At 62.8% G+C, this 67043-nt stretch overlaps 6 protein-coding genes across 6 annotated transcripts; 4 read left to right on the top strand and 2 right to left on the bottom strand.

Annotated features, from left to right (window-relative positions):
• Window positions 1-1791: 1791 nt before the first annotated feature.
• On the top strand, window positions 1792-11284 carry LOC104259976 (long-chain fatty acid transport protein 2-like). The gene is made up of 10 exons (XM_059834588.1): window positions 1792-2287; window positions 5842-6051; window positions 6582-6740; window positions 7461-7585; window positions 7682-7876; window positions 8576-8666; window positions 8909-9107; window positions 9193-9290; window positions 10236-10366; window positions 10965-11284. The coding sequence occupies exons 1-10, from the start codon at window positions 1792-1794 to the stop codon at window positions 11139-11141; spliced, it is 1881 nt and encodes a 626-aa protein (XP_059690571.1). The 3' UTR covers window positions 11142-11284.
• A 716-nt stretch (window positions 11285-12000) lies between these two features.
• THAP7 (THAP domain containing 7) lies at window positions 12001-15386 on the bottom strand. Its single transcript, XM_059834590.1, has 4 exons — window positions 15307-15386; window positions 13368-13523; window positions 12623-12763; window positions 12001-12546 (listed from the first exon to the last, which is right to left on the bottom strand). Exons 1-4 carry the CDS (start codon window positions 15384-15386, stop codon window positions 12006-12008), a joined length of 918 nt encoding a protein of 305 aa, XP_059690573.1. The 3' UTR covers window positions 12001-12005.
• Window positions 15387-36530: 21144 nt separating this feature from the next.
• Window positions 36531-40185, top strand: ZBTB45 (zinc finger and BTB domain containing 45). The gene is made up of 2 exons (XM_059834593.1): window positions 36531-37521; window positions 39830-40185. The coding sequence occupies exons 1-2, from the start codon at window positions 36531-36533 to the stop codon at window positions 40183-40185; spliced, it is 1347 nt and encodes a 448-aa protein (XP_059690576.1).
• A 279-nt stretch (window positions 40186-40464) lies between these two features.
• LOC132320947 (zinc finger protein 629-like) lies at window positions 40465-46184 on the bottom strand. The gene is made up of 5 exons (XM_059834592.1): window positions 46118-46184; window positions 44154-44754; window positions 43641-43677; window positions 42632-42704; window positions 40465-42133 (listed from the first exon to the last, which is right to left on the bottom strand). Exons 1-5 carry the CDS (start codon window positions 46182-46184, stop codon window positions 41550-41552), a joined length of 1362 nt encoding a protein of 453 aa, XP_059690575.1. The 3' UTR covers window positions 40465-41549.
• A 3378-nt stretch (window positions 46185-49562) lies between these two features.
• Window positions 49563-59068, top strand: TRIM28 (tripartite motif containing 28). The gene is made up of 18 exons (XM_059834591.1): window positions 49563-49764; window positions 51023-51135; window positions 51238-51370; window positions 51581-51716; window positions 52770-52886; window positions 52999-53113; window positions 53202-53348; window positions 54352-54466; window positions 54550-54650; window positions 54747-55011; window positions 55102-55144; window positions 55626-55688; window positions 56335-56536; window positions 56608-56861; window positions 58141-58249; window positions 58344-58418; window positions 58518-58652; window positions 58743-59068. The coding sequence occupies exons 1-18, from the start codon at window positions 49563-49565 to the stop codon at window positions 58896-58898; spliced, it is 2481 nt and encodes an 826-aa protein (XP_059690574.1). The 3' UTR covers window positions 58899-59068.
• A 1236-nt stretch (window positions 59069-60304) lies between these two features.
• Window positions 60305-66613, top strand: UBE2M (ubiquitin conjugating enzyme E2 M; the record flags this gene model as incomplete). Its single annotated transcript, XM_059834585.1, has 5 exons — window positions 60305-60449; window positions 64781-64876; window positions 65361-65399; window positions 66198-66301; window positions 66550-66613. Coding segments are annotated over exons 1-5 (411 nt in total), but the record flags the coding sequence as incomplete, so codon positions are not given.
• Between the last annotated feature and the right edge of the window lie 430 nt (window positions 66614-67043).

Here is a 67043-nt window from a genome sequence, read left to right as displayed (position 1 = left end):
GATGTTTGGGGTCAGCTGGAGATGTTTGGGGTCAGCTGGAGATGTTGGTGATGTTTGGGGTCAGCTGGAGATGTTTGGGGTCAGCTGGAGATGTTGGAGATGTTTGGGGTCAGCTGGAGATGTTTGGGGTCAGCTGGAGATGTTGGAGATGTTTGGGGTCAGCTGGAGATGTTTGGGGTCAGCTGGAGATGTTGGAGATGTTTGGGGTCAGCTGGAGATGTTTGGGGTCAGCTGGAGATGTTGGAGATGTTTGGGGTCAGCTGGAGATGTTTGGGGTCAGCTGTAGATGTTGGTGATGTTTGGGGTCAGCTGGAGATGTTTGGGGTCAGCTGGAGATGTTGGTGATGTTTGGGGTCAGCTGGAGTTGCCAGGAGCCTCGATGGAGATGTTGGGGTTGGATGGAGATGTTGGCATTGGATGGAGACATAGGGGGTTGGATGGAGACGTTGGGGTTGGATGGAGACATTGGGGTTGGATGGAGATGTTGCAGTTGGATGGAGACATGGGGGGGTTGGATGGAGATGTTGGGGTTGGATGGAGATGTTGGGGTTGGATGGAGACATGGGGGGTTGGATGGAGACGTTGGGGTTGGACGGAGACATGGGGGTTGGATGGAGACATTGGGGTTGGATGGAGACATGGGGGGTTGGATGGAGATGTTGCGGTTGGATGGAGACATTGAGTTTGGATGGAGACATGGGGAGTTGGATGGAGACGTTGGAGTTGGATGGAGACATTGAGTTTGGATGGAGACATGGGGGGTTGGATGGAGACGTTGGGGTTGGATGGAGACATCAGGGGGTTGGATGGAGACATGGAGGTGTGTATGGAGACGTTGGGGTTGGATGGAGACGTTGGGGTTGGATGGAGACATGAGGGGGTTTGGATGGAGAAGTTGGAGCTGCATGGAGATGTTGGGGTTGGCTGCAGAGGTTGGTGTTGGGTGGAGACATGGGGGTTGGCTGGAGACCTGAGGGGGCTGCACAGGGACCTCCACCCATCCCACGGGGGACCCAGGGACTCCATGCAGCGTGTCGAGCACCCACACGAGCAGGGTCTGCTCACAGAGGTGCCTCCGTGTAGACCCCGACGCGGAACCCAAAGTCAGGAGAGGGTGGATGGATGGACAGACGGACGGACAGACGGACGGACGGATGGTTAGCTAGATGGAGGGGTGGCTGAACGGTTGGACGGATACAAAGATCTGGTAGATAGATGAGGTAGGTAGATGAATAGGGAGGTGGCTAGGTGGGTGGGTGGACAGAAGGATGGCAGACAGACAGACAGACAGAGGCTTCCCGCACCGGTGGACAGCTGAGGTTTCCCCACTGATCAGTTCGGCGGACGAGCGGGTGCCAGCGAAGCCTGGCCGCGTGGCCGGATGGCAACTATCCGGCACCGATGAGTGGCCGTGAAGGATCCAAATGGCAGCAGGATGGACAGACGGACGAGCGCCCGTCCTCCGCCGGCTGGAAGGACAGATGGAGGGGCAGAGGCAGGATGGATGGGCAGGCAGGCAGCTGGCCAGCTGGCCGGGGAGACAATCGGTGCTGAGCCACCCCCGGTGCCGTTCCACACCCCGGGGCAGGGCTCCGGCTGCAGGGAGAAGAAAAAGGAGGGGGAAGAAAAAAAAAAAAAGAAGAAAAGAAAACAAACCACCCCAATCGCGGCAACGCCAGCAAACACGGCAAAGCCCCGCTGGGCGCCGGCAACCGGGGCAAGGTGCACTTGGGGCGGACCTTGGCCAACAGCACCCAGCGGGTGCCGCCAGGGACCGGCACCCCCGTGACCATGCCGGTGCTGGGGGCCATCACGGCGGTGGCGGCCGGGCTGGTCTTGCTGCTGCTGCTGGTGCCGACGGCGGCTGCTCACCTCGCGCCCTTCTTCTGGGCTGACCTGGTGGTCTTTGCCAGCTTGGTGCGGTCATCGGTGCGATGCCGGTGGCGTTTGAGTCGCCGACCCCCCATCACCCTCCTCGACATCTTCCAGGAGAAAGCTCGCCGTCGGCCCCACTGGCCCCTGCTCCGCTTCCAGGATGAGGTTTATACCTACGAGGACGTGGAACGCCGGAGCAACCGGGCTGCCTGGCTCTTCTCCCGGCACCTGGGGCTGCAGCCGGGTCAGACCGTCGCCGTCTTCCTCCCCAACGAACCCGCCTACGTCTGGACCTGGTTGGCGTTGGCCAAGCTGGGCTGCCCCATGGCTTGTCTCAACTGCAACGTGCGGGGTCGGGCGCTGCAGCACGCGCTCGCCGCAGCCCAGGTCACCCTCGTCCTCGCCAGCCCCGGTGAGCGACTCCCACCGGGGTGGGGGGGTTGGAATTTGGGGTGCCGAGAGGACCCAGGCGTCCGGGTGGTTCCCCTCCTCCCCCGCTTCTAGTTGTGTCTTCCCTTGCAGGTGCGCGGCGCACACGCGTGTGCGGGATCGGGAGGGATGGGGTGAGGCGGTGTCTGTGCGTGTTGATGCTTGTGCATGTGTTCGCATGGGTGTCAGTGGCAGCACGTGTGTCTGCACACGTGCCAGTGCCTGTGCATGTGTCTGCACATGTGTCAGTGCCCGTGCACGGATTTACATGGCTGTCTGTGCCTGTCTATGTGTCTGCACGCGTGTCAGTGCCTGTGCATGGATTTACACGGGTGTCAGTGCCTGTGCATGTGTCTGCACATGTGTCAGTGCCCATGCACGGATTTACACGTGTGTCAGTGCCTGTGGATGTGTCTGCACATGTGTCAGTGCCTGTGCACGGATTTACACGTGTGTCAGTGCCTGTGGATGTGTCTGCACATGTGTCAGTGCCTGTGCATGGATTTACACGTGTGTCAGTGCCTGTGGATGTGTCTGCACATGTGTCAGTGCCTGTGCATGGATTTACACGTGTGTCAGTGCCTGTGGATGTGTCTGCACATGTGTCAGTGCCTGTGCATGGATTTACACGTGTGTCAGTGCCTGTGCATGTGTCTGCACATGTGTCAGTGCCCTTGCACGGATTTACACGTGTGTCAGTGCCTGTGCATGTGTCTGCACATGTGTCAGTGCCCATGCACGGATTTACAGAGGTGTCTGTGCCTGTCTATGTGTCTGCACGCATGTCAGTGCCTGTGCATGGATTTACACGGGTGTCAGTGCCTGTGCATGTGTCTGCACATGTGTCAGTGCCCATGCACGGATTTACAGAGGTGTCTGTGCCTGTCTATGTGTCTGCACATGTGTCAGTGCCTGTGCATGGATTTACACGTGTGTCAGTGCCTGTGGATGTGTATGCACATGTGTCAGTGCCCATGCACGGATTTACACGTGTGTCAGTGCCTGTGGATGTGTCTGCACATGTGTCAGTGCCTGTGGATGTGTCTGCACATGTGTCAGTGCCCATGCACAGATTTACACGTGTGTCAGTGCCTGTGGATGTGTCTGCACATGTGTCAGTGCCTGTGCATGGATTTACACGTGTGTCAGTGCCTGTGGATGTGTCTGCACATGTGTCAGTGCCCATGCACGGATTTACACGTGTGTCAGTGCCTGTGGATGTGTCTGCACATGTGTCAGTGCCCATGCACGGATTTACAGAGGTGTCTGTGCCTGTCTATGTGTCTGCACGCATGTCAGTGCCTGTGCATGGATTTACACGGGTGTCAGTGCCTGTGCATGTGTCTGCACATGTGTCAGTGCCCATGCACGGATTTACAGAGGTGTCTGTGCCTGTCTATGTGTCTGCACGCATGTCAGTGCCTGTGCATGGATTTACACGTGTGTCAGTGCCTGTGGATGTGTATGCACATGTGTCAGTGCCCATGCACGGATTTACACGTGTGTCAGTGCCTGTGGATGTGTCTGCACATGTGTCAGTGCCTGTGCATGGATTTACACATGTGTCAGTGCCTGTGGATGTGTCTGCACATGTGTCAGTGCCCATGCACGGATTTACACGTGTGTCAGTGCCTGTGGATGTGTCTGCACATGTGTCAGTGCCTGTGCACAGATTTACACGGGTGTCTGTGCCTGTATATGTGTCTGCACGCGTGTCAGTGCCTGTGCACGTGTCTGCATGCGTGTCAGTGCCTGTGCACAGATTTACACGGGTGTCTGTGACTGTCTGTGTGTCTGCACGCGTCTCAGTGCCTGTGCATGGATTTACACGTGTGTCAGTGTCTGTGGATCTGTCTGCACGCGTGTCAGTGCCTGTGCACGTGTCTGCACGCGTGTCAGTACCTGTGCATGTGTTTGCACGCATGTCAGTGCCTGTGCATGGATTTGCATGCGTGTCAGTACCTGTGCATGTGTTTGCACGCATGTCAGTGCCTGTGCATGGATTTGCATGCGTGTCAGTGCCTGTGCATGTGTTTGCACGTGTGTCAGTGCCCGTGCACGGATTTACACGGGTGTCTGTGCCTGTCTATGTGTCTGCACGCGTGTCAATGCCCGTGCCTGCACGCATGTCAGTACCTCTGCATGGATTTGCATGTGTCAGTGCCTGTGCATGTGTCCGCACATGTGTCACTGTCTGTGCACGCACTTGCACACATGTCAGTGTCCATGAATGTGTCTGAACGCATGTTGCTGTCTGTCCACGCATTTCGATATGTGTCAGCGTCCGCGCACATGCTGTCACACGTATCAGTGGCTACACATGCATTTGCATGTATGTCAGTGCCCATACACGCTCTTGCACACGCATCCGCGGCACGCGTGTGGGTGCGCGGCGCAGCGGGGCCGTTTACCCTGAGCGTGCGAGAGGTTGTTCACGTTGGGGCTGTATTTGCGCGCACACATCCCCCCCCCCCCCCCCCCCCCTCGCACGAGGTCACGGCTGCTTGTGCAGCCCTTTGCACACGCGTGTCCGACACCCTGACGCCCCGCGGAGCGTGTCGGGGTGCGCTGACCATGACAAGGCCACGGGTTAATCATCACCAGTCCCTTCCCGGGGTAAAGGTCCTTTTTTTTTTTTTTGTGCGTCACATTTTTGGGGGAAGGAGATGATAGAGGGAAAAAAAAAAATCAGGGCAGGGGGTGCCCATCTTGGGGGGCGCTCAGGGTGCCCCTTGGGGTGCTGGGGGCACCCATCGGATCGCGGCACCCTTAGGGGATGCTCCAGGTGCCTCTCTGGGGTGCTCGGGGAGCCCTTTTGGGGTGCTGTGGGTGCTCAGCTGGGATCCTTGGGGTGCCTGTTTGGGATGCCCAATGGTGGGAGGGGGGTGGTCTGTCCGGTCAGGGCACCCCTTTGGGGTGCTCAGGGTGCCCCTCGGGGGTGTATGGGGTGTGGGGGTGATTGGGGAGCCCTTTTGGGGTGCTTCGAGTGCCCAGCTGGGATCCCCAGGCTCCCATACGGGATACTCCGGGTGCCAGCCCTGTCTGGGATCATTGGGGCACCCATCCAGGACGCCCACCTGATTGAGGTGCCTATTTGGGGCGCAGCTGGTGCCCATCTAGGGTCCTTGGGGTGCCCACTGGGGCTGGCTGGGGTCCCTACCTGATCAAGGGGGTGCAGTGGGTGCCCATCTGGGATCTTTGAGGGCTCCCATGCATGATGCCTTGAGTGTCCATCTGATCAGGGTGCCCATCTGGGGATACACTGGGTGCCCATCTGGGATGCCCAGGGTGCCCACCCAATTGAGGTCCCTATTTGGGGTGCGACTGGTGCCCACCTGGGGTCCTTTGGGTCCCCATTTGGGATGCATGGAGTTCCCATCTGATTGGGGTGCCCATCCGGGATCTTTGGGGCACCCATCCGTGATGCCTGGGGTGCCCATCTGGGGGTACATTGGGTGCCCATCCGGGAACTTTGGGGTCCCCTCTCGGATGCTCACCTATCTGGGGCCACCCACCAGTGCCATGTCCCCCCCCCAGACCTCCAGGCCGCCGTGGAGGAGGTGCTGCCGGCCCTGCAGCGCGACGGTATCCGCGTCTTCTACCTGAGCTCCACGTCGCCCACGCCGGGCGTCGAGGCCCTGCTGCCCGCCATCGAGGCGGCCTCCGATGAGCCCCTGCCCGCCCACCACCGCGCCGGCATCACCGCCAACTCCAAGGCCGCCTACATCTACACCTCTGGCACCACCGGTGAGGCCGCGGGGACAGAAACCCCGAGGGTCTGCTCCTCGGAGAACAGCGACTGGGAGGGTTTGGGTGCCATGGGTGAGGAGCTGAAGGAGGTTGTCCCCCCTGGGGTGTGCGGGCAATGGGGTGCGGGTGATGTTGGGGAGGTTGGTGGGGTTTCGTGGAGGCCTTTCTCCAACCCCGACCATCGTAGGTCCACCTGGACCAGGTTCCTCCTGGCTGTGTCCGTGCAAGGGTTGGGTATCTCCGAGGATGGAGACCCACCATGTCCCTGGGTCTGTCCTCATAGGGATGGGGCGGGGTGGGACATCCCCCATCCAACCCTCAACCTAAACCAGATCCCGTCCCAACCAACACCGGCACATCCGGATGAGGTTCCTCATGGCTCCTCCCAGCGAGGTCTGGAGACCTCTAAGGATGGAGACCCACCACCCTGAGGGAAGGGTTTTGCCCTCCCCTCATCCCCAGGACCTCCCATCCCACATGACCACCTCCAGGGAGGACATTTCCCACCCTCTGCTCCCACTCCGCAGGGCTGCCCAAGGCAGCGGTGATCACAGAGCTGAAGCTGATGATGGTGGCCAACCTGGGTCGGCTCTGTGGCCTACGGCCTGATGATGTCATCTACACAACGCTGCCGCTCTACCACTCGGCCGGGCTGCTCATCGGGGTGGGAGGGTGCTTCGAGGTCGGTACGTAGCCCCGTGCCCCACGTGGCCCGGCCAGCATAGGGAGGGGGTGCGGGCAAGGACAGGTGGAGAGGTGTTGGAGATGGATGGATGGATGGATGGATGGACGGATGGAGAAATGTGTGGGGAGAGGAAGAAGGGAGAGAGGAAGCTGTGTCCACAGATGGGTGAGGGATGGATAGATGGATGGGTGGACATTTTAGATGGATGGACAGCTGTTTTATGGAGAAGGATGTTTTATGGAGAAGCATAGACAGATGTTTTATGGAGATGGATGTTCTAGAGATGGACAGATGGACGTTTTATGGAGATGGATGGATGGATTGGATAGAGATTTTTTTTATATAGGGATGGACAGACTTTTTCTGGAGATGGACTGAAGGGTGATGGAAAAATGTGAGGATGGAGGGAAGAAAAGGAAAGAAGAGAGAGAAAAGGAGAAAGATCTCTATAGCGATAGATGGATGAGCGAGGGGATGGATGGTCAGACAGGTGACAAAAAAAAGTGTAGGGATGGAAAAGGAAGGAGTGGGATGAAAAGAAGAGGGAAAAGGAGAAGGGCGACTATGTAGCTAACGGGTGATGGGGGGGTGAACAGACAGAAGGACAGATACTGGTGGAGATGGATGGATGGATGGATGGATGGATGGATGGATGGATGGAGAAAACAGAAAAAAAGAGAGAAAAGGGGAGGGTAACGATCACCCCGCCGTGTCCCCACAGGAGCCACCTGCGTCCTACGGGCCAAGTTCTCCGCCTCCCAGTTCTGGGACGACTGCCGCCGCTACAACGTCTCCGTCATCCAGTACGTGGGCGAGCTCATGCGCTACCTCTGCAACACGCCCAAGGTTAAGGTCCCCAACTAGCCTGAAATCCACCCCGGGGCGGGGAGGCAACGCCGTGGGGCGCATGCCAAGACGGTCCCTCCCTTTGTCACCCCACAGCGTGCCAATGACCGGGAGCACGGGGTGCGCATGGCCTTGGGCAACGGCCTGCGGGCAGAGGTGTGGAAGGAGTTCCTCCAGCGCTTTGGGCCCATCTCCATCTGGGAGTTTTATGGGGCCACCGAGGGCAACGCCGGCTTCATCAACTACACCGGCAAGATCGGGGCCGTGGGCAGAGCCAACATATTCCTCAAGGTGAGCCGCCGGTGATGACGATGGTGGGGGGGGAAGCAAACACTGACTGCCTTGGGGAGACCAATACCGCACCTCAAGTCGGGTTGAAGGCCAAGAGTGGGGGAGGTCTCCAGGATACCCTCTTCATGGTGGTGCAAACGGTGACTTCCTTGGGGAAACCAACACTGTCCATCAGGTTGGGTTGATACAAAATCAGGATCTCCAAGATCCCCTCCTCACATCCAAAAGGAGTCCCCTCCAGCTGGTTGGCCAACGTTGACTCAACAGTGTTGACTTCAAGTCTAGTTATGGAGTGTCCATGGTGACCTGGACATCTCTATAGCCCTGAGAAAGACCCCTTCGGTGTCCCCAACCACCCGTGTGTTGAGCAAAACCTGCAAAACCAAGGTTTTCTCCACCCTTTTCCCACAGTTGCAGCGCTCAGCATTCTCCCATGGGTCGTTGATTTGGAAGCTATCATCATGAGTTTGGTCAATGGTTGAATCTATTAGATTAAATCTCATTTAAATATAAAGGGCAATCAGCTTGGACGGAAAACAAGCGGTTACTCAGGATGGTGGGATTTGGGGGTGCGGGGTTGTGTTTCTGTGGATTGTTATGAGTGAGTAACAGAGGATCGGAAGGAAAGTCTTCTCACTCTTTTTAATCCCGTTTCTCCTCCACCCACCAGTTTCTCTTTGTCCCTCTTCCACCCTCCAGAGTTTCGCTCCCTTTGAGCTGATCAAGTACAACGTGGAGGAGAACGAACCTGTACGTGACGAGCGAGGTCTCTGCATCCCAGTCCGCCCCGGTAAGAAGAGATGAGCCTTACGAGGGCCTTTTTGGGAGGAAAGGGAGGCAGACAGAGGGTTGAGATGCATCCAAGCCACTTCTTGGTCCTTATCACCATCATCTTGGTGGCTGCAAGCCACCAGAAACCCCTCGAAGAAACAGGAATGTCATCCCTGAGCACCCCGTGGGTCATGGAGGTGACATTCCCCAGCACTGAGGCAGTTGCTGACTAGCTTCCAACCCTCCTTTCCCTCCCCGAAGGTGAGACGGGGCTGCTGGTCATCAAAATCACCAAGAACACCCCTTTCCACGGCTACGCGGGCGATTCCCAGAAGACAGAGAAGAAGGTCTTGAGGGACGTCTTGGTCAAAGGCGATGCCTTCTTCAACAGCGGTGACCTCCTGATGATTGACCATGAAAGATTCGTCTACTTCCAGGACCGCGTGGGAGACACTTTCCGGTAACTCTGATGCTCTCACACCCACGTCTGCGTGGGCAGTGCCACCTGCCAGCCCCAATCCCCCCTCATCCCTTCTCTTCCCTAGTTGGAAAGGTGAGAACGTGGCCACAACAGAGGTGGAGGCCACTCTTGCCGCCGTGAGCTTCATCCAGGAGGTCAACGTCTACGGAGTGTCTGTGCCGGGTGAGTACTGGGTGGTGCGGGGCGGGTGAGTTGGGCCAAAATAAGAAACTGGTGATCTTTCAGCCATGCGATGTGTCCCCAAATGGTCTGAGCGGCCACTGAGAAGCCTGAAGTAGAATAGAATGGAAGGGACCTACAACGATCATCCAGTCCAACTGCCTGACCACTCACTGACCCAAAATAAGAGTCTGGTATTGTTTTGGGCTCATGATTATTGCCACAATGGTCCAAACAGCTACCAAGAAGAGTAGAACAGGACTGGGTTGCCCAAAAGAAGCATCTAGTGTTGTTTGGGGCAAGTAACGTGTCCACATAACAGTCCAGCTGACCACCAAGGCGGCTGAAGTACGACTTACCGACCCAAAATAAGTTTCTGGCATGGCTGTGGCACACATTGGAATCCTGTCAAGGTCTGAGTGGCCACCAGGAGGGTTAAAGGGGGACTTGGTTGCCCAAACCAAGTGTCCAGCATTGTTTTGGGCATGCAACATACCCCTGCAATAGTCCAAGTAGCCACCAAGAAAAGTAAAATGGGACTCAGTTGCCCAAAAGAAGAATCTGGTGGTGTTTTAGGCAACTGACATGTCTCCATAATGGTCCAAGCTGCCACCAGGAAGAGTAAAAGGGTCTCAGTTGCCCAAAGTAAGCGTGAGTTGCTGTTTTGGGCACACAGTGTTTCGCCGTAATGGTCCAAGTGGCCCCAAAAGACACAAAAATGGGAAACGTTCACCCAAAATAAGGATCCAGCACTGTTTTGGGTGCATGATGTGCCTCCATCATGGCCCCAGTGGCCACCAAGAAGGCTAAAATGGGGCACGTCCACCCAAAGTGGGTGTCCAACATTGTTTCAGGCGTGCAACTGGTCCCCATAACGGTGCAAGTGGCCACCAAGAAGAATAAAATGAGACTTGGTTGCCTAAAACAACCCTCCGGCGTCATTTGCAGGCTGTGAGGGGAGGTGCGGCATGGCGGCCATCCGCCTGAAGGCCGGGGCGAGCTTCGAAGGCGAGAGCCTCTACGCCTTCACCAGGGACACGCTGCCCAGCTACGCCGCTCCCCGCTTCGTGCGGGTCCAGGTCAGCGCTCCCAGCTTCAGCCGGGCGTCGGGGCGGCTTCAGGGGGACGGGTTTTTTTTGTCAATTCGGGCGCGATTTTGGCAATTTTGCAGCGCGGGCGCCAGCGCCCGTTTCCAATGACTGTGTCGGCGTCCCCCCAGTTTCCGATGACGGTGCCGGTAAGGGTGCCTGGGTCCCCCGTTACCGGTGACAGTGCCAGGGTCACCCTGTTGTTGATGGCATTGTCCATCCATTTCAATATCAATGACAACATCAGGGTCACGCTGTGCTGATGACGGCGTCGGTCCGCCTGCCCGATGATGGTATCGAGGTCCCTCCTCTCCCACGACGGTGGTGGTCACCCTGTGCCAATGACGCCACACGGGTCCCCCCCAATTCCAATGACACCACCCGTGCCCCCGTGCCGACGACAAAGCCGGGGGTGCCGCCATTTCCAACGATGGCACGTGGGTCACCGTGTGCCGATGACGGCCTTGGTCCCCCACGTTGCCGATGACAGCGTTGAGTTCCCTTGTTTCTGATGACTGTGCCAGTCACCCCACGCTGGTAACGCCGTCCATCCCCCCCCTGCTTCCGATGACACCGTCCATCTCCACAGGACGCCCTGGAGATCACGGGGACCTTCAAGCAGTGCAAAGGCAACCTCGTCAAAGAAGGCTTTGACCTCAATGTCATCAAAGACCCCCTCTTCTTCCGTGACGACAAGAAGAAGTCCTACGTGCCCCTGAACCCCGACATCTACGCCGCCATCCTGGACATGAAGCTCAACCTGTAGAAGAAGGAGCCATGCCATGCCACGGTCTCCATGACGGCCTGGGGTGATAATTGCCTCTGGGCGATTGGCAAGGCCAATTTGGGGCTAATGAGGCGTTTTTCGCTTCCTTCAGGGAGTTTTGAACAGTGTTGGAGCACGACGAGGGCGACGGGCTGGTCTCGGCGCTTGCTATCCTGCCCCGGCGCCTCCGTGCCACGCTGGCTGCGGAAATTAAAGGCTTAATTCCAATCATTTGGATCCAGGCGGGCGCCGGGTCGATGAGGGCCATTTTCTGGGGACTGACCCACTCGTTTTCCCTTCTGGAGGGGGCAGATGGTGCCCAAAACCCTCCCCACTGCCGGGAAGGGAACATTTACTCGGTGCTGGCCTCTCACTCGCCCGTGGGGCTGGCCGTGGAGATGTCTCGGGCCCCCAAACACTCTTCTCTTCCCACTCAGGGCTCGCTGAGCTGCTTTAGCTCACCAATCCGGAACAAAACCCATTTATTTCTCCCTGACCCCATTTTCTGCCCGATCAGCGACCTAAACCGGCTCGGGGAGGCAGCCCAGGCTCCCCATAGATCTCAGACCCACACGACGCACACCAAGCCCCCCATGACAGCATAGGCTTCTTCCTGCCCTTCCCCAGCACCCGCTGAGCCGGTTTAACCGACACAAAAGGAGCTTGTTGCTCCCTGCAGCCGCTTTCTGTTGGATGGGTGAGCAAAACTGGCTTGGGGACGCTGTTGCGGCTCCCCTCTCTCCCAGACGTGAGCAAGCCCCCTCGATTTTTCATAGAAAAGGTGAAATCTTTATTTACAAACCTTCCCAGCGGCACCGGGGCAGGGAAGAGGAGGAGAAGAGCCGGGTGTCCACTGGGAAGCCCTCACTCGCCGCCATCACCGAGCAGCTGCAGCTCCACCATCCGCGGCGGGGGCTCCTTGGGGGGCCGGCGAGCCTCGAGGGGGACCCGGCGTTCCCGTTGCAGCTCGCTCACGCGGAGCCGCAGCCGCTGCTCCCGACGTTTGCAGGCTTGGAGCTGCCGTTGGGTTTTGTCAAGGGCGTCGAGGGCGGCCTCGGCGCGGCGTTTCCAGAGTAGAGCGCTGCCCACCTGGTAGCTGTGCTCGCTCTGGATGTACGCCCCAGCCGGCGGCGGCAGCCGCAACATGTAGAGAGAGGGGGAGACGGGGCGGGGGGGTGCCGGGGGGTCACCCTCGGGGAGAGCCGGGGTGGCTGTGGCTTCTTCGTCCCCTGTGGCCACCAAAAGGCTGTCCGAGAGGGGACCCCGGGCACCCGAGGGGCCGGGAAGGGCCGGGACGCCCCCGTGGTCACCGGCGGGGGGGGCACCGGGGTCTTCGCCTTCCCGGGGGAAGCAGGAGACGTCGGCGGTGAAGGGGGGGTCTGGAGGGGAAGGGGTGGGGTCCTGCCTACACAGAGAAAGAGGAGATTAAACTGGGGGACCCAGGGACGTCCTGCGTCACCCCCCACCCCCCTGGGACTCACCTCCACCTCCTGGTGGCCCGAGGGGGCTTTGGGGTGTCACTCTCGGGCGTGGGGGGCTTCGGCTTGGTGGCCCGGGGGGGTTTGGGGGAGGCCGACTCGAAGACGGTGGGCACGGCCCCTTCCTTGAGACGGTGGTAGCCGCTGCGGAGAGCCAGGGTGGGGAAAAAGGGGGGTGGGGGAGTGTCAGGGGGTGGCATGGGGCACTTGGGGGGGGCCCCAAAGGCCTGGGAGGAGGCCCCCCAGGGTGCCCCGTGGCTGTCAGGGTCCTCAGGGTGTCCCAAAGCCCCCGGAGGCCCCAAAGGCTGTGGGGTCCTCAGGGTGCTCTGCAGCCCTAGGGTATCCCCAAAACTCCTGGGGAACCCCCAAGCTCTAAGAAAGACTCTGGGGAACCTCAAAAGCCTTGGGGGGGGGTACCCAAAATGCCCCGGGGGGGCCCCCAAGCCACAAGGTCTCTTGGGTGCCCTAAAGCCCTGAGGGGAAACAGGAGGGGGACTCCCAAAAGCCCTTGGGGGGTACCCCAGGGTGCTCCACGACCCCCAGGTCCCTGGGGTGCCCCTAAAACCTTGGGGGGGGGTCCCTGAGGTGCCCCAAAACTCAAGGGGAGGGACAGACCATGTCAATCCCGAGCCTGGAAGAGTCCATTTTAAATCAAGGGGGGGGGGGGGGATGTTGTTAATTAGGCTGATCCATTCTCCGCAGGAGAAAAGGCGGGGGGGGGCGCCTCGTTAAGCGCCTCGTTAGCTACCTGAAGCCGACTATCTCGAAGCAGCTCTTCTCGAAGTGCTGGGAGCAGAAGTAGATGTACTTGGAGGCCGGGTCCCAGCGGCCCTCCCCGCTCGCGTCCCGCCGCCGGCTGTTCTCCAGCCACAGCGCCCGCCGCGGGTTGTCCTTCTTGGGCAGCCTGGGGGGGGGGACACGGGGGGGGACACAGCGCAGTCAGCTGCGAGGCGGTGGCCTCAAATCCCAGCCCCCCCCAGCCTGTTTTCTGCAAGGTTGGAAGGGTGCCCCCCCCATGCACCTGCAAATGGAACGGTCTGGGGAGGCCCAGTTAAAGGGGATGGGGCTAAACCATTCCTAAAATGGGGGGGGGGGGGGGCACCTAAAAAGGCCCATTGCTAAGGAGGGGGGGGCACACCTGGGACGGCCCATTGCTAAAGGGGGGGGGGCACACCTGGGACGGCCCATTGCTAAAGGGGGGGGGCACACCTGGGACGGCCCATTGCTAAAGGGGGGGGGGCACACCTGGGACGGCCCATTGCTAAAGGGGGGGGGGGCACACCTGGGACGGCCCATTGCTAAGGAGGGGGGGGCACACCTGGGACGGCCCATTGCTAAGGAGGGGGGGGCACACCTGGCACGGCCCATTGCTAAAGGTGGGGGGGGGGGGCACACCTGGGACGGCCCATTGCTAAAGGTGGGGGGGGGGGGCACACCTGGGACGGCCCATTGCTAAAGGGGGGGGGGGGGGGCACACCTGGGACGGCCCATTGCTAAGGAGGGGGGGGCACACCTGGGACGGCCCATTGCTAAAGGGGGGGGGGGCACACCTGGGACGGCCCATTGCTAAAGGGGGGGGGGCACACCTGGGATGGCCCATTGCTAAAGGGGGGGGGGCACACCTGGGACGGCCCATTGCTAAAGGGGGGGGGGGGGGGCACACCTGGGACGGCCCATTGCTAAAGGGGGGGGGGGGCACACCTGGGACGGCCCATTGCTAAGGGGGGGGGGCACACCTGGGACGGCCCATTGCTAAGGGGGGGGGGGGGCACACCTGGGACGGCCCATTGCTAAGGGGGGGGGGGGGCACACCTGGGACGGCCCATTGCTAAGGGGGGGGGGGGCACACCTGGGACGGCCCATTGCTAAGGGGGGGGGGGCACACCTGGGACGGCCCATTGCTAAGGGGGGGGGGGGCACACCTGGGACGGCCCATTGCTAAGGGGGGGGGCACACCTGGGACGGCCCATTGCTAAGGGGGGGGGGCACACCTGGGACGGCCCATTGCTAAGGGGGGGGGCACACCTGGGACGGCCCATTGCTAAAGGGGGGGGGCACACCTGGGACGGCCCATTGCTAAAGGGGGGGGGCACACCTGGGACAGCCCATTGCTAAAGGCGGGGGGGCACACCTGGGACGGCCCATTGCTAAAGGGGGGGGGGCACACCTGGGACGGCCCATTGCTAAAGGGGGGGGGGGGGCACACCTGGGATGGCCCATTGCTAAAGGGGGGGGGGGGGCACACCTGGGACGGCCCATTGCTAAAGGGGGGGGGGGGCACACCTGGGACGGCCCATTGCTAAAGGGGGGGGGGGGGCACACCTGGGACGGCCCATTGCTAAGGGGGGGGCACACCTGGGACGGCCCATTGCTAAGGGGGGGGCACACCTGGGACGGCCCATTGCTAAAGGCGGGGGGGGCACACCTGGGATGGCCCATTGCTAAGGAGGGGGGGGCACACCTGGGACGGCCCATTGCTAAAGGCGGGGGGGGCACACCTGGGACGGCCCATTGCTAAGGGGGATTCCCCAAAAGAAACCAAGCATGAAAAAGGTGAAAAACCACCCAAATAAAATCACAAGGCAGAAACAGGGAGAGCCCCCTTGCTCAGACCACTTTGAGGGGGGGGGAATGAAGGGGCCAATGGGGTGTCCACTGCCCCCCCGAGGGGATGTGGGGGCACCCACCGGTGGAAGGAGATGCCTCGGTTGCGGGTCTCCCGAGTGTCGCGGGTGCAACAGCCGGCGGCAGAGCAGTGACGGGGCATCTGGGGGGAAAAAAGGGAGTGAGAAGATCCCCAATTGCCCCCCCCAACCAGCCCAGCCCCCCAAATGCCCCCCAAATCCCTGTGCTTCCCCCCCGCCGAGCCCCAGAGGCTCCCCATGAGCCACCGCAGCCCCCCCCAATCCCTATGCCCCCCCCGGTGCCCCCCAGATGCTCCCCCCAAGCCAGTCGCTGCCCTCCGGAGCTCCCCCAAAGTCTCAGTGCCCCCCCCAATCATGAAGTCACCGGGGGGGGGGGGGGGGCGGCCCCACCACCAGGACTCCCCCCGGGGTGGGTTGGGGGGGCAGATGACGTCACGGGGAGGCAGGGCACCGCGGGGGGGGGGGGGGGGGGGGCGTTGCTAAGGGCCCTCAGTGGGGCCTGCGGTTGCTAAGGGGGGGGCCGGAAGGAGCGCGCCCGGAGCACCCCCCCCCCCGGTGCCGGATACGCCCCCCCGGTGCCGGACACCCCCTCCCCGTCCCCCGCCCCAGGGGGCCGGTCCGGGGCCGGTTCCCGGGGCCGGTGCCCCCCCCCGAGCTCGGGCGCGGCCTCACCTCGGCGCTCCCATCCCGCCGCCACCTCCTCCTCCTCCTCCACCCGCCCCGACTCTCGCGAGATTCCGCGAGACTCTCGCACCTCGCGAGACCGTCCCCTCCACGCCCCGCCCCTTCCTCCCCCTCTCATTGGCTGCGCCGCCGCCGAGGGGGGCTGGGCGAACACGCAGAGCGCCCCGCCCCTTTCTCCTCACTGGCTGCGCCGCGGCGGGGGGCGGAGCGCACTCCTCTGAGCCCTCGCCTTCATTTGCATGCTACGCTGTCATTGGCCAGACTCGCCCCGCCCCGTCCTTATTAGCCATGCGAGCCCCGCCCCTCCGCCGCGGGGGTTTCAAGGCCCCCCCCGATCAGGTTTTGGGGTGTTTCAAGGTCCCCGACGGTGTTTCGGGGGGGGGGGGGGGGGGCGGTGAGATCCCCTCCCCTCCTCCCAAATTGGGGTAAAAAGGGTTTCAAGGCCCCCCCAAGGTTTTGGGGTGGGGTCCCCCAAAAGGAGCTTGGGGAGGGGTTTCAAGGCTCCCCTCCCAAATAGTGCTTTAGGGGGAGTTTCAAGGCTCCCCCCAACGTGGGCTGTGGGGATGTTTTGAGGCCCCCCCCCCCCTTTTTGCAGCCCCCCCCCCCCCCACCCCCCCGGTCCCTCAGAGCCATTCAGGGGCGGATCCATCTTAAAGGCACTTTAATGAGTATGGGCAAGCTCCACCCCCAACAAGCCCCGCCCCCGAACAAGCCCCACCCCTACTGCTAGAGGTTGGGGGGGGTCCCTGGGGACAGTTTCTAGGGGTTCCCTGGGGCCCAAAGGCACCCAGGGGTGGTTTCAAGGGTCCCCCCCCAGCACTGCGGGCGATTTCGGGGCTCCCCCCTGGGCTGGGGGTGGTTTCTAGGCCACCCCCAGGACTTGCTGCCTTTGGGTGGGGCTCCTTGGGGGCAGTTTCGAGGCCCCCCCTGGAGCGGGGGGCGGGTTTCGAGGAGCTCCCAGAGGGTCCAGGGTGGGGACCCGCTGTCCTCGCTGTCCTCGCTGTCCTCGTCCTCCTCCCGCAGCATGCGGCGCACCGTGCGGGACAGCGTCAGCGGGTCGCACCTGGGGGCAAGCCGGCAGGATTTGGGGTGGCCCCCCAGAGACCCCACTATCCCATAGTCCCCCAGACAGCCCCATACAGCCCCCCCAGAGCCCCCCACTATCCCATAGTCCCCCAGACAGCCCCATACAGCCCCCCCAGAGCCCCCCACTATCCATAATCCTCCCCACAGCCCCATAGAGCCCCCCCAGAGCCCCCCACTATCCCATAATCCCCCTGGTCCCATACAGCCCCTCCCAGACCCATAGGGGACTATGGGGGCTATAGGGTACTACTGGGGCATGGGGGGGGTTTATAGGGGACTATGGGGGCTATAGGGTACTACTGGGGCGTGTGGGGGTCTATAGGGGACTATGGGGGCTATAGGGTACTACTGGGGCGTGTGGGGGTCTATAGGGGACTATAGGGGCTATAGGGTGCTGTAGGGGACTATAGGGGCTATAGGGTTCTATTGGGGGCTGTTGGGGACTATAGGGTACTATAAGGATGCTATAACGAGGCTGTAGTGCTGCAATGAAGAGCTATAGGGTGCTATGGAGGGCTATAGGGGCACAGAGGGAGCTGTAGGGTGCTATGGGGGCAGCTATAGGTACCTGTGGGAGGCTATAGGGTACTCCAGGTGGCGATAGTGGCCCATAGGGGGTTACAGAGGGAGCTATGGGAGGTATGGGGGGGCTATAAGGAGGCTATAGGGATCTATAGGGTGCTGTAGGGACACATAGGGAGCTATAGGGGCCCACGGGGGAGGTATGGGGGGGCTATAAGGAGGCTATAGGGATCTATAGGGTGCTGTAGGGACACATAGGGAGCTATAGGGGCCCACGGGGGAGGTATGGGGGGGCTATAAGGAGGCTATAGGGATCTATAGGGTGCTGTAGGGACACATAGGGAGCTATAGGGGCCCACGGGGGAGGTATGGGGGGGCTATAAGGAGGCTATAGGGATCTATAGGGTGCTGTAGGGACACATAGGGAGCTATAGGGGCCCACAGGGGAAGTATGGGGTGGCTATAAGGAGGCTATAGGGATCTATAGGGTGCTGTAGGGACACATAGGGAGCTATAGGGGCCCACGGGGGAAGTATGGGGGGGCTATAAGGAGGCTATAGGGATCTATAGGGTGCTGTAGGGACACATAGGAGCTATAGGGGCCCACGGGGGAAGTATGGGGGGGCTATAAGGAGGCTATAGGGATCTATAGGGTGCTGTAGGGGCCCATAGGGCACCACAGAGAGCCACAGAGGCCCTCAGGGGCTATAAGGAGACCATAGGGTGCCATAGGGGCCCACGGGGTCCCGCGGGGGCTGTAGGTGCCGGTCCCCACCTGAGGCGAGCCCGCAGGGCGGCCACGTGGCGCGCGGTGGCCGCGGTCCCCGTCCCCGACGGCCTCCAGAGCCCGGCGCAGGCGGTGGCCCTGGGCCTGGGCACGGACTGTCCCCGCGGCCACCGCGGCCACCCGCTCCCCCAGCGCCCGTCCCGCCGCCTCGCTGGCCTGCGCCTGCGGGGACACGGGGACACGGGGCGTGGGGACGTGGGACATGGGGAGTGGGGATGCAAGGACATGGGGACATGGGGACACGGGACGTGGGGATGTGGGACACGGGGCATGGGGACACAAGGACGTGGAGACATCGGGACATGGGGCATGGGGACATAAGGACATGGGGACGCGGGGGGACACGGGACCATGGGGACACAGGGACATGGGGACACAGGGTGTGGGGACATGGGGACACAAGGACATGGGGACATGGGGACATGGGGACACGGGGACATGGGGATGTGGGACATGGGGGCGTGGGGACGCAAGGACATGGGGACACGGGAACATGGGACACAGGGACATGGGGACATGGGGACATGGGGCGTGGGGACGTGGACACAGGGACATGGGGACACAGGGACATGGGGACACGTGGTGTGGGGACACAAGGACATGGGGACACAAGGACATGGGGACACAGGATTTGGGGACATGGGGTGTGGGGATACAAGGACATGGGGACACAGGGACATGGGGACACGGGGGACATGGGGACATGGGGTGTGGGGACACAAGGACATGGGGACACAGGGACATGGGGGCACAGGGACATGGGGACACTGGGCATGGGGATGGGGGACATGGGGACATGGGGACATGGGGTGTGGGGACACAAGGACATGGGGATGGGGGACATGGGGTGTGGGGGACACAGGAACAGGGGCATGTGGACATGGGGGACACAGAGACATGGGGCAGGAGGACACGAAGACATGGGGGGACATGGGGACACAAGGACACACGGGGACACATGGGGACATGGGGGGACATGGAGGCTATGGGGTCGCGGGATGACACAGGGTGACATGGGTGACATGCCTCGACACCGCCCCTCCCCCCCCCACCGGGCCAGGGAACCCCTGGGAGCCACACGTGATGTCACCCTCCCTCCATGATGTCACACCCCCGCCCGTGATGTCACCCATGGGTGACATCAGCCCACCTGCAGGCGGTAGCGCTCCCCCCGCAGCCGCTGCTCTTCCACCTCCGCCAGCAGCACCCGCAGGCGCCGCCCCGCTGCTCGCGCTGCCCGGACAGCGCCGCCCGCGCCCTGCACCCATGGGTGCCCCACGTCACCCCATGGCACCCATGGGGCGACCCACAGCAACCGCCACCCCACCCCAGTGCCACCTGCGCCCTGCACCCCTGGGCATCCCAGGTCACCTGGGGGGAGCCCATGGGATCTGCTGTCACCCCACAGCACATGTGGGTGCCCCATGTCACCCCATTGCACCCATAGGGTGCCCCATGGCATCCGGCAGCACCCATGGGAACGCCATGGGGGATTCTTTGGGGACGCTGTGGGAATACTGGGAAAACACGGAGCCACCCTGGGGCCACCCTGGGCCACCCTGGGGCCACCCAAGTCCACCCTGGATCCCTCTGGAACCATCTTGGACCACTCTGGGCCACCCTGGGCCACCCTGGGACCACCCTGAGGCCACCCTAGGACCATCTTGGACCACCCTGGGGCCACCCAAGACCACCCTGGGCCACCCTGGGCCACCCAAGGACAACCCTGAGGCCACCCTAAGACCATCTTGACCACCCTGGGCCACCCAAGACCACCCTGAGCCACCCTGGGGCCATCTTGGACCACCCTGGGGCCACCCAAGAGCACCCTGGGCCACCCTGGGACCATCTTGGACCACCCTGGGGCCACCCAAGACCACCCTGGGTCACCCTGATGCCACCCAAGACCACCCTGGGCCACCCTGGGGTCACCCTGGGCCACCCAAGGACCACCCTGAGGCCACCCTAAGACCATCTTGGACCACCCTGGGTCACCCTGATGCCACCCAAGACCACCCTGGGCCACCCTGGGGTCACCCTGGGCCACCCTGGGACCATCTTGGACCACCCTGGGGCCACCCAAGAGCACCCTGGGCCACCCTGGGACCATCTTGGACCACCCTGGGGCCACCGAAGAGCACCCTGGGTCACCCCGGCGCCACCCAAGACCACCCTGGGCCACCCTAAGACCATCTTGGACCACCGTGGGGCCACCCAAGACCACCCTGGGTCACCCTGATGCCACCAAGACCACCCTGGGCCCACCCTGGGGTCACCCTGGGCCACCCAAGGACAACCCTGAGGCCACCCTAAGACCATCTATGTGACTCAGACACCCTGGGCCACCCAAGAGCACCCTGGGCCACCCTGGGACCATCTTGGACCACCCTGGGGCCACCCAAGACCACCCTGGGTCACCCCAGTGCCACCCAAGACCACCCTGGGCCACCCTGGGGTCACCCTGGGCCACCCAAGGACCACCCTGAGGCCACCCTAAGACCATCTTGGACCACCCTGGGCCACCCAAGGACCACCCCTGGGCCACCCTGGGACCATCTTGGACCACCCTGGGGCCACCCAAGACCACCCTGGGCCACCCTGGGACCATCTTGGACCACCCTGGGGCCACCCAAGACCACCCTGGGTCACCCCAGTGCCACCCAAGACCACCCTGGGCCACCCTGGGGTCACCCTGGGCCACCCAAGGACCACCCTGAGGCCACCCTAAGACCATCTTGGACCACCCTGGGCCACCCAAGACCACCCCTGGGCCACCCTGGGACCATCTTGGACCACCCTGGGGCCACCCAAGACCACCCTGGGCCACCCTGGGACCATCTTGGACCACCCTGGGGCCACCCAAGACCACCCTGGGTCACCCTGATGCCACCCAAGACCACCCTGGGCCACCCTGGGGTCACCCTGGGCCACCCAAGGACCACCCTGAGGCCACCCTAAGACCATCTTGGACCACCCTGGGTCACCCTGATGCCACCCAAGACCACCCTGGGCCACCCTGGGTCACCCTGGGCCACCCAAGGACCACCCTGAGGCCACCCTAAGACCATCTTGGACCACCCTGGGCCACCCAAGACCACCCTGAGCCACCCTGGGATCATCTTGGACGACCCTGGGCCACCCAAGAGCACCCTGGGTCCCCCGGCTCACCCGGCCTCGCGGTGCAGGAGCTCTTGGAGGTGGAGGCAACGGGCGCGCAGGGCAGCCTCAGCGGGGCCGGGTGGCACCCTGGGGTGCTGCAGCTGCCCCCGCAGCACCCGCTGCTCCTGCTCCAGCCGGGTCCTCGCCCCCCGCCGCCTCCCGTGCCCTCGTCCCCCGCGTCCGCCAGCGCCCGCTGCAGCTCCTCTGCCTGAACCCAACGGTGGCACCCACAGGGGGGTCAGCACCCAGCCTAGTGGCACCCACAGCACCCGCATCTGCACCCACACAGCATCCGTGGCACCCACAAGTGCTCCCACAGCACCCACCAGTGCCACCACAGAAGCACCCACAGCACCCGCACAGCACCCGTGGTACCCACAAGTGCACCCACAGCACCCGCAGCACCCGCAGCACCCACACATGCATCCACAGCACCTGTGGCACCCACAAGTGCACCCACAGCACCTACAGTACCCACAACTGCACCCACAGCATCCACAGCACCCACACCTGCACCAACAGCACCCACCAGTGCCACCACAGAAGCACCCACAGCACCCACACCTGCACCAACAGCACCCACAAGTGCACCCACAGCATCCACAGCTGCACCAACAGCACCCACACCTGCACCCACACCTGCACCAACAGCACCCATAAGTGCACCCACAAGTGCACCCACAGCATCCACAGCTGCACCCACAGCACCCACACCTGCACCCACACCTGCACCAACAGCACCCACAAGTGCCCGCCAGCACCCACAGCACCCACACCTGCACCAACAGCACCCACAAATGCACCCACAAGTGCACCCACAGCATCCACAACTGCACCCACAGCACCCACACCTGCACCCACAAGTGCTCCCACAGCACCCACCAGTGCCCGCCAGCACCCACAGCACCCACACCTGCACCAACAGCACCCACAAGTGCTCCCACAGCACCCACCAGTGCCCCCCAGCACCCACACCTACACCCACAGAGCACCCACACCTGCACCTGCAGCACCCAGAGGAGCACCCATAGGTGCTCCCTATGTCTTCATAGATGCCCCCCGTCCCCCCCCCATCCCGCTGTACATCCTCCATAGGTGACCCCATGCCCTCCCCACATGTTCACCTACACACCCCTCCATACGTCCCCCCCTCATCCCCCCCATACATTCCCCCATAGGCACCCTCACATCCCCCACATGCCCCCCCCCAGGTGCCCCCCCCATGCCTATAGGTGCCCCCATACATCCCCCCTTAGATCTCCCATAGGTGCCCTTATATATCCCTCACATCTCCCCCCCACGGACCTCCATACGTCCCTCCCCTTGTGCCCACAGGTGCCCCCATGTCCCCTCCATGTTCCCCCCATAGGTGCCCCCATACCCCCCAGAGGTGCCCCACCCAGGTGCCCCCATGACCCCATAGGTTCCTCCCACATCCCCCATACATCCCCTCCTATACATCCTGCCATATGTGTGTCCCCCCAAAGATCCCACATCCCCCCTCAATCTCCCTCTAGGTGCCCTACGTCCCTCCATCGGTGCCCCCGTGCCCCCCATACATCCCCCACAGGTGCCCCCCATAGGTGCCTCCCCCTATGTCCCCCATAGGTGCCCCTGACCTGGGACTGCCGCTGGTGCAGGCGCTGCTGCAGCGCCCGGTTGTGCTCCCGCAGCTCTGCCAGCGCCGTCTGCAGCCCCCCGGGGTCCCGGCCCCCCCTGCACCCATAGCCGCTATAGGGGCTGCAGGGGGAAAGGGGGCATGCTGGGGGGAATGGGGACTGGGGGGGGGGGCTATAGGGGATGCACCAGAGGGGCTATAGGGGCTGCGCTGTAGGGACTATAGGGGACACACCCTGGGGGCTATAGGGGACAGGCCATGGGGGCTGTAGGGGACACACCCTGGGGGCTATAGGGGACAGGCCATGGGGGCTGTAGGGGACACACCCTGGGGGCTATAGGGGACAGGCCATGGGGGCTGTAGGGGACACACCCTGGGGGCTATAGGGGACAGGCCATAGGGGCTGTAGGGGACACACCCTGGGGGCTATAGGGGACAGGCCATGGGGGCTGTAGGGGACACACCCTGGGGGCTATAGGGGACAGGCCATAGGGGCTGTAGGGGACACACCCTGGGGGCTATAGGGGACAGGCCATGGGGGCTGTAGGGGACACACCCTGGGGGCTATAGGGGACAGGCCATGGGGGCTGTAGGGGACACACCCTGGGGGCTATAGGGGACAGGCCATGGGGGCTGTAGGGGACACACCCTGGGGGCTATAGGGGACAGGCCATGGGGGCTGTAGGGGACACACCCTGGGGGCTATAGGGGACAGGCCATGGGGGCTGTAGGGGACACACCCTGGGGGCTATAGGGGACAGGCCATGGGGGCTGTAGGGGACACACCCTGGGGGCTATAGGGGACAGGCCATGGGGGCTGTAGGGGACACACCCTGGGGGCTATAGGGGACAGGCCATGGGGGCTGTAGGGGACACACCGTGGGGTCTAAAGGGGACAGGCCATGGGGGCTGTAGGGGACACACCCTGGGGGCTATAGGGGACAGGCCATGGGGGCTGTAGGGGACACACTGTGGGGGCTATAGGGGACAGGCCATGGGGGCTGTAGGGGACACACCGTGGGGTCTAAAGGGGACATGCTGTGGGGGCTATAAGGGACACACTATAGTGGATGCAGCATGGGGGATATAGGAGCTGTGCCATAAGGGCTATGGGGGACACACACTGGGGGCTGTAGGGGATGCGCCATGGGGGCTATAGGGTATATGCTGTGGGGTCTATAGGGGACACACCCTGGGAGCTGTAGGGGACACACCATGGGGGCTATAGGGGATGTGCCATGGGGTTACAGGTGACACACCATAGGGGCTATAGGGGATGTGCCATAGGGGGCTATAGGGGCTGTGCTGTGAGGACTATGAAGGACACACCCTGGGAGCTGTAGGGGACACACCATGGGGGCTATAGGGGACATGTCATGGGGGCTATAGGGGCTGTGCTGTGAGGACTATGAAGGACACACCCTGGGAGCTGTAGGGGACACACCATGGGGGCTATAGGGGTCATGTCATGGGGGCTATAGGGGCTGTGCTGTGAGGACTATGGGGGACACACCCTGGGAACTGTAGGGGACTCACCATGGGGGCTATAGGGGACATGTCATGGGGACTATAGGGGCTGTGCTGTGAGGACTATTGGGGACACACCCTGGGAACTGTAGGGGACTCACCATGGGGGCTATAGGGGACATGTCATGGGGGCTATAGGGGCTGTGCTGTGAGGACTATGGGGGACACACCCCGGGGGCTATAGGGGACACACCATGGGGGCTATAGGGGACATGCCATGGGGGCTATAGGGGCTGTGCTGTGAGGACTATGGGGGACACACCCTGGGAGCTGTAGGGGACACACCATGGGGGCTATAGGGGACATGTCATGGGGGCTATAGGGGCTGTGCTGTGAGGACTATGGGGGACACACCCTGGGAGCTGTAGGGGACACACCATGGGGGCTATAGGGGACATGTCATGGGGGCTATAGGGGCTGTGCTGTGAGGACTATGGGGGACACACCCTGGGAGCTGTAGGGGACACACCATGGGGGCTATAGGGGACATGTCATGGGGGCTATAGGGGCTGTGCTGTGAGGACTATGGGGGACACACCCTGGGAGCTGTAGGGGACACACCATGGGGGCTATAGGGGACATGTCATGGGGGCTATAGGGGCTGTGCTGTGAGGACTATGGGGGACACACCCCGGGGGCTATAGGGGACACACCATGGGGGCTATAGGGGACATGCCATGGGGGCTATAGGGGCTGTGCTGTGAGGACTATGGGGGACACACCCCGGGGGCTATAGGGGACATGTCATGGGGGCTATAGGGGACACACCCCGGGGGCTATAGGGGACACACCATGGGAGCTGTAGAGGGCACAGCATGGGGACTATAGGGGACGCGCCATGAGGGTGTCCTATAGAGGACATATATAGGTCTGTGGGCGGGGCCATGGAGTGGGCGTGGCCAGGGTGGGGCGGGCACTCACCTGGGGCTGGGTGGGTGGGGCACGTGGGCAGCCATGTCATCGCGCTCCTGCTCCGCCCGCCGCCGGGCATGCTGGGCCGCCGCCACCGCCTGGGGGTGGGGTGGAGATGGACACGCCCCCCGGGAAGCCCCGCCCACCCCACCCTAACACCCCACCCCGTGATCCTATAGCCCCACCCCATGTCCATTAGCCCCACCCCTCTGACCTTTAGCCCTGTCAATGGGCTCCCTTAGCCCCGCCCCCGAGGTAGCTTAGCCCCACCCCAAACCCTTTAGCCCCACCCCAGATTCCCTTAGCCCCGCCCCTCCCCTAAGCCCCGCCCACCTGCCGCAGCTGCTCCAGCTCCGCCTCCCTGGCCCGCCGCTGTGACTCCGCCTCCTGCGCCCGGAGCTCCGCCCCCCGCCCGGGCGGCGCGTGCTGCCTCCAGCTCTGCCCACAGCAGATGCCCCCGCCTCCTGGGGGTGGGGCTGTGTAAGGGTGACGCCCCTAGGAGTGGAAAGGCCACACCCACCCAGCCAGCAGGCCCCGCCCCCACCCCAGGCACCAACCGTTCTCACGGATCCCGCCCCCACACCGGCCAAAGCCCTGCCCACCCTCTGGATGCCACACCCACTCTCCTAAGCCCCGCCTTCTTCCTCGGCCACGCCCCCAACCAGGCCCCTTTTTAGCCCCCATGCCTGTCAGATTCCCCCTCAGCCACGCCCCCTGCCCTGACACTGACCCTGCAAGAGGCCCCGCCCCCTCTCAGGCCCCGCCCCCACCCTGGCCCCACCCACCTGCTGCTGGCGCAGGCGCTCACAGGCCCGGTCGCGTGCCCGACAGGCTCCGCCCACCCGGGCCTGGGCTCCGCCCACCGCTATCTCCAGTGCTCGCAGAGCCCCGCCTGCCACCAGGCTCCGCCCCCGCTCCTCTGCAAGGCTCCGCCCCAGCGCTGCCACCTGCCGGGGGTGGGAACAGGCTGTGAGTGACAGCCCCATGCCCCGCCTCCAGGTGACAGACAGCCCCAGGCCCCGCCCCAAGGATGACTGACAGCCCCACGCTTCACCCCCATGGTGACGGACAACCCCATGACCCACCCACCAGGGTGATGGACAGCCCCATGTCCCGCCCACAAGGGTGATGGGCAACCACATGCTCTGCCCACCAAGGTGATGGGCAGCTCCATGCCCCACCCATTGGGATGATGGACAGCCTCATGCCCCGCCCCCCCAGCCCTGCCCCAGAGCCATGGAGTGGGGAGGGGCTAGGCTGTGACTGACAGGTGCTGGCCCCACCCCTCCCAGCAAGGCCCCGCCCACCTGGTTGCTGAGGTCACGGAGCTCCTCCTCCAGGTCCCGGCGGTACCGTGCCTGGGCGGGGGGAAGGGGACCGGGGCTGCGGCAGCGCGGGGGACCCCGACGTCCGGGGGGACCCGGCTCCATGCCCCCCTGCTCCCCTGGGACCCAGGCCTCGGGGGGAACCCAGGGGTCCGAGCTCCACCCCTTCGAGCCCCATAGGTGGGGGGGACACACCTGGGTCCCCTCGAAGGGGATCAGTTGGGGTGGGGTGGGGTGGAGGGGCTGCCTGGACGGCCTGGGTCCCTTCCCACGGTCGGGGCGAGGGGAGCCGAGGGCTCCCGGACGCCTGGGTTCCCTTTCCCCGCCCCGTGCCCTAATTCCAGTCCAGGGTCTGGCCTGGGGCCAGGGGGGCCGAGGGAGGGGGCGCCCGGATGCCAAGTGTGGGGGGAGGGAACCCCGCTGCCTGGGGCCCCTGGGTGGGGGTTCCCCCAAATGCCTGGATCCCCCCTCTCCCCCAGACCCCTGGGTGCTTCCATTGGGGTTGAAGCTTCCCTGGATGCCTGGGTGCCCCCCCGGACGCCTGGGTGCCCCCCCGGACGCCTGGGTCCCACTCACCTGCGCCAGCCTGGTGGGGCCGCATTGTCCCCCGTCACCCTCGTCCACCATGGCACAAACTGGGGGGACCCTGGAGCAACAGAGACCCCGGGGAGACCCTACAATAACACACACCCCCCTTCCCAAGCAGCGGCAGTCTGGATGTCTGGGTCCCCCCGAGAGCTCCGGGTGGACTCGGACGCCTGGTCCCTTTGGGGAGCTGGGGAGGGGGCGGATGGGGTGGGGGGTGCCCGGAGACCTGGGTCCCCTGATGGAGGGGGGACCTAGTTCCTCAAGCCAACAAGGAGGGGGGCGTAGGGATGCCCGGATGCCTGGGTCCCCTGCCCACCCTTGGCTTTGGGGGGGTTCCCGGACGCCTGGGTCCCCTCACCTGCTGTGGGTCCGTCCCTGCGATGCCGAGCCCGGGACCGTGGGACTCAGGCTGCCGGGGACCAGGAACTCCCTGTGCCACCCACGCCACAGGCACGGGAGGACCCAGGCGTCCAGGGCACCTCCTCCCCCCAGGCTCTACCCACAGGGCCCAGCGCCCGCCCACCCCCCGGGGCACCCAGATGTCCGGGGAGATCAGTTCAGCTCCACCAGCTCCAACCCTTGGGCATCACCAACCCGCCCTTGCCGGAGGGACCCAGGCGTCCGGGCACCTCCCTGAGGGACTCAGGCATCCGGGCACCTCCCCAGGGCACCCAGGCATCCGGGCACCTCCCCAGGGCACCCAGGTGTTCCGGTACCCCCCCGAAGAGACATAGGGATATTCTCTGGATGATGGGAACCACACTGATGTCATACCACCATATAGTGCCAGCTGTGATGCCATAGAGGGAAAGCCCAGGCAGGGAGGGGCCAGGGGGATGGGTGAGGCTGTGGGAGCAGCTGTGATGTCATGGTGGTGGGTATGGCATCACAGGGAGTGGAGGGCACAGCAGTGATGTCATTGATGGGTTTTTATGACTGACCAACACCCCCATGGGGGGGAAGGCCCTGGGGGGTCGGGGGGACCTTCGTGGTGCTGCATCAGGGGGTCATCGGGTCATACAAATGGCCGTCCCTGAGGTAATCTGTACAGAGTGATGTCAGCACGGGTCAAAATGGAGAAACACGGAGTGCCACAGGTCAACACAGGTCAACATGGGTCAGCTCAGGTCAACACAGGTCAACAGGGATCAACATGGGTCAACACGGGTTGGCACAAATCAACATGGGTCAACACAGACTGACATGGGTCAAGGCAGGTCTACGTGGGTCAAAATGGAGCGACAGAGAGTGACATGGGTCAACATAGATCAACATGGGTCAACAACATGGACCAGCAGAGATCAGCACGGGTCAACATGGGTCAATACAGAGAAACATGGGTCCAGTCAGCTCAACGGGGATCAACAGCAACACGGGTCAGCAGGGATCAGCGCAGGTCAACACGGGTCACATGGATCAACATGGATCAATGTGGGCCAACACATGCATCAACACAGGTCAACAAACATGGGTCAACATGGGTCAACAAACATGCGTCAACATGGGTCAATACAGACTGATGTGGGCCAACACGTGTCAAAAACCATGGGTCGACACAGATCAACACTGGATCAACATGGGTCAGCACAGACTGACATGGGTCAACACGGATCATGGGCCAGAATGGAGCACTACAGAGTGACATGGGTCAACATGGGTCGACATGGATCAGTACAGAGCAACGTGGGTCAACAAGGGTCAACAAACATGGGTCAACAAGGTTCAACACTGCATGAGCGTGGGCCAGCACTGATTGACATGAGTCAACATGGAGTGACACAGGTCAACATGGATCAGCACAGGTCTACATGGGTCAACACAGGGCAACACAGGTCAAAATGGAGCAACACAGAGTGACATGGGTCAGCATAGATCGACACGGATCAATGTGGGTCAACACACGGGTCAACACGGGTCAACAAACATGGGTCAACACAGACTGAAATGGGTCAACATGGAGTGACAGAGGTCAACACAGACCGACATGGGCCGACACGGGTCAACATGGGTCATCATCAGCCAACATCACCCATCACATGGGACAGCCACAAGTACTGTGTTGCGGAGGGCTGGGCTCTGACACAGCTGTGATGTCACCACAGGGCGATGAATGATGTCAGAGACAGAAGTGAGTCAACAGGAGAAGTCAGACCACGCCAGGGCCAGGAAGTGACATCACCAGTGGGCAAGAAGTGACATCATTCATAGAGCAGGAGGATTATGCCTGACCTGGACCAATCTCTGATGTCACCAAGGGCCCAGGAAATTACATTGTCAACTTATCAGGATGTATCACAGGCCCAGCCCAAGCAGTGATGTCATCACTGGATGAGGAAGTGATGTCACTGCCGGATGCAGGGCATGAAGTGACATCATGGGCAGACCAGGAGGTGCCACCACGCTCACGGCAGGCTGTGACGACACCAACAGACCAACTGCCCCTGTGGGGTTGCTATAGGAGTGGGGCAGTTTGGCCCTATGGGGTCTATAGGGGATCCCTGAGCCCATGGAGATCCCTATAGGGGTCTATAGAGGATGCTAGCCCTATAGGGATCCCTAGGGGGGTGTCTATAGGTGATCCTAGCCCTGTAGTGATCCCCCATGGGGATCTATAGGGGAATCCTGGCCCTAAAAGGATTCCTATAAAGATCCCCAGAGCATCCAAGCCTTATGCAATCTATAGGGAGTCCAGCTATGGGGATCCTTGTGGAGATCTACAGGGGATCATGGCCCCATGGTGATCCCTATGGACATCTATAGGTTCTCTAGACCCTCTGGGGGTCCCCAGGGGAGTCTATAGGGGATCTAGGCCCGATGAGGATCCCTGTGGGGATTTACGGGGGATTCAGGCCCTATGGGGCTCTCTAGAGAGTCTAGAACCTGTATGGATCAACATGGGGATCTATAAGTGACCAAGGCCCTACAGGGGTCTACAGAGGGTCCAGGCCCTGTGGGGATCCTATGGGGATCTACCGGGCCTCTGGGCCCTCTAGGGATCTCTACGGGGATCTATAAGTCATCCAGGATCTGTAGGGGTCTACAGGGGAATCCAGACCCTATAGGGGATACTGGGGGAGGTCTATAGGGCATGAAGGCCCCTATGCAGGTCTATAGGAGGACCAGGCTCTACAGGAATCCCTATGGGGCTCCATAGGGGATCCCAGACCTATGGGGAACCCCATGGGGATCTATAAGGCACCCAGGATCTACAAGGGTCCATAGGGGATCCCAGCCCCTATGGGGATCCCGCTGGGGCTCTACAGAGGATCGTGGCCCTATGGGGATCTCTGTGGGAGTCTATAGGGCACTGCAGCCTTACAGGGTACCTATGGGGCTCTACCATAGAATCGTTCAGGTTGGAAAAGACCCGTAAGATCATCAAGTCCAACCATCAACTAACCCCACCATGTCCACTAAACCATGTCCCGCAGTGCCACGTCCACACATTCCTTGAACCCCTCCAGGGATGGTGACTCCACCACCTCCCTGGGCAGCCTCTTCCAGTGCTTCACCGCTCTCAGTAAAGAATTTTTTTCCTAATATCCAGCCTGAACCTTCCCTGGCGCAACTTGAGGCCATTTCCTCTTGTCCTATCACTGGTTACTTGGGCGAAGAGACCAACACCCACCTCACCACAACCCCCTTTCAGGTAGTTGTAGAGAGCGATGAGGTCTCCCCTCAGCCTCCTCTTCTCCAGACTGAACAACCCCAGCTCCCTCAGCCGCTCCTCATCAGACTTGTGCTCCAGACCCCTCACCAGCTCCATCGCCCTTCTCTGGACACACTCCAGCACCTCAATGTCCTTCTTGTAGTGAGGGGCCTAAAACTGAACACAGGATTGGAGGTGCGGCCTCACCAGCGCCGAGTACAGGGGCACGATCACCTCCCTGCTCCTGCTGGCCACACCATTTCTGATACAGGCCAGGATGCCGTTGGCCTTCTTGGCCACCTGGGCACACTGCTGGCTCATCTTCAGCCGGCTGTCAACCAACACCCCCAGGTCCTTTTCCGCCGGGCAGCTTTCCAGCCACTCGTCCCCAAGCCTGTAGCGTTCCATGGGGTTGTTGTGACCCAAGCGCAGGACGCGGCTCTTGGCCTTGTTGAACCTCATGCAATCGGCCTCGGCCCATCGATCCGTCCTGTCCAGACCCCTCTGCAGAGCCTTCCGGCCCTCGACAGAGCAACACTCCCGCCTGACACGGTGCCGTCCGCAGATTTAGGGAGTTCGAGCCCCTTGGGGGTCTCTATGGAGGTCTATAGGGCTTCTGACCCTATGGAGGTTCCTATCGGGGTCTGCAGCTGTACTGGGGGCCCAGTGGGGCTGTAGCGGGATCCCAGCCTGCCAGGGGGCTCTATGGGGGGACTGCAGCTGTATGGGGCAGGCTGGGGGGGTCTGGGGGGGACTGTAGCCCAATGGGGGTCCCGATGGGCGTCTATAGGGGATCCCAGCCCTATGTGGGTCCCGATGGGCATCTATAGGGGATTGCAGCCCAGTGGGGGTCCTGATGCGTGTCTATAGGGATCCCAGCCCTACAGGGGTCCCTCGGGGGGTCTATAGGGCACTGCAGCTCAGTGGGGTTCCTGATGGGCATCTATAGGGATCCCAGCCCTACAGGGGTCCCTCGGGGGGTCTATAGGGCACTGCAGCTCAGTGGGGTTCCTGATGGGCATCTATAGGGATCCCAGCCCTACAGGGGTCCCTGTGGGGATCTAAGGGGATCCTGGCCCTGTGTGGGCCCCATGGGGGTCTATAGGGGACTGCAGCCCAGGGGGGGTCCTGATGGGCATCTATAGGGAACCCAGCCCTACAGGGGTCCCTATGGGGATCTATAGGGGATCTCAGCCCTATGTGGGTCCCTATGGGCGTCTATAGGGGACTGCAGCCCAGTGGGGGTCCTGATGCGTGTCTATAGGGATCCCAGCCCTACAGGGGTCCCTGTGGGGATCTATAGGGGACTGCAGCCCAGGGGGGGTCCTGATGCGTGTCTATAGGGATCCCAGCCCTACAGGGGTCCCTGTGGGGATCTATAGGGGACTGCAGCCCAGTGGGGGTCCTGATGCGTGTCTATAGGGATCCCAGCCCTACAGGGGTCCCTGTGGGGATCTATAGGGGACTGCAGCCCAGGGGGGGGTCCTGATGCACGTCTATAGGGATCCCAGCCCTACAGGGGTCCCTGTGGGGATCTATAGGGGACTGCAGCCCAGGGGGGGGTCCTGATGCACGTCTATAGGGATCCCAGCCCTACAGGGGTCCCTGTGGGGATCTATAGGGGACTGCAGCCCAGGGGGGGGTCCTGATGCGCGTCTATAGGGATCCCAGCCCTACAGGGGTCCCTATGGAGGTCTATAGGGTACTGCAGCCCAGGGGGGGTCCTGATGCGTGTCTATAGGGATCCCAGCCCTACAGGGGTCCCTGTGGGGATCTATAGGGGACTGCAGCCAAGTGGGGGTCCTGATGCGCGTCTATAGGGATCCCAGCCCTACAGGGGTCCCTGTGGGGATCTATAGGGGACTGCAGCCAAGTGGGGGTCCTGATGCGCGTCTATAGGGATCCCAGCCCTACAGGGGTCCCTGTGGGGATCTATAGGGGACTGCAGACCAGGAGGGGTCCTGATGGGCGTCCACAGGGATCTCAGCCCTACAGGGGTCCCTATGGGGATCTATAGGGGATCTCAGCCCTATGTGGGTCCCTATGGGCGTCTATAGGGGACTGCAGCCCAGTGGGGGTCCTGATGCGTGTCTATAGGGATCCCAGCCCTACAGGGGTCCCTGTGGGGATCTATAGGGTACTGCAGCCCAGGGGGGGGTCCTGATGCACGTCTATAGGGATCCCAGCCCTACAGGGGTCCCTGTGGGGATCTATAGGGGACTGCAGCCCAGGGGGGGGTCCTGATGCACGTCTATAGGGATCCCAGCCCTACAGGGGTCCCTGTGGGGATCTATAGGGGACTGCAGCCCAGGGGGGGGTCCTGATGCGCGTCTATAGGGATCCCAGCCCTACAGGGGTCCCTATGGAGGTCTATAGGGTACTGCAGCCCAGGGGGGGTCCTGATGCGTGTCTATAGGGATCCCAGCCCTACAGGGGTCCCTGTGGGGATCTATAGGGGACTGCAGCCAAGTGGGGGTCCTGATGCGCGTCTATAGGGATCCCAGCCCTACAGGGGTCCCTGTGGGGATCTATAGGGGACTGCAGCCAAGTGGGGGTCCTGATGCGCGTCTATAGGGATCCCAGCCCTACAGGGGTCCCTGTGGGGATCTATAGGGGACTGCAGCCCAGGAGGGGTCCTGATGGGCGTCCACAGGGATCTCAGCCCTACAGGGGTCCCTATGGGGATCTATAGGGGATCTCAGCCCTATGTGGGTCCCTATGGGCGTCTATAGGGGACTGCAGCCCAGTGGGGGTCCTGATGCGTGTCTATAGGGATCCCAGCCCTACAGGGGTCCCTGTGGGGATCTATAGGGTACTGCAGCCCAGGGGGGGGTCCTGATGCACGTCTATAGGGATCCCAGCCCTACAGGGGTCCCTGTGGGGATCTATAGGGGACTGCAGCCCAGGGGGGGGTCCTGATGCACGTCTATAGGGATCCCAGCCCTACAGGGGTCCCTATGGAGGTCTATAGGGTACTGCAGCCCAGGGGGGGTCCTGATGCGTGTCTATAGGGATCCCAGCCCTACAGGGGTCCCTGTGGGGATCTATAGGGGACTGCAGCCAAGTGGGGGTCCTGATGCGCGTCTATAGGGATCCCAGCCCTACAGGGGTCCCTGTGGGGATCTATAGGGGACTGCAGCCCAGGAGGGGTCCTGATGGGCGTCCACAGGGATCTCAGCCCTACAGGGGTCCCTATGGGGATCTATAGGGGATCTCAGCCCTATGTGGGTCCCTATGGGCGTCTATAGGGGACTGCAGCCCAGTGGGGGTCCTGATGCGTGTCTATAGGGATCCCAGCCCTACAGGGGTCCCTGTGGGGATCTATAGGGTACTGCAGCCCAGGGGGGGTCCTGATGCGTGTCTATAGGGATCCCAGCCCTACAGGGGTCCCTGTGGGGATCTATAGGGGACTGCAGCCCAGGGGGGGTCCTGATGCGTGTCTATAGGGAACCCAGCCCTACAGGGGTCCCTGTGGGGATCTATAGGGGACTGCAGCCAAGTGGGGGTCCTGATGCGTGTCTATAGGGATCCCAGCCCTACAGGGGTCCCTATGGGGATCTATAGGGTACTGCAGCCCAGGGGGGGGTCCTGATGCGTGTCTATAGGGATCCCAGCCCTACAGGGGTCCCTGTGGGGATCTATAGGGTACTGCAGCCCAGGGGGGGTCCTGATGCGTGTCTATAGGGATCCCAGCCCTACAGGGGTCCCTGTGGGGATCTATAGGGGACTGCAGCCCAGGAGGGGTCCTGATGGGCGTCCACAGGGATCTCAGCCCTACAGGGGTCCCTATGGGGATCTATAGGGGACTGCAGCCCAGGGGGGGGTCCTGATGCGCGTCTATAGGGATCTCAGCCCTACAGGGGTCCCTGTGGGGATCTATAGGGGACTGCAGCCCAGGAGGGGTCCTGATGCGCGTCTATAGGGATCTCAGCCCTACAGGGGTCCCTATGGGGATCTATAGGGGACTGCAGCCCAGGGGGGGTCCTGATGGGCGTCCACAGGGATCTCAGCCCTACAGGGGTCCCTATGGAGGTCTATAGGGGCTCCCAACCCTACGGGGCTCCCTATGGGGGATCACAGCACTATGGGGGTCCCCATGGGGGCCTACGGCGGATCCCGCCCCCCGGGGGGTCCCTATGGGGTCCTATAGGGACCCGCAGCCGCACGGAGACCCCCGCAAGGGGCGGGGCCGCTCCCGCCCCGCCTCCACGGTGCGGGGTCGGCGGGAGGACCGCGCCGCCGCCCCTCCCTATGGTCGCCGCTCACTTCCGCTCCGGCCCCTGCGGGCGCGCGGCCCCGGAAATGACGCGCCAGGCTGCCGGAAGCGGCGGCGAAGGCGCTTCCGGGTGTCGGGGCCGGCGGCGGTTCCGGCGGGCGCGGAGGTGAGTGCGGCCCCGCCCCCGCCCCGCCCCCCGGCCGCCTGGGGCCCGCGGGGGGGGGAGGGGCCGGCCGCCGGGGTCCGCGGGAGGGGGGGTGGCGTGGGGGATGGCGCCGGGGTGTCGCCACACCCCGGTGACGTCCCGTGAGGTGGCCCCGGCCCCTGGTGACGCCCCGTAAGGTGTCCCCAAGCCCCCGTGATGTCATCAGCGCTGTCCCCAGTACCCGGTGACGTCCCACAAGGTCTCCCCCGCCCCTGGTGATGCGCTGGTGGCTTCTCCACCCCACACTGATGTCCCCAGACCCCGGTGACATCCCCTAAGGTGTCTTCTCCACCCCACACTGATGTCCCCAGGCCCCGGTGACATCCCCTAAGGTGTCTTCTCCACCCCACACTGATGTCCCCAGACCCTGATGACATCCCCTAAGGTGTCTTCTCCACTATAGGTTGATGTCCCCAGACCCCGGTGACATCCCCTAAGGTGTCTTCTCCACCCCACGTTGATGTCCCCAGTCCCCGGTGACATCCCCTAAGGTGTCTTCTCCACCCCACGTTGATGTCCCCAGACCGCGATGACATCCCCTAATGTGTCTTCTCCACCCCACACTGATGTCCCCAGGCCCCGGTGACATCCCCTAAGGTGTCTTCTCCACTCCACGTTGATGTCCCCAGGCCCCGGTGACATCCCCTAAGGTGTCTTCTCCACCCCACACTGATGTCCCCAGACCCCGGTGACATCCCCTAAGGTGTCTTCTCCACTTTAGGTTGATGTCCCCTACCCCTGGTGACATCCCCTAAGGTGTCTTCTCCACCCCATGCTGATGTCCCCAGCTGTGTCCTTAACCCCCTGGAGATGTCCTCAGTGTTCTCCCAAGACCCTGGTGATGCCGCGGTGGCTTCTCCGCCCCATGTTGCTGTCCCCAGCCCCTGGTGACACCCCATACGATGTCCCCAAACCCTGTTGCTCTTCCCTCAGGTATCTCCAGACCTCGCTGACGACCCCGGTCCCCGCCGGCGCCGGCCCCGCCGCCATGGCGGAGGCGGTGCACTACATCCACCTCCAGAACTTCAGCCGTTCGCTGCTGGAGACCCTCAACGGGCAACGCTTGGGCGGCCATTTCTGCGACGTGACGGTTCGCATCCGCGAGGCCACCCTACGGGCCCACCGCTGCGTCCTGGCCGCCGGCAGCCCCTTCTTCCACGACAAGCTGCTCTTGGGTCACTCGGCCATCGAGGTGCCACCCGTTGTCCCCAGCGGAGCCGTGCGGCAGCTGGTGGAGTTCATGTACAGCGGTTGCTTGGTGGTGGCCCAGTCGGAAGCTCTGCAGATCCTCACCGCCGCCTCCATCCTCCAGATCAAGACGGTCATCGACGAGTGCACCCAGATCATCTCCCAGAGCCGCGGTCCCAAGGCGCTGCCCCCCGTCCGCCCGCCCCGCCCCGAGGCCGCCCCGGCACCCGCCGACCCCCGCCACAAGCCCCTGTCGGCGTTGGCACCGCCGGAGCCCGACGTCCGCTTCGGTCCGGCCGAGCCGGTGCCGAGCTGCCACAGCCGCAAGCAGCGCCAACCGCTGCGGCTCCAGCTGCCGGTCAAGGAGGAGGAAGAGGAGGAGGAAGCGGGGGGCGCTGCCGGCGGTGAGGAAGGCTTCGCCCCCCCGCCCTTCGCCGCTGAGGACCCCCCATTTTTCGGCGCCCCCGAAGTCTTCGCCGACGCCTTCCTGCCCCCATGGCCCGGCGAGGACGGGGCCAAGTTCGGGCCCGACTGCAGCTTGGAGGCGCCGGGCCGGGTGCCGGCGTTCGGGGCCAAGGTGGCGACGGGGGGCAATGGTTTTGGCTTCGCACCACCACCACTCTACGAGGGGGGCGCAGAGGGGGGGCTGAGCGGGGGGGGCGTCCCCCCGGCCCCTGAGGCGCCCCAGCCCGGCCCCTCGCGCTGCCCCGAGCCCTCCTACCAGTGCGGCCACTGCCAGAAGACCTTCAGCTCCCGCAAGAACTACACCAAACACATGTTCATCCACTCCGGTGAGGGGACACCGGGATGGGGGGGGACACCGGGGGTGATGACACGGGGCTCTCCGGGGGGGCTGTGGGGCCGGAGCATGTCCCCTGTGGGGACGGTGAGGGCGGGGGATGAGGTGGGGGCATGGAAGGGTGGGGGGGACATTGGGGGGACAAGGATGTGGGGCGATGGGGATGGTGGAGCGAGGGAGGGGGGCCACGGGGGGACGGGGACATTGGGATGGTGACGTTGGGGGATGGCGGAGCGGAGGGGTGGGGACAGGGAGGTAACGGGGGACCCACGCTGACCTGTGCTGACCCGTGTCAGTCCACGCTGATGCACGTTGTTCTGCGTTGAGCCGTGTTGACATGTGTTGCTCCATGTGATCGGTGTTGACCCGTGTCACTCTGTGCTGACCCACGGCAGTCTGTGCTGACCCGTGTTCATCAGTGTTGATGACCTGTGTTGATCAGTGTTGACCCTTGTTGATCAAGTGTTGACCTGTGCTGACCCGTGTTGCTCCGTGTCAATGCATGTTGACGCATGTTGCTCTGCATTGATCCATGTTGCCACACGTTGCTCCATGTTGATCAGTGTTGACCTGTGTCACTCTGTGTTGACTCACGTTGGCCCGTGTCACTATGCGGTGACCCACATTAGTCTGTGTTGACCCATGTTGCTCTAGTGTTGATCCACGTTTGTTGCCCCATGTTGATCTGCGTTGCCTCATGTTGACCCGTGTTGCTCTGTTGATCCCTGTTGACCTGTGTTGACCCATGTTGACCTGTGTTGATCCATGATGTCCTGTGTCATCCTGTGTTGACCCATGTCGATCCAGTGTTGACCTGTGTTGACCCATGTGGATCATTGTTGACCCACGCCAATCTGTGTTGACCCATGTCGCTCTGTGTTGCTCCATTTTGACCCATGTTGATCTGCTGACCTGTGTTAATCCATGTTCACCTGTGGATCCATGTTGACCCGTGTTGATCTGTTGACCCATGTTGACATGTGCTGACCCGTGTTGATCCATGTTCATCTGTGGAGCCATGCTGACCCATGTTGATCTGTGTTGACCCACGTTGATCTGTTGACCCATGCTGCTCTGTGTTGATCCATGTTAATCCATGTTCACCTGTGGATCCATGCTGACTTGTGTTGGTCTGTGTTGACCTGTGTTGGTCCATGTTCACCCATGTTGCTCCATGTTACCTGTGTTGACCCACGATGACCACACATCACTCCCTTTCGACCCACGTTGATCCACTGACTTGTGTTGATCTATGTTGACCCATGTTGACCCATGTCACTCTGTGTTGACATGTGCTGATCCACGTTAACCTGTGTTGACCCATGTTGACCCATGAATTTGTGTTGCTCCATGTTGACCTGTCAACCTGTGTTGCTCCGTGTTGATCCATGTTGACCCCTGTCAACCTGTGTTGCTCCATGTTGACCCATGTTGACCCGTCAACCTGTGTTGCTCCGTGTTGATCCATGTTGACCCGTCAACCTGTGTTGTTCCATGTAGACCCGTGTTGATCCATGTTGACCCACGTTGATCCGTGTTGACCCATATCGATGTGTTGACCCACGCTGATCCATGTTGACCTGTATCGATCTGTGTTGACCCACATTGATCCGTGTTGACCCATATCGATCCATGTTGACCCATATTGATCCATGTTGACCCACGTTGATCCATGTTGACCCGTATCAATCCATGTTAACCCACGTTGATCCGTGTTGACCTGTATCGATCCATGTTGACCCATATTGATCCATGTTGACCCACGTTGATCCATGTTGACCCATATCAATCCATGTTAACCCACGTTGATCCGTGTTGACCCGTATCGATCCATGTTGACCCATATTGATCCATGTTGACCCATATCGATCCATGTTGACCCATATTGATCCATGTTGACCCACGTTGATCCGTGTTGACCCGTATCAATCCATGTTAACCCACGTTGATCCGTGTTGACCCGTATCGATCCATGTTGACCCATATTGATCCATGTTGACCCACGTTGATCCACGTTGACCCGTATCAATCCATGTTAACCCACGTTGATCCGTGTTGACCCGTATCGATCCATGTTGACCCATATTGATCCATGTTGACCCGTATCGATCCATGTTGACCCATATTGATCCATGTTGACCCACGTTGATCCATGTTGACCCGTATCGATCCATGTTAACCCACGTTGATCCATGTTGACCCACGTTGATCCATGTTGACCCGTATCGATCCATGTTAACCCACGTTGATCCGTGTTGACCTGTATCAATCCAAGCTGACCCACAGTTGTCTCTCTGTAGGCGAGAAGCCCCACCAGTGCTCCATCTGCTGGCGCTCCTTCTCACTCCGTGACTACCTGCTGAAGCACATGGTGACCCACACGGGCGTCCGCGCCTTCCAGTGCGGCGTCTGCTGCAAACGCTTTACCCAGAAGAGCTCCCTCAACGTTCACATGCGCACCCACCGCCCCGAGCGCTTCCAGTGCCGCCTCTGCACCAAGGGCTTCTCCCACCGCACCCTCCTCGAGCGCCACGCCGCTGCCACCCACCCCGTGCCACCGCCGGGGCCGCCGCCAGGGCCGCCACCATCTGAAGCCGGGATGGCGACGTGGCCAGGCACCGAGGCTGCGGGTGCTGGTCCCGCTCACACGGCATGAGGGTGCCCCGGGGGGGGTCTCTGTCACCCCCCAACTGCCTCGGGGGTGGGCTTTGGGGCTCCCCCGTGCCCGTGGATGAGCCCCCGGGGCTGTTTGAGCACCCAAGGGTGAAACCCGGAGGACTTTGACCCCACCCCAGCCATGGATTTGATGCCCTGGATGGACAGACAGAGGGAGATGGGGTCTGTCCCGCCTGTCCCCTCCTGGCGACGTGGTTTCCGTCCCCCCAAACTGCGGTGGTGGGGGCGGTTAAACAGACTTGGTGGCGCCGGCGAGTGGTCAAAATCAACATGCGGGTTTTAAGGACCGTTTTAGTGCTGTTACTGCGATTTTTTGCCCTAAAAATTCCTCCCCTTGCTGCTTGCCCACGTGACATCTCACCTACTGAATGGTGGGTGCCAACCGTGGGCATGTGGCCACCATGGAAGGGCCACGGTAGCCGCTGGCCATGTCATAGGACCTCCCCAAGTCTTTGTGATGATGACAGGTGCCAACGGGACCAAACTATGTCCCTGTGGCCACCATGGAAGGGCCATGGTAGCGGTTGGCCACGTCATGGGACCTCCCCAAGTCTTTGTGATGACGACGGGTGCCAGTGGGACCAAACTACATCCCCCTGGCCACCACAGATGAGCTGTAATAGCCATTGGGCCACGTCACGGGTCCTCCACGAGTCTTTGCGTCCACCTCCAGCCCCAATGCCATCTCTTTGCCCACGTGGCTTCTCCACCAGCCAATGGGAGGCACCAGTGGGGCAAAACCATGTCCCAGTTGGCCACATCATGGACCCTCCCCAAGGCTTTGTGTCCACGTTTGTTCCCAGTGCCGTGGCTTTTGGCCCACGCAGGTTCCCCACAAGCCAACAATGGGCATCGATGGAGCCAAACCATGTCCCCATGGCCACCACAGAGGGGCCATAGAGTCCTTGGCCACATCATGGGTCCTCCCCGAGTCTTTACATCGACGATGAGCACCAGTGGGGCCAAACTACGTCCCCATGGCCACCACGGAAGGGCTGTGGAGCCACTGGCCACGTCATGGCTCCTCCTGAAGTCTTTATGTTGATGATGGGTGCTGATAGGGTGAACCCACGGGCACGTGGCCATCACAGAAGAGCTGTAATAACCACTGGCCACATCGTGGATCTTCCTGAAGTCTTTGTATTGACGATGGGCGCCAACGAGGCCAAAGCATGTCCCCATGGCCACCACAGAAGGGCTGTAGCAGCCACTGACCGCATCACGGATCCTCCATGAATCTTTCTGTTGACGATGGGCACCGGCAGGGCAAACCACATCCCCATGGTCACCACAGCAGCACCGCCGTCCATGCGGCCGCCTCCTCGCCTCTCCTCGGGGAGCCCCTCAGAGCCCCCGGTGCATCGCCAGGGCCGGACTGGGTCCCCGCTCAGCTGCATGGAGGCGGCGGTGGCGAGCGAGGTGGGAGCCACGGCTGAAGGTCTTGGGGCAATCGGGACAGCGGTAGGGCTTCTCGCCGGTGTGGGTGCGCTGGTGCTCGAGCAGACGGGCGCTCTCGCCGAAGCATTTGCCGCACTGGCTGCACTGAAAGGGCTTCTGGCCACTGTGGAGACGGCGGTGTTGGCTGAGGTTGGAGCTCCAGCCGAAACGTTTGCCGCAGGCGCTGCACTCATAGGGTTTCTCGCCGGTGTGGGTGCGCTGGTGCTGCAGGAGGTTGGAGTTCTGTGTGAAGCTCTTGGCGCAGGCGCCGCACTTGTAGGGCTTCTCGCCTGTGTGGGTGCCCAGGTGCCGCATCAGGTGCGAACTCTGCCCAAAGGCCTTGCCACATTCGGTGCACTTGTAGGGTTTCCGGGTACCTGTGGGCGGTGTGGGGGGCAGCCCCCAGGACCAGTCCAGGCCGGGTGACGGAGGCAGCGGTGGCGATGTCACCAGCCTCTTGGGGGTGTCTGTCTCTGGGGACTTCACGGTGCCTGTGGGGACATGGAGATGGGTGTCACTATAGGGATCCCTGGTTGCTCTCCCTGAGCTTCTTAATTGCCTCCAGTACCCCAAATTGATCCCTGGAATTGCCAATTCACCTCAGATCTCCCAAATCACCCCTTGATCTCCCTCACTGTGCCCCCAGATCTCCCAAATTGCCCCCCAAGCCATACGGTGCCCTCTCAGACCCAAATCTCATTCGGAGATGGCCAGGAGGAACGTGGAGGTCAGGGATGGACCTGGGTTGGGGTTGGGTTGGAGCAAGGACCCCTGAGAGGCCCCGTGTTTCCCCCCACCCTGGTGGGATGGAGCTGGGAAAGAGACCCAGGGACGTGATGGGTCTCCATCCATGGAGGTCCTCAGACTTCACTGGGAGGAGCCATGAGGAACCTGGATGAGATAGACCTGCTTTGGTTGGCTTTGGACCCCTCCGCTGTCCCATGATGCTTTGCGGTGCCCCCCTGCACCCCACCCTGGGCAGGGCTCACCTCCGTGGGCGCCGGGTACCGTCCCCCCATTCCCGTCCCAGTCGCCGGGCGGCTCCTCTGGCTGATCCATGGCCTGTGGGGAGACACAGGGTGGGCGGGAGATGGCGGGGGGGGGGGGGGGTGTCAGCACCCACACCCCCCCAAAAGAGGACCCAGGGGGGCACCCTGTGCCAGAGCTGGAGAGACTGGGGGGTAGCCCTGGATGGGCGGGGTGGGGGGCACCCGGGAGGGGCCCTGGGGGGGGGGTGTGACAGAAGTGGAGGGGGACAAGGAGGATCTTGGGGGGGCACTGACTATGGGGGTGCACAGAGGGTGAAGGAGGGACGCGGGGGGCCTCTGGACCGGGAGGGGGGACCCCAAATGGGGTAAGCGTGGGGGAGGTGCGGGGCGGCATGGGGGGCTCACTGGGGGGGGGGATTGTCCTGGGACCGGGCCGGGGGGGAGCCCGGGAGGGGGCACTGGACGTGGGAAGGGCACCGGGGACGGGGCCCGTGGGGGCCGGGACGTCGAGGGCGAGGGGCGGCAGCGGGGGGTCAAGGGGGGGTCTGGGCCGGTCCCGGGCTGTCCTTCCCCGGGGTGCCCCCCGGTGTCCCCCCCCCCCCCCCCACCTCACCTAAGTGCCGCGGTGCTGCCGCCGCCCCGCGCCCCCGGAAGCGCTCGGACACCGGTAGGGGCCGCTCCGCTCCGCTCGGAGGACTGCGAGTCGATGGTGTTAACCCCCCCTCCGCGCCGCCTTGCCCCGACTCCCCCCCGCGGGCGGGGCCCTGCGGTGTCTTTCGGGGTGGGGGCAGTTTTCCCCATTTCGGCAGGTTTTTGCCCCATTTTGGGGCCTCACCCCTGTGTCCCCCAAGGGCCCCCGAGGGGCAGAGTTAAGGGGACGGGGTCTCTGGGTCCCAGAGGCTGCAGGGGGGGTGTCCAGATAGAGGGGAGACAAACGGGGGTGTCCAGAGCTGGAGCGGGGTGTCCGGAGCTGAATTCGGGGTGTCCTCAAGGTGACTCGTGTCCCCACGTGTGTGTGACGAGGCTGGAGCGCTGGTGGTGACTCCCTGAAGTCCCCACAGCAATGGGCAGAGTTAAGGGGATTCCCACTGTCTGTATTTCGGAGTCCTTTGGGGTTCCTGGCGGCGGATTTGGTGACATCTGGCACCCATTTTGGTGTCCCTGAGAGCTACTTGTGTCCCCATGTGCGTGTGACAAGGCCGGAGTGCTTGTGGTGGCTCCCCAAGGTCCCCACAGCAACGCGCAGAGTTAAAGGGATTCCCGCTGTCCGTATTTCGGAGTCCTTTGGGGTTCCTGGCGGCAGATTCGGTGACACCCGGTGCCTGTTTTGGTGTCCCCGAGGGCTACTTGTGTCCCCGCTGGTGGGTGACGAGGCCGGAGCACTGGTGGTGGCTCCCCGAGGTCCCCATGATGATGGGCAGAGTTAAGGGGATTCCTGCTGTCCGTATTTCGGAGTCCTTTGGGGTTCCTGGTGGCGGATTTGGTGACACCCGGCGCCCGTTTCGGTGTCGCTGAGGGCTACTTGTGTCCCCGCTGGTGGGTGACAAGGGCGGAGCGCTGGCGGAAGTGCTTGCCGCAGCGTGGGCAGGGGAAAGGCTTCTCCCCGGTGTGGATGCGACGGTGAGCGGCCAGGTGGGAGGCGACGGCGAAGGCCCGGCCGCAGTCAGTGCAGGCGTGGGGCCGCTCGCCAGTGTGACGGCGCCGGTGCAGCGCCAGCGCCGAGCTCTGGCTGAAGCGTTTGCCGCAGTGGGCGCAGGCAAAGGGTCGCTCGCCGGTGTGCACCCGCCGGTGCACCACCAGGTGCGAGGGCGCGGCAAAGGCTTTGCCGCAGTCGGCGCAGGCGTGGGGCCGCTCGCCGGTGTGCAGGCGCCGGTGCAGGCCCAGTGCCGAGCTCTGGCTGAAGCGTTTGCCGCAGTGGGCGCAGGCGAAGGGCCGCTCGCCGGTGTGCACCCGCCGGTGCACTGCCAGCCGGGAGCGGGTGCCGAAGGTCTTGCCACAGTCGCCGCAGTAGTGGGCCCCCAGCGCCGGCGGGGACATGGGGACACTGCGCTGGTGGCAGGTGGTGTCGCGGGCGGGTGGCGTCAGCACCGGGGGTGGTCGCGGAGGGTTGGCGGGGTCGGGGGCTGTGGAGAGAGGGGAGAGTGAGGGGGGGACAGGGGGTGGTGACGCTGAGGACACGTGGAGGGACACGGGGGACACGCGGAGGGATACACAGTGTGATGTGAGGGACTTGGTGTGACATGCAATGTGACATGGGGGACATTTGGAGTGACATGGGGATCATGTGGTGTGATGTGGGGGACACATGAAGGGACATGGGGGACATTCAGAGCGACACGGGGATGTGTGGGGACACGTGGAGAGAGATGGGGGACATTCAGAGTGACATGGGGATGTGGTGGGACATGCAGTGTGACATGGGGACATGTGGAGTGACGTGGAGGACATTCAGAGTGACACGAGGATGTGGGCACAAGTGAAGGGACATGAGGGACACGCAGTGTGATGTGGGGGACACGCAGTGTCACATAGGGGACATGCGGAGGGACACACAGAGATGGGGACATTCAAAGTGACACAGGGACACACGCAGAGTGACATAGGGGACATTTGGAGTGAGATGGGGACATGGGACACGCAGTGTGACATGGGGGACACGGTGTGACACGCCATGTGACACAGGGGATACGCAGAGGGACATGGGGGACATTTGGAGTGACATGGGGATCATGTGGTGTGATGTGGGGGACACGTGGAGAGAGATGGGGGACATTCGGAGTGACATGGGGACATGGTGGGACATGCAGTGTGACATGGGGACACGTGGAGTGACATGGGGGACATCTGGAGTGACATGAGGATGTGGGGATACACACAGAGTGACACAGGGACACGTGAAGGGACAGAGGGACATTTGGAGTGACAGGGGGACATGGGGGGACATGTGGTGTGACAAAGGGGACGTGGAGTGACATGGGGAGATACATGGGAGACATGGGGACACGGAGGACACAGCGCAATGTGAGGGGACACAAGGTGTGACGCGGGGACATGGGGACACAGAGGGACACACAGAGTCACAGGGGGATGTGGGGGGACACCTGGTGTGACGTGGGGGGGGCATAAGAGGACATGGGGATGCGGGGGAGAGACAAGGTGGGGACGTGATGACATATGAGGACACGAAGGGACTTTGAGAGACCCGAGGACACGTGGGGGACATGGTGGGGACACGGTGGAGACACAAGGGGACACCAAAGGGATGTGGAGGGACCTGGGGACACACAGAGACATGGTGGGGACACAAGGGGATCCTGGGGGACACTGAGGGACACGGGGGACCTTGAGGGGGACCCAAGGACATGCAGGGGACATGGAGGGGACCCGGGGGACATTGAGGGACCTGGGGACATGGAGGGGGACAGGAGGGGACTCAGGAGGAGGTGGGGGGACCCGGGGGGACCTGAGGGGACCCGGGGTGCTCACCAGGGCGGGCGTGGGGGGGGCGCTGTCCCGGGGCCGCCACCGCCCAGGGGCCGTCAGCCAGGAACATGGCGCCTGCAGGGACACCACCGTCAGCCAGTGCTCCCAGTGCCCCCCCGGGCCCTCCCAGTAGCGCCCCAGTAACCACCAGTGCCCTCTCGGTGTTCCCAGTAAACCTCAGTGCTCTTCCAGGCCCCGCCTCCTCCAGTGCTCCCAGTAACTCCCAGTGCTTCCTGTGACTACTCCCAGTGTTCCCAGTGCCTCCCAAGTGCTCCCAGTAACATCTCAGCATTCCTGGTTTCCCCCAGTCGACCTTCCCAGTGCTCCCAGTAACTCTGCCCCGGGGCTCTCAGTAACTCTCCTGCAGCACCCCCAGCAACACCCAGTGATCCCAGTAACCCCCTTGCTGGCCTCCTCGGTGCTCCCAGTTCTCCCCCACAGCACTCCCAGCCCTCCCAGTCCCTCCCCAGTGCTCCCAGTTCTCCCCCACAGCACACCCAGTCCCCCTCCAGCATTCCCAGTAACCCCCTGATGCCCCCCAGTGTCCACCCCACCAACCTCCCCAGCACTCCCAGTCCCTCCCCAGTGCTCCCAGTCCTGCCCCTCAGCACTCCCAGTCCCCCTCCAGCATTCCCAGTAACCCGCTGGTGCCCTCCCGTGTCCACCCCCCAGCCTCCCCAACTCTCCCAGTCCCCCCTTAGTGCTCCCAGTCCCTTCACAGTGCTCCCAGTCCCCCCCCATCGCTCTCTGTAACCCCCCGTCCCAGTACCTCGGGCGGGCCCTGCCCCGAGTCAGGCTGAGCTGGCGGCAGCGGCGGAAAAGGCGGGGGGGGGGGGGGGGGGGCACGCCCCGCCCGCACGGGGGGGACGGCGGGGGGGCGGGAGGCACCGGGGAGGGACCAGGGGACCCCGGGGGGAGCAGAGGGGGCCGGAGGCGATACCGGGGGAACGAACGGGGCCGGGGGCGGGACCGGAGGGGGGGGCGGGGGGGGGGGCCGCCTCCCCCCCAGCGGGGTCGGTACCAGGGCCCTGTCGTGGGTGTCCCCAGCCCACGTGTGTGCCAGCGCCCCAGGGACACCCAGGAGGGATGTTCCCCTCCCTGGGATGTGTCACCACCCTGGGAACACCTAGGAGGTGTGTCACCATGCTGAGGACACCCACGTGGGTGTCCCCACCCCAGGGTGGGAGGTGACACGGTGGCTCAGCAACTATAGGTGTCCCCCATCCTCCCCCAGCAGCTCCCAGTTGGGTGCCACATTCCCATCGGTGAGGGGTGGGGACACCCATGGGTGACACCCGGGAGGTCCCACTGGGCCCCCATGGTGGGGTGGGGAGGGGGAGACACCCCCCCCTCCCATGGACTGGGAATGGGGGATGGGCAGGGAGCCCCCAAACTGGGAGAGAGGCTCCCAAACTGGGAATGGTGGAGGGGTCTGAGTAGGGACACCCCCCCCACCCCCAAACTGGGAGTGGGGGAGGGGGAAACCCTTCCCAAACTGGGAATGGAGAAGAGGAAACCCCCCTCAAACTGGGAATGGGGGAGGGGACGTGTGTGCGGCCCCCCCAAACTGTGAATAGGGGAGATAAACCCGCAAACTGGGAATGGGGAATTGGGAATTGCCCCCAAACTGGGAATGGGGGAGGGGAATAGACCTGCCCCCAAAAATAGCAAGAGGGAGCTGGCTGGGAGGAACCCCCCAAGCTGGGATTAGGGGAGGGGAGAAGCACCCAAACTGGGAATGGGGGAGTGGGAAAACTCCCCAAACTGGGAACAGGGGCAGGGATTCAGACAGACCCCATCTTGTGTTGGGGTGAGCCCAGACACGCCCTCAGTTTTTGGGGCTCCCCCCAATCCCAGTGGTGGGTCATTAAACAAGCCCAAATCTGGGTGCTTTTGGGGAGGGATGGGAGACACCCCCATGGGTAGTGAGGGGAGCCCCAGTTCGGCCCAGTTTGCCCTCAGTCCGCCACCCTGCCCCCCAAAAAAACCTGTACGACCCCCCAGCAACTTTCACCAAGTATCGGCTTTAAATCATCCTCTTTGACAATGAAGTTAAGTATTTTTAAGGTGTTGTTACTCACTTGCACGTAGCTCTGGGGACCTCGAAGCCCCTTTGGAGACTCCCGACTTCTCCTCTGTGTGTGAAACCAGGCGTTAAACTGAGAAGCAAAATCGTGGGGCAGAATGAGATGGGTGGGTGGAGGGAAGCGCAGGAGGCTTGTGGGTAGCACAGGGGGTGTCAGATGGGGTCGCCGGGGCAGGACAGGGGGCTGAGGGAGCTGAATTGGGGCTGTCCAGGTTGGTCCTGGCATGGTTGAGGGCTAGCTCTGAGAGAGGGTGGTGATTTCAGGGTGACACCAGGGACTTGGGCCCAGGCCTGGCTCACAGCACAACCGAGAGCCAGGTTTTGGCCTTAGGCCCTTGCTCACAACCAGCCCTAAGCCTGGACCTCAACCCAGGCCTAAGAGCAGCCCTTGAGCAGGTCCTTGCCTGGAGCCAGGGCTGAGCTCAGGCCCCAGCCCAGTCCCAGGAGGACCGCTAAGCCCTGGCACAACCATGCTCAGGGTTGGGCCTTGGCCCAAGCTGATGTCCAGGACTTGCCCCAGGCCTGCACCCACGCCCAGACCCACATCCAGGACCAGCCCAAGGCCAGACCCTCATCCTGCTCTGGGTCCAGGCCCAGGCCTGGGCCGCCATTGATACCGTGTCCACATCTTTCCCCCATCCTAGTCTTGCCTTAAGGCCCCTTTGCCCCGGGCAGACCCCTCTGGGACGGAGCTCCCTCCCTCCCCCAGCGCACCTACCCGTACCCCCACCCACCGCGGCCGAACCGGAGTGACTCCGGACCGGCTCCCGGGGTGCTGAGGTACTTGCAAAGGTGATTGGTTCGCTGAGCTGTCGATCAGCGCTTCTGCTCTGCCTCCCCGAGGCCTGTGGGTGCCGATTGGCTGAACGCAACGTCCATCTTAAAAGTCACCGCGTTCCCTGAGGTGATTCGATTGCTGGTTGGTCCAGCGCCTGCCCGCCCTTTCGGCTTCCAGACCACCGTCACCCTCCCACCCTGGGGGAGGGGGGAAGTGGTTCGCTTGGAAGAAGCGGATTGGATCCATGTGCTGTCATTCCGCGCTCTCCAGATGCCTATTGGCTTTAAAAAGGGACGGCCTCCGCTCACTGAGTAAGCTGATTGGCCTGTCCCCTTTAACTCCGCCTCCGCGTCGCTCACGTGCCGGAGGCTCCTTCCCGCCCCTCTCTCGCTGCTGTCCCTCCTTCCCCATCCGCCTGCGCCTCCCATTGCCTTCCCGCCCTGTCAATCTCGGCTAGTCCCCGCCCCCTCGGCGCACAGCGGGCGCTGATTGGCTGCTCCCGGAGGAGGGTGGGCTCCTGCGCGCGCAGCCGGCGGGGGCTGGCGAGCCCCCCGGTGAGGGGGCTGAGGGGGGCAGCGGTCGCCATGTCGGACCCAGCGGTGGAGGCGAGCGACCCCGCCGGGAAGCGACCGGACTCCTTGGACCTGTTGGAACGTTGCGGCGTCTGCCGGGAGCGGCTGAGGGCCGAGCGGGAACCGCGGCTGCTGCCCTGCCTCCACTCGGTCTGCCGGGAGTGCCTGCGGGCCGCACCGGGCCCTGCCGCCGCCCCGGCGCCGGATGGCCCAGGTGAGGGGGGTGAGGGCGTCTTGACGGGGGGAGGTGTGTTAACCGGGGGCCCTGCAGTAGGGGAAGGGCGGGAGGGCCGTGCGAGGCCCACCTGAAGTGGGGAGCGCGCAAGGCCGTGGACGGGGGGGTCGTGCCAGGCTGCAGGGGTTGGAGGATGGCGCCGAGCTGTGCCAGCGGGAGCCGTGCAAGGGAGGTGGTGAGTGTGTGTGCAGGGCCGGGGAGGGCGTACGGACAGGTAGGGTAGGGCAAACAGCCCTGTGAGGGTGTAAAGAGGGATCAGGGTGGGCCTGGGCGCCTGTGAGGGCGTTTTGCTGGTGGTGTGGGATCGGAGCCGTGCTGAGGGGTGCAGGCGGACCCCTGGGTGAAGCAGCTGGGGTGCTGTCGGCACCCTTAGCTTCCCCCGGGGCTCCCCGCGTGGGTCATCGTGTGTGGGGCTTTGGCTGGATGTGGAGTGGCCCGTCGGGTCTCCCCAAGTCTCCTGTGCTCGGTGGTCTCCCCCCGCCCCCAGTTTGTCATACTGGGCAGCCCGCAACTGCCCCACGGCTGCTCTGCCCCACCTGGACGCCTGGGTCCATCCCACCACGGGGTTGTCCTAGTCGCGGGGGGGACGCTCTGGTCCCTGTTGTCGGAGAATGTCTCCGCCACGGCTCCTCGCTGCCATCTCTGCACCCCTCCACCTCTGCGGGGAGGCTTCTGGAGGGATCAAAAACACCACATCCTCTCGCCGCTGTCTGCCGAAGATGGCATCTCAACTGTCGCTGCGCTGCCACCCGAGGTGAGGAGGAGGAGGAAATGTAAATCGGCGGCTGCTGTGAAGGTGGATGAAGGAGCTGAGCAAGAGACAGTGGCCGTGGAGATTTGCAGTGGATGTTGGGAGAAACTTCTTTGCCGGGTTTGGCTGGAAAAAAAGCCATCAGCGACCTGGGTTGATGCTGGTGATGGACCCACTTTGGGAGCAGGGACCCCCTGAGGTGCTGTTCCCTCTGTGACAACATCGGGGATGGCCCCAGGGCCGTGGTGAGACTCCAGTTTTGGAGGTTTCCAAGGTTTGCACATTACCGTCAAGACCCAGGATCTTCTGGTTTCTTCCTTCACTGCCGGAGCGCGTTAACAGCCCACCCCATTAATAAGCCACTGCGATTTTGGCGGGTGTGGGTCCGCAAGGGGACTCTATAGTGACAAATGGTGGTGACCGGGGTTTGGGGTGACCCTGGGCCCCCCCCCCCCGACACCCCCGCCGCTGCTCCCCTCCCCGCAGTGGTCGACTGCCCCATCTGCAAACACCAGTGTCACCTGAAGGATGTCGTGGAGAACTACTTCTTGAGGGACAGCGGGGCCGAGGCGGCTGCCACCAGCCAGGGGTCTAGTCAGGTAATGCGTTGTTAATGCTTAATTAACGATTAATTAGGGTGAAGCAAGCTCCCTGCGGCTGGGCGGGTCCGGTGTCCCCACGCCGTGTCTCTTGTCCCCCAGTGCTGCACCAGCTGCGAGGACAACGCGCTGGCCACCAGCTACTGCGTGGAGTGCTCGGAGCCGCTCTGCGAGACCTGTGTGGAAGCCCACCAGCGGGTCAAGTACACCAAGGACCACACAGTCCGGGCCACAGGTCTGCCCTTGTCACTGCCCTGTCACCGCGCTGTCACCGCCATTTCCGAAACCGTGACCTCATAGCTGGCACGTCTCTGGGCGTGTCTGGAGGTGCTGCTGTGGTGGCCGTGCCTGTCCCACAGGGACACCTACTCCACTAGGCGGGTCCCACTGGGTGCCGGTGACGTCACGGTGACATCATGGTGATGTCACACCGCGTTTCCCGCAGGCAGCGGCAAGGCGAAGGAGGGGGAGCGCGCCGTGTACTGCTCCGTGCACAAGCAGGAGCCGCTGGTGCTTTTCTGCGACACGTGCGACACGCTCACCTGCCGTGACTGCCAGCTCAACGCGCACAAGGACCACCAGTGAGTGGGCACCGGCAGTAATTAATTTAATAAAAATTGTTTTTTCATGGCTAATTATTGCTGGAATCGGTAGTCCTGTTCGTTATCCCTTAAAAACAGTGATTTGGGGGAAGTCAGGTGACTGAACAAATTTATTTAACGACTGAAAAGGTCGCCTGGGCACCTTATCAGTGAGGCTGCGCAGCACCTTGAATGTGGTCTTAATGAATATTTAAGAAGGTAGATAACTAATTAAACAGATTAATTAGTTATTGAAAAAGAACTGAAGTTAGCCTGCAGGCTAATTCTTGTCATCAATTAGTTATTGATTTGAAAAATGAAGCTCATTATTTATTAGTTGGCCAACTGGTGAAGGCATTGACAGAGTAGGGTGTTAATTTTGGTTAATTTTTGTTTTTAACCGAATAGGTAAGTTATCTGATTAGGTACTTTATTAATTAGCAGATTGGTTGGTTTGAGAAGCTGAAATTGCTTTTAGCTTTTAACGAATTGGAGACACCTAATTTGCTAGTCATGAAAAATCAATTTAATTACTTTCTCAGTTATTTCAATTAGCTTGATTTTTTAACCGATTTTTGGTCCTTTTTTTAAAATAGACTGGTTTTGCTCTCAGACTGGTTAAATTTCCTTGTTGACTCTAACTAATTTGATTCGTTATCTGGTTATCTGAGCAGGTATCTGGTTAGATTATCTACCTGATTGATTCGTTATATTAAAAGCAATGTTGATGCATAAGATGTAACAGAGTGAAAGCAAATAACTAAGTTAAAGTTTTGTGGCTGATGAGGTTGTCAGCTCAGGCAGCTCCTTAACCCAAATTAATTTGATTATTAATGGCTAACACGTTAACGAGGAAATTAGATAAATACTGAATGGGTTAATTTATTCAAGTCAGTTCCTTCTTCCAGTGACTCCAGGAGTCGGGGGGGTCTCTGGGAGCTATTTTGGGGCCCCTCCATGGGTCGCTGGTGTGGGGGCCTGCACCCATCAGGGTGTTTTGGGGCTTGCAGCCCCCCTCAGCCCCATTGCGACCCCCTTTTCCCCCCCTCGCAGGTACCAGTTCCTGGAGGACGCGGTGAGGAACCAGCGCAAGATGCTGGCGACGCTGGTGAAGCGCCTGGGCGACAAACACGCCAGCCTGCAGCGCTCCACCAAGGAAGTGCGCAGCTTGTACGTGCCCCACCTGTCCTCCCCAAGGGAGTTATCTCTCCCTCCCAGGGGGAATTATCTGCCCCGACGGGGGCATTTGCCCCCCCTCACCCTTTCCCTTCTCTGCTGGCAGTATCCGCCAGGTGACGGATGTGCAGAAGCGGGTGCAAGTGGATGTGAAGATGGCCATTCTCCAGATCATGAAGGAGCTCAACAAACGCGGCAAGGTGCTGGTGAGCGATGCCCAGGTGAGCTGGGTTGGGGGGGGACGCGGTGCCAGCGCTTCCCCTGTCACTGTCCCTCTGCCCTGAGGTGGCGTTGTCCCCCTCCTCTCAGAGGGTGACGGAAGGGCAGCAGGAGAAGCTGGAGCGGCAGCACTGGGCCATGACCAAGCTGCAGCGGCACCAGGAGCACATCCTCCGCTTCGCCTCCTGGGCCCTGGAGAGTGACAACAGCACAGCTCTGCTGCTCTCCAAGAAGCTGGTGAGATGCCGAAGGGCTGAAACCCCTTCGCAGACCCCCCTAAACCCTGGGAACCCCCCGGGATGGGTAGTTGGGGACTGTTGGTTCCCCCGTCACTGTGACTCTGCTCTCTAGGACCAGTGGGGAAACGGGTGCCGGAGAGCAAAGCCAAGCCCTGGGCTGTGCTGCATCTCAGCTTGGGGTCTGCTTTCCTCTAGGTCCCCTGTTTTGGGGGGATGTGGGGCAAAGCTGGGTCAGAAGACGGTCTCCTGAGGGGTGGGGTGGTTTGCCCCCAGCTCCGTCAGCCTCCCCAGGGTGCTTCATGTCCCCTGCTACCTCCCCGTCTGTGTCCCCAGGGTGCTGCAGAGTCCCCATGGTGTTATGGGTGCTGCAGTGGGTCCCCTTGGGGTCCCTGTAGCATGATGGCTGCCCCAGGGTCAGCCACGTGTCCCCTCAGGGTCCCTGTGACAGGGTGGGTGCACCAGGATGCTGTCATGTGTTCCCTCAGGTTAACACGATGTGATGGGTGCCCTCAGGGTGCTGCCACATGTCTCCCAGGGTTCCTATGGTGTGATGAGCGCCCCTGCGGTGCTGAAATGTGTTTCCTTGGGGCCCCCTCGATGTGACAGCTGCCCCTGGGGCGCTGCCGCATGTCCCGTCAGGGTCCCTGTGATGTGACAAGTGTCCTCAGGGTGCTGCCACATGTGTCCTCGGGGTCCCTGCAGTATGATGGGTGTCTCTGGGAGGCTACCACATGTCCCATCAGGGTCCCTGTGATGTGGCAACTGCCCCTGGGGCACTGCGTCGTGTTCTCTCCGGGTCCCTGTGATGTGACAAGTGTCCCTGGGGTGCTGCCATGTGTCCCCTCAGGGCCCCCACAATACGATGGGTGTCTCTGGGATGCTGCCATGCGTCCCCTTGGGTTCCCCACGTTGTGACAGCCACCCCTGGGAAGCTGTCACACGCATCCCCCCCCTGAGGTCCCCATGTTGTAATGAGCTCTGCCCTGCCTCGTGCCCCCCAGATCAACTTCCAGCTCCACCGCGCCCTCAAGATGATCGTGGACCCCGTGGAGCCGCAGGGTGACATGAAGTTCCAGTGGGACCTCAACGCCTGGACCAAGAGCGCCGAGAGCTTTGGTGAGCCCCTGGGGAGGGGACACCCCTGAGGACGCCCTGGGGACACCAGGGCCCCCCCCCGACACCCCTTGCCCCCCTCGCAGGCACCATCATCTCGGAGCGGAGCCTCCCCCCACCATCCCTCAGCCCCCAGCCGCCGGCTGCCAGCCCTTGTGGCCCCAGCCCCGCCGCGGGTGCCTCACAGGTACCTCTGGGGGGGCAGGGGTGGGCGTTTTTGGGGGGTCCCGCACCCATGGGTGCCCCCCCGGTAATGAATCCCCCCCCAATCTCTCTTCTCCAGGGCCCCCTGCAAGCCACGGTGGTGAGCAAAGGGCAATATGCTCCCAGTCCCCTCCTGCAGTCCCCCATGGGACCCCAAATCAGGGCTGAGGAGGTGCAGGGGACCCCCGGCAGCCCACAGAGCAGTGGTGGGGAGCTGGGGATGCCCACCCTGCCTCAGTTTCCCCTGGGGGCTGAGGGACTGGGCTGCCCCGACCTGTCCCCCCCACACCTTTACCCGCAGACGGCTGAGAGCCCCGGGGATGCAGCTGCGGGCACTGAGCTCGGTGAGTCGGGGGGTGACATGGGGGGGAGTCTGGGGGGGAGGGAGGAGGAGGAAGGCAGGGAGGAAGGCCTCTGATGCGAGTTTTTCTCAGCAGCCAATGGCCCCCCTGAAGCCGTTGTCCCAGGAGTGAAGAGGTGAGTGTGGGGGAATCCCTTGTCCCTTGTCCTTGGGTATCTGCTGGCCCTTGTCACCCTGTACCTTGGGAGTGGCTTTGGACCCCCCACATAGCTGTCCTGTGTCACCCCATACCTGAGACACCTGTCACACTGTCCCCAGGGGGGGCTTGGACAGTGCTGTCCCTTGTCACCCCAGATCAGGGACCGTGTCCCTTGTCACCTCATGTCCAGGAGGTGGCAAGGACACCCTGTCACCCCATACTTGGGGTTCCCCCCCACCCTAGTCACCTTATACCCAGAGGTGGCTGCAGTCCCCTATGTCCCCTGTCACTCCATACCCAGGCACAGAGGACAGGGGACACGGCCACCGTGTCCCTGTCATTGTCCCTGGATAGTGGGGCTCCATCCCAGGAGGTCTCCCAGCTGGGAGGAACCCCATTTTGGGGCTTGGGGGGCTGCCTGAGGCCCCCCAAGGTGCCCTGACAACCTCATTATACAGGAGAGAACACGTTAATCCTCCCGGGGAGGAGGAGAAGTTCGTTAAGAAGCTGCTTGTTAAGCGGTAATGACGAGGGCTCGGGGGTGGGCTGGGGAGTTAAGGCACCTCCATTCCGACAGCGAGTTGAGGGGGTGGAAGATGGAGCCCCGGGCCTGGGGTAACCCTGTCCCTTGTGCCTGGGGACAACCAGGACAGCCCTTGTCCTTGTCCCCAGGGGTGACCGGGCCTCCTCTGTCCCTTGTCACCCTGTACCCAATGCTCCCCTGACCCTTGTCACCTCTGTCCAGGGGTGACTGTGAGTGGCCCCCCCAGTCTCATCCCTTGTCACCTGAGGGTCCCTTGTCTGGGATGTCCCTGTCACTCTGTTCCTGGGGTCCCCTCTCTTGTCCCCCTGTGCTGGGGGTGGCTGGGTCCCTGCGTGCCAGAGGGTGACCAGGACCCCCCTGTCCCTTGTCACCCTGTACCCAATGCTCCCCTGTGCCTTGTCACTCTGTTCCTGGGGTCCCCCCCTCTTGTCCCCTTGTGCCAGGGGGTGGCTGGGGTCCCCCTTTGTGCTGCAGGGTGGCTGGGGGCCCTCCCTATCGGTACCCTAGTCCTGAAGGGTCCAGGGGCTGCCAGCACCCCAAACCCCAAGGAAATCTACCCACGAGGGTTGGGGGGGGGGGGGTGCATGTCCCCCAAAATCCTGACAGCCCGTTGTGCCCCCCAGGAGCCGCCCCCCCGGGGGCTCGGTAAGCACCCTTCTCCGCAAGGTGCCGCGGGTCAGCCTGGAGCGGCTGGACCTGGATCTGTCCGGGGCGACGCAGCCCCCCGTCTTCCGCGTCTTCCCCGGCACCTCGGCTGAAGACTTCAGCCTCATTGTCATCGAGCGGGGGGCGCAACCGCGGCTCCCCGTCCCCCTCGCCATCAAGGTGGGTGTCCCTCCGTCCGTCCCTACTGCCCTCCCCGTCTGTCTGTCTCACCCCTCTCTCCCCCCTCACAGGAGGAGCAGCAGGAGGCGGCCATTGGGGACACCCAGGACACCAAGCCGGTGGGGCTGCTTCCCGAGCACCCCGGGGTGCCAGGACCCCCCGGACCCTCGTTGGGGCTGGGGTCTGCCCCCCCGGGAGCCCCCCCCGCCCCTGGGGTCTCCTGTTGCCGCATCTGCTGCCAGGCCGGTGCTGTGGTGATGTGTGACCGCTGCGAGCGCTGCTACCATCTCGACTGTCACCTCCCTGCCCTCCAGGAGATCCCCAGGTATGCCTGGTCCCTGGGATCCGCTGCCCCTTGTCACTGCTCCGGATCCCCCTACGTCCCTGGGATCCACTGATCTCTCATCCCCTTGGGGCTCCTCTGGCACTGCTTGATCCCCCAGGATCTACTGCTCTCCCTTGGGATCCCCCTTGCTGGGGATTACTGCCCCTTGTTACTGCTGCTCCTCAGATCTTCAGGGATCACCCAGATCTTTGGGGTCTGCTGATCTCTCACAGGATCTGTTCATCTCCCATAGGAGCTACTGCTTCCTTCTTCCAGGATGGGGATGGAATTGCTGCCACCCCTCCTGACTCCTTGGCGGGGGGATCCTCTGGTGCCACTAGATTCCTTAAGTGATCACTGGCCTCTGGGATCTATCTGCCCCCTCCGCCCCGATCCAGTTCTTCCCCAACCCGGAGGTCCTTGGCCACTGCTGGAGCTTTGGGAGCCACTTGAGCCTAGTCCACGTCTCTCCCTTGGGATCTGCTGATGTCTTGTGGGATCCATGGATCCCTCCTCTGAGGGAGTTGCTGCCACCCAGGTTTTCTGGTCCTTAGTTGCTACTGGATCCCCAGGATTTGCTGGTTTTGGGCTTTTTTTTCCCCTGGGATCTTCCATCCCAGTGGACCACACCAGCTCTCACAGATCCACACAGGGACCACCTCATGATACTTGGAGAATCCGGTCCTGATCTTTGTGGAGGTCCAGCTGTTGACCATAGAGCCCTGGGAGTCTGCTTTCTGCCATCCATGGAGGGATCCATCTCTCAAGCCCAGATCCTCTGGGATCTGGGCCTCATCTGCATTGGGATCTACCTGTTGATCCCAAATCCTGGGGGAACCTGTGGTGTCTGAGCCCCATGGGGCTTTACTCCTCCATCCCTGATCCTTCTAGATCCCTTGTAGGTCCTCAGTCCACCTGGGGACCTACACAACAACCCTTGGGGCCCTACTGCCCTGATCCACGGGGGAGAGCCACGCATGGATCCCTTTGGATCCCTGGGGAGCTGGTATCCCCCCCTCCATCATACTGCAGGGACCCCTCCATCGCAGACCCCAACCCTTGATCCTTGGCTGCCTAGCCCTGATCCATGTGGGAATCCCCCCGCTGATCCAAAACCTCGTGGGATCCCCTGTCCCTGACCCCCGCGGCTGCCCATCTTGATCCCAGACAGCTGGGGAGCTCCAGGCCCCAATCCTGGGGGATCCCCCCACACCACAGGGAACAAGCTGAGAGGAGTAGACGCGATCCCTCAGCCCGATCCCTTTGCCCGATCCCACAGCCCCGAGTGGAGGTGTCTGCTGTGCCAGGACCTGCCAGCCCCCAGCGAGAACCTCGCCCACGGTTTTGAGGAGGGGCCGCCCCACAAACTCTGCCCCCTGGACCAGCGGGTATGTATGGGGCGGGAGGTGGGAGGGTGATCGGGGATCTGGTGGTGTGTGAAGGGATCAAGGGATCCCTTTAAATCCCTTTAAATCCCTGCAGAAATGTGAGTACGTGCTGCTGGAGCTGCTCTGCCACGAGCCCTGCCGGCCCCTCCACCGCCTCTCCAGCTCCCCGGTGAGTCCGGTGGCACGGAGTAGGGGATCCAAGGGGCGGGGGGATCCACCCTGCTGGGATCTCTCACCCTGCCGGGATCCCTCGCTGCCCCCTCCCCAGGGTGGCCACGACGCCATCGACCTGACCCTCATCCGCGCCAAGCTGCAGGAGAAGCTCACCCCCCACTACCGCTGCCCCGAGGAGTTCGCTCGCGACGTCTGGAGGATGATCCGGCAGTTCAACCGCCTCACCGAGGTGCGGGGCACCCGACGGGGTGGTTTTTTTGGGGGTTGGGGATTGTCCAGCCCCCCCCCTCACCCCTGTTTTTCCCCCCCGCCTCCCCAGGACAAGGCGGACGTTCAGTCCATCCTGGGCCTGCAGCGGTTCTTCGAGGCCCGGCTCAGCGCCGCCTTCGGCGACCGCAAGTTCTCCTCCGCCCTCCTCGAGCCCATCATCCCTCTGGATGAGGCCGAAGGCTCCCCGGCCCCCCCGGGGCCCTGATGCCCTCCCTCGGGGGGAGGAGAGCGGGGCTGGATCCTCCCCCGGTGACCCTAAGGACTGTGAGGAGGGACAGGGTGGTGTCCCCGTTCCCCCCTCACCCCCCACAGCGGCTGTCCCCGTCCCCCCCGTGGGGGTGTCCCCGTCTGTGGCAATCGGAGAAATAAAGCCATTGTCTCGGCCTCCTGGACCTCCGCCCTCCTCTCGGGGCTGGATCCGGCCCCTGTGCCCCCCCATTTTGTGTCCTCCCACTGCCCCCCACTTCCACCTTCACCCCCCCATGAGGATGGAGCAGCTGGAGAAGGGCTGAAGTTAAACCGGTGCTGGACTGGGAGCTACTGGGCTGGAGCGGGGAGGGTTGGTGCTGGCCGTGCTTGGGGACTGGCAGCACTGGGAAGGGAGGGACTTGTCCCAGTATGGCCCCGCTGGAGGTTCTGGGAGGGGGAACTGGTTCCAGTAGAGCCCCTCCTTCCACACCCACCCCATAGCTGATAGGGGAGCAACGCCCCCCCATAAAGATGGCGGCATCCATGAGCAAGATGGCGGCGCCCAGTGGGGGGAAAGTAAAGGCCCGCCCCCTCTCCCTGACACCGTACTGCAAGGCGGCCCCGCTGCCTCAAGCTCCTCCCCTTGCGCGGGATTGGCTGGTGGGTGTAGGGAGGGCTCCAGAAAGAGCCGCCTTCGGGGCGTGGGTGGTGTGCGGGGAGACTTCCGGAAGTAGCCGAGGCTTTCCGGTGAGACACGAAGGGAGCGGGGAGGAGAGCCAGCGGCCGGAAAGAGCCGAGGTTTTCCGGAAAGAGCCGAAGCCTTTCCGAAAGGAGCCGAAAGCTCTCCGAACGGTAGCCCGAAGGCGGCCAGCCCGCTGCCCTCTCGGGAGATACCCGCCGTACTTCCGGAAAGAGCCGACGCTGCTCGGGGAAAGAGCTCGGCAGCACTCGGCGCTTTCCGGAGAGACCCCGAGGCGGGGCGGAACGCACCGAACCCACCCCCTTTCCGGAAGAACCCGAAGCGCCTCCGGAAAGAGCCGAAAGCTCTCCCGGAAAGAGCCGAGAGCTTTTCCCGGAAAGAGCCGAAGCGGCGGGGGTAAGGCCCCGGAACGAGTCGTTCTCCTTCCGGAAGAAGCCGAAGCGCGTTCGGCGCCCGCCCGAGCCCTCTCCGGAAAGCCCCGAAGGGCGCCGAAGCCCCCCCCCGCCCCCTTCCGGAGAGCCCCGAAGCCCCTTCCGGAGAGCCCCGAAGCGCTTCCGGAAGTTGCCGAGCGGCGCCGGCCGTCGCCGATCCCCCATCGCCCTCAGAGCCGCCGCCGCTCCCCGCTCCGGCTGCCGCTGCCGCCCTGCGCCGCCGCCCGCCCCCTCCTCCCCGCCGGGGGGGGCCCCGCCCGGCTCCCGCCGCCGCCGGGCCCGGCCCGGCCCCCGCCGCCCGGCCCCCGCCCGGTTCGGCCCGGGCAGGATGATCAAGCTCTTCTCGCTGAAGCAGCAGAAGAAGGAGGAGGAATCGGCGGGCGGCACCAAGGGCACCAGCAAAAAGGCCTCGGCCGCCCAGCTCCGCATCCAGAAAAGGTGACCGGCCCCGGGGCCTGGCGGCTCCCACCGGCCCGCCCCGCCGTCCCCGGCCTCCGCCGGCACCGCCTCGGCCGCGGGGGAGGCGCCCGGGGCCGCTCCGGGCCTTGGGGGGGGGGCCGGGGCCTGGTGGGGCCTAAGCGGGGGGCACGGGGTGGCGCCGGGTCGGGCCCCGGTGGGGGGATGTACCCACTGGTCCCGGTGAGGCCCCGGCGGGGGGAATGTACTGGTCCCAGTAGGGCCCCGGTGGGGGGTATGTACTGGTCCCAGTAGGGCCCCGGTGGGGGGAGTAAATGTACTGGTCCCAGTAAGGCCCCGGTGGGGGGGAGTAAATGTACTGGTCCCAGTAAGGCCCCGGTGGGGGGAGTAAATGTACTGGTCCCAGTAAGGCCCCGTGGGGGGGGAGGGAATTGAATGTACTGGTCCCAGTAAGGCCCCGGTGGGGGGAGTAAATGTACTGGTCCCAATATGGCCCCGGTGGGGGGAATGTACTGGTCCCAGTAAGGCCCCGGTGGGGGGAATGTACTGGTCCCAGTATGGCCCCCGAGTGGGGGGAGTAAATGTACTGGTCCCAGTATGGCCCCCAGTGGGGGGAGTAAATGTACTGGTCCCAGTATGGCCGCGGTGGGGGGAATGTACTGGTCCCAGTAAGGCCCCAGCGGGGGGAATGTACTGGTCCCAGTAAGGCCCCGGTGGGGGGAGTAAATGTACTGGTCCCAGTAAGACCCCGGTGGGGGGGAGTAAATGTACTGGTCCCAGTACGGCCCCGTGGGGGGGGAGGGAATGTACTGGTCCCAGTATGGCCCCGGCGGGGAGTAAATGTACTGGTCCCAGTAATGGGCCCCGGTGGGGGGAGTAAATGTACTGGTCCCAGTAAGACCCCGGTGGGGGGAGTAAATGTACTGGTCCCAGTAAGGCCCCGGTGGGGGGAGTAAATGTACTGGTCCCAGTAAAGGGCCCCGGTGGGGGGAGTAAATGTACTGGTCCCAGTAAGGCCCCGGTGGGGGGGAGTAAATGTACTGGTCCCAGTAAGGCCCCGGTGGGGGGGAGTAAATGTACTGGTCCCAGTAAGGCCCCCGGCGGGGGGAGTAAATGTACTGGTCCCAGTAAGGCCCCGGCGGGGGGGAATGTACTGGTCCCAGTAAGGCCCCGGTGGGGGGAGTAAATGTACTGGTCCCAGTAAGGCCCCGGTGGGGGGGAGTAAATGTACCGGTCCCAGTAAGGCCCCGGTGGGGGGAGTAAATGTACCCGGTCCCAGTAAGGCCCCGGTGGGGGGGAGTAAATGTACTGGTCCCAGTAAGGCCCCGGTGGGGGGGAGTAAATGTACTGGTCCCAGTATGGGCCCCGGCGGGGAGTAAATGTACTGGTCCCAGTAAGGCCCCGGTGGGGGAAGTAAATGTACTGGTCCCCGTAAGGCCCCCGGTGGGGGGAGTAGAAATGTACTGGTCCCAGTAAGGCCCCGGTGGGGGGGAGTAAATGTACTGGTCCCAGTAAGGCCCCGGTGGGGGGAATGTACTGGTCCCAGTAAGGCACCCGGTGGGGGGAATGTACTGGTCCCAGTATGGCCCCGGTGGGGGGAGTAAGTAATGTACTGGTCCCAGTAAGGCCCCGGCGGGGGGAGTAAATGTAACCGGTCCCAGTAAGGCCCCGGTGGGGGGGAGTAAATGTACTGGTCCCCAGTATGGCCCCGGCGGGGGGAGTAAATGTACTGGTCCCAGTATGGCCCCGGTGGGGGGAGTAAATGTACTGGTCCCAGTAAGGCCCCGGTGGGGGGGAGTAAATGTTATGGTCCCAGTAAGGCCCCGGTGGGGGGAGTAAATGTACTGGTCCCAGTAAGGCCCCGGTGGGGGGAGTAAATGTACTGGTCCCAGTAAGGCCCCGGTGGGGGGAGTAAATGTACTGGTCCCAGTAAGGCCCCGGTGGGGGGAATGTACTGGTCCCAGTAAGGCACCGGTGGGGGGGAATGTACTGGTCCCAGTATGGCCCCGGCGGGGGGAGTAAATGTACTGGTCCCAGTAAGGCCCCGGCGGGGGGAGTAAATGTACTGGTCCCAGTAAGGCCCCGGTGGGGGGAATGTACTGGGTCCCAGTAGGGCCCTGGTGGGGGGAGTAAATGTACCGGTCCCAGTAAGGCCCCGGTGGGGGGAGTAAATGTACTGGTCCCAGTATGGCCCCGGTGGGGGGAGTAAATGTACTGGTCCCAGTAAGGCCCCGGTGGGGGGAATGTACTGGTCCCAGTAGGGCCCCGGTGGGGGGAGTAAATGTACCGGTCCCAGTAAGGCCCCGGTGGGGGGAGTAAATGTACTGGTCCCAGTATGGCCCCGGCGGGGGGAGTAAATGTACTGGTCCCAGTAAGGCCCCGGTGGGGGGGAGTAAATGTACTGGTCCCAGTAAGGCCCCGGTGGGGGGAGTAAATGTACTGGTCCCAGTAAGGCCCCGGTGGGGGGAGTAAATGTACTGGTCCCAGTAAGGCCCCCGGCGGGGGGAATGTACTGGTCCCAGTAAGGCCCCGGCGGGGGGGAGTAAATGTACTGGTCCCAGTAAGGCCCCGGCGGGGGGAATGTACTGGTCCCAGTAAGGCCCCGGTGGGGGGAGTAAATGTACTGGTCCCAGTAAGGCCCCGGCGGGGGGAATGTTACTGGGTCCCAGTAAGGCCCCGGTGGGGGGAATGTACTGGTCCCAGTATGGCCCCGGTGGGGGGTATGTACTGGTCCCAGTAGGGCCCCGGTGGGGGGTATGTACTGGTCCCAGTACGGCCCCGGTGGGGGGAGTAAATGTACTGGTCCCAGTATGGCCCCAGCGGGGGGAATGTACTGGTCCCAGTAAGGCCCCGGTGGGGGGAGTAAATGTACTGGTCCCAGTAAGGCCCCGGTGGGGGGAGTAATTGTACTGGTCCCAGTAAGGCCCCGGTGGGGGGAGTAAATGTACTGGTCCCAGTATGGCCCCGGTGGGGGGAGTAAATGTACTGGTCCCAGTAAGGCCCCGGTGGGGGGAGTAAATGTACTGGTCCCAGTAAGGCCCCGGTGGGGGGGAGTAATTGTACTGGTCCCAGTAAGAGGCCCCCGGTGGGGGGGAGTAAATGTACTGGTCCCAGTAGGGCCCCCGGTGGGGGGAGTAAATGTACTGGTCCCAGTAAGGCCCCGGTGAGGGGAGTAAATGTACTGGTCCCAGTAGGGCCCCCGGTGGGGGGGAGTAAATGTACTGGTCCCAGTAAGGCCCTGGTGGGGGGGAGTAAATGTACTGGTCCCAGTAAGGCCCCGGTGGGGGGGAGTAATTGTACTGGTCCCCAGTAAGGCCCCCGGCGGGGGGGAGTAAATGTACTGGTCCCAGTAAGGCCCCGGCGGGGGGGAATGTACTGGTCCCAGTAAGGCCCCGGTGGGGGGAGTAAATGTACTGGTCCCAGTAAGGCCCCGGCGGGGGGAATGTACTGGTCCCAGTAAGGGCCCCGGTGGGGGGAATGTACTGGTCCCAGTAGGGCCCCGGTGGGGGGAGAATGTACTGGTCCCAGTATGGCCCCGGTGGGGGGGTATGTACTGGTCCCAGTAGGGCCCCCGGTGGGGGGTATGTACTGGTCCCAGTACGGCCCCGGTGGGGGGAGTAAATGTACTGGTCCCAGTATGGCCCCAGCGGGGGGGAATGTACTGGTCCCAGTAAGGCCCCGGTGGGGGGAGTAAATGTACTGGTCCCAGTAAGGCCCTGGTGGGGGGAGTAAATGTACTGGTCCCAGTAAGGCCCCGGTGGGGGGGAGTAATTGTACTGGTCCCAGTAAGGCCCCGGTGGGGGGGAGTAAATGTACTGGTCCCAGTAGGGCCCCGGTGGGGGGGAGTAAATGTACTGGTCCCAGTAAGGCCCTGGTGGGGGGAGTAAATGTATTGGTCCCAGTAGGGCCCCGGTGGGGGGCACGGGGTGGACCCAGTAAGGCCCCGGTGGGGGGAACATACTGGTCCCGGTGTGGGGCACGGGCTGGTCCCGGTAAGGCCCCCAGTGAGGGGCACGGGGTCGTCCCAGTAAGGCCCCTGTGGGGGGCACATGGGATGGAGGTCGAGTCCCACTGTGGCTCCGTGGGGGCAAGGGAATACTGGTCCCAGTAGGGGCCCCACTGGGAAAACGGGGGGAAATGAGGCTGCTCCCAGTAGCACCCAGTTGGTAGGGCACAACTGACGGTACTGGGAAGGGCACACTGGTCCCAGTAGGGCCATACTGGGCCTGGGATGCCCCAGTCTGGGGGGGGTGGGCTCGGGGTGGCCCCAGCCACGCGTCCCATGTCCCCCTAACTCATGCCTGCGCCCCCACTGACCCGTGTCCCCGTGTGTCACCCGTGTCCCCCCCAGACATCAACGAGCTGAACCTGCCCAAGACGTGCGAGATCGACTTCTCCGACCAGGACGACCTGCTGCACTTCCGCCTCCTCATCTGCCCCGACGAGGTGGGGTCCCCCTGTCACCCCCCATCCCCTTGTCACCCTCTTGGGTCCCCCCCCCCATCCAGCCCCCAGGGTCCTGTGTTCCCACCCCGGAATCCCCCGATCCCTTTGTCCCCTCCTGTCCCTGTGTCTCCTCCTGGCTCCTCCTGTCCCCCCACCTGCTCCCTGTCTTTTTCCCCCTGCCCCGCCATTTTGGGGTCCCCATCCGTCCCTGCAGTGTCCTCGTGTCCCCTCTGGGACCCCCCCTCCTCCTCTGTCACCCCTGTGTCCCCTCAGAAGACCCTTGTGTCCCTTGGGGTTCCCCTGTGCCCCCCCTTTCCCTATGGATGTTGCCATTTCCCCATCCTTCCCCTGTCCCACTCTTTGTCCCCGCTTTGTCCCTTTGGGTCCCTCTGGTGTCCCCATTCTCCCCTGTGTCCCCTCCTTGTCCCTTGTGTCCCCCCCCGCCCCGTGTCCCCATCCCCGGTGACGTCTGTCTCTCCCACAGGGCTTCTACAAGGGAGGGAAATTCGTCTTCAGTTTTAAGGTCAGTCCTGCACTAAAGGGAATTCCGTGGCCACCAACGCCCGTCCCAGGGCCACCAAGATGGGACCGGTGGCCACATGCCTGCCCCAGGGGCTGGGGGTGGCAGCAGTCGGTGTGGTGGCTACCAAGGTGGGACCTGCGACCACCAGGGTTGGGACCCACAGTCATGAGCTCGTCCTGTGGGTAGGAGCAGGAGGCAGGTGGCCACTGAAACCTGACCTGTGGCCACCAGAAGATGACCAACCGTGACTTGTGGCCACCATGCGGGTTGGGACTGGGACCAGGGGTTAGCGAGGCCGCCAAGATGTGACTGGTAGCCAAGCGTCCACCCTGTGGGTTGGGTAGGGGCTGGTGGCCACCAAGACTTGACCAGTGGCCACGTGTCCACTCAGTATATTGGAGGAGGGGTGGGGGGACTTGGTGGCCACCAAGACGTGACCACGCCACGTGTCCGTCTCTGTGGGTTGAAGATGGGACCTGGGGTTTGGTGACCGCTAAGATGTGATCTTTGGTTGCGTCTAGCGTGTGGTTTTGAGGTAGGGACAAGAAACCGGTGGCTACCAAGGTGTGTCCTGTGGCCACCCAAGGACGTGACAAGCAGCCACATGTCCCCACTGCAGGTTGGGGGTAGGGTCCAGGGGCTGGTGGCCACCACTGTGACACCAGTGACCACCAAGACGTGACTAAGAATCAGATGCCTGTACTGTGGATTGGGGTAGGGGCTGGTGGCCACCAAGACGTGGCCAGTGGCCGTGGTGGGGCTGAGCCGTGACACTGTGCCTGTTCCCTTCTCCCCCAGGTCGGCCAGGGCTACCCCCACGACCCGCCGAAGGTGAAGTGCGAGACGATGGTTTATCACCCCAACATCGACCTGGAGGGCAACGTCTGCCTCAACATCCTCAGGTGGGCCACCGCCACGCCCAGGGTGGCCACCACCACCTCCGGGGTGGCCACAGCCACATCTGGGGTGGCCACAGCTGGATCCGGGTCCCCATCTGCCCCCAGAGACCCGGCAGGGTGGGACGAGGGGGCAGACGGTTGCCCTGGGCACCTCGAGCGTGGGCACGGGGTGGCCACAGTCACTTTGGGGTGGCCACGGCCACCTCTGTGGTGGCCCCAGTGTCCCCCCTGACGCGTGGCTTTGTCCCCAGAGAGGACTGGAAGCCCGTCCTGACGATAAACTCCATCATCTACGGCCTGCAGTACCTCTTCCTGGTGAGTACCGCTGGGGTGCACGCGCCTGTGGGCGGGGGGCACCCACAGTGGCTCTGGGACACCCTGAGGTGGCACCTGGTGGCCCCTGGGACATGTTCTGGGGGCCCTTGGTGGCCTTGGGAGACCCCAAGGTGGCACCTGGTGGCCTTGGGACATCTCCTGGGTGCAGCTGAGGGTCTTGGGACACCCTGAAGTGGCACTTGGTGGCCCTGGGACACGTCTTAGGGGCCCTTGGTGACACTGTGAGACCTCAAGGTGGCACCCGGTGGCCGTGGGACACCCTGAGGTGGCACCTGGTGGCCCTGGGATGTGTCCCAGGGGCCCTTGGTGGCCTTGGGAGACCCCAGGGTGGCACTTGGTGGCCTTGGGACATCTCCTGGGGGCACCCGGTGGCGTTGGGACACCCCGAGGTGGCACCTGGTGGCCTTGA

This window comes from Gavia stellata, unplaced genomic scaffold (assembly GCF_030936135.1).
Source record: "Gavia stellata isolate bGavSte3 unplaced genomic scaffold, bGavSte3.hap2 HAP2_SCAFFOLD_382, whole genome shotgun sequence".
Taxonomy (NCBI): Eukaryota; Metazoa; Chordata; class Aves; order Gaviiformes; family Gaviidae; genus Gavia; species Gavia stellata.
This window is presented reverse-complemented; position numbering and strand designations above follow the sequence as displayed.

What these genes read in the sequence shown, in the direction of transcription:
- ZBTB45 (XM_059834593.1), top strand. Translation starts at nt 36,531, where the DNA reads ATGGCGGAGGCGGTGCACTACATCCACCTCCAGAACTTCAGCCGTTCG. An exon ending in ACACATGTTCATCCACTCCG is followed by an intron (nt 37,522 to 39,829) that starts GTGAGGGGACAC and finishes GTCTCTCTGTAG; the next exon opens with GCGAGAAGCCCCACCAGTGC.
- THAP7 (XM_059834590.1), bottom strand. Translation starts at nt 15,386, where the DNA reads ATGCCCCGTCACTGCTCTGCCGCCGGCTGTTGCACCCGCGACACTCGG. An exon ending in CGAGGCATCTCCTTCCACCG is followed by an intron (nt 13,524 to 15,306) that starts GTGGGTGCCCCC and finishes CCCCCCCCCCAG; the next exon opens with GCTGCCCAAGAAGGACAACC. An exon ending in TTCGAGATAGTCGGCTTCAG is followed by an intron (nt 12,764 to 13,367) that starts GTAGCTAACGAG and finishes GGCTCTCCGCAG; the next exon opens with CGGCTACCACCGTCTCAAGG.
- LOC104259976 (XM_059834588.1), top strand. Translation starts at nt 1,792, where the DNA reads ATGCCGGTGCTGGGGGCCATCACGGCGGTGGCGGCCGGGCTGGTCTTG. An exon ending in CGCGTGGGAGACACTTTCCG is followed by an intron (nt 9,108 to 9,192) that starts GTAACTCTGATG and finishes TCTCTTCCCTAG; the next exon opens with TTGGAAAGGTGAGAACGTGG. An exon ending in CCCGCTTCGTGCGGGTCCAG is followed by an intron (nt 10,367 to 10,964) that starts GTCAGCGCTCCC and finishes CCATCTCCACAG; the next exon opens with GACGCCCTGGAGATCACGGG.
- TRIM28 (XM_059834591.1), top strand. Translation starts at nt 49,563, where the DNA reads ATGTCGGACCCAGCGGTGGAGGCGAGCGACCCCGCCGGGAAGCGACCG. An exon ending in AGCTGCGGGCACTGAGCTCG is followed by an intron (nt 55,012 to 55,101) that starts GTGAGTCGGGGG and finishes AGTTTTTCTCAG; the next exon opens with CAGCCAATGGCCCCCCTGAA. An exon ending in AGTTCAACCGCCTCACCGAG is followed by an intron (nt 58,653 to 58,742) that starts GTGCGGGGCACC and finishes CCGCCTCCCCAG; the next exon opens with GACAAGGCGGACGTTCAGTC.
- LOC132320947 (XM_059834592.1), bottom strand. Translation starts at nt 46,184, where the DNA reads ATGTTCCTGGCTGACGGCCCCTGGGCGGTGGCGGCCCCGGGACAGCGC. An exon ending in ACCCACCAGCGGGGACACAA is followed by an intron (nt 43,678 to 44,153) that starts GTAGCCCTCAGC and finishes TGGGGACTTCAG; the next exon opens with GGAGTCACCACCAGCGCTCC. An exon ending in TCCAGCCTCGTCACACACAC is followed by an intron (nt 42,705 to 43,640) that starts GTGGGGACACGA and finishes GTCTCCCCACAG; the next exon opens with GCCATGGATCAGCCAGAGGA.